A 72,089-nucleotide genomic window follows, 5' to 3' on the forward strand; every position below is an offset into this window, starting at 1 on the left:
TCATGTCTTATGCATGTGGGCGTGGACTACTACATGATCTGAAGAGTTGCGAGCGGGACTGAATATTTGCAATCATGAGCAAGCATCCCCACTTCTGACCTTATGATGGAGGAGAGATCATTGATATAATAGCTGAACGTGGTTGAGACTAAAACACTACCCTATGTAATCCTATAGCTACACCCTGGCCTGAGATGATTGGCGTTCAACAGCTACAACCATCTTTCTTGTGCTATACATTGGGGTGGGGGGTGGGTGGGGGGGTGGTGGTTGGCGGCGCTTGTCCATCAATTCCCTATAATTTAGATTATATTGTTTCTCTCAAGGTCAGTTCATGATTAACTGATTGCTGCCACTTTTACACTGGAACATTGCTATATTAAAGCCTCCTTCATCTACAAGTTAGATCTGCCGAAACCCCATTTAGCCCATTAACATAGCTACTGTGCAAAAAAACAGAAAGCCCAAGATTACTTTATTTATTACATCATCCTGAACAAGCTTAAACTTAAGGCCAGAAGATTTCAGAACAGTTTACCCTAAAAGTCACTGTTTGGAGTATTTTATAGCAACTTGTTGTTTTTTGATTTCTTTTCACTGAAACTTGCATTTCTTACCTTTTAATTTCTTTTGATTCTCCGCTAATAAGGGACTCTGCTGATTTCTTATAATTTATCTTGTTCTGTTAATAAGCACATGTGACACACCTTCAACCTCGAGCTGTTCTCATATGATTCCAATTCCAATTCTCTTCCCAAACCTAATGGCGTACTAAGGCAGACTTTCAATTCCATAGCTAGTAATTTCCTCTGGGGTCCTGCCCATCCTGATCCTCCAGCGACTTTATGCTGGGGTGGGCAAGGCCTTGGATGGCCACTTTAGCCCATTTGAAACCTTTATGTGGCCAATTAATGGTATTTAAGGGCCATTTCTCGCCCAGCCTCAATTTTTAGACTGAGAGGCAGATAACATCTCAGGGTATGGGAATGGGGGTTGAGTGTTCCCAGAAATGAGGAAAAGTCGATCTTGATCAGAAAGGTTGTTGTGGATAAGCCTCCTTCTGACTAGAGACACCCTGACTTTAAAGTTCAGTGACCTCTGGACCTCCATTCCCCTATTGCCTATCACATGAGTCCCCAGTTGCCCCCTCAGGAACCCTGAGTTCTTCTCAATCCTCCTACCATGGGATCCCTAACAGTTATCTGGGCTTCCACTTTCCAGAATATAGGGCCCAATTTTATCATTGCGTTTCACCCGTTTTTGGGCACCAGAACTTGGTAAAGTCAGGCGTGAACATAAGAACATAAGAAATAGGAGCAGGAGTAGGCCATCTAGCCCTTCGAGCCTGCCCCGCCATTCAATAAGATCATGGCTGATCTGTCGTGGCTCAGTTCCACATTCCCGCCCTCTCCCCATAACCCTTAATCCCCTCTCTTATCAAAAACCCATCAACCCGCGTCTTAAAAATATTTAGCGAGGCAGCCTCCACCACTTCAACGGGCAGAGAATTCCAGAGATTCACCACCCTTTGAGTGAAGAAGTTCCTCCTCAACTCCGTTCTAAACCGCCCCCCACTTTATCTTGAGGCTGTGCCCCCTAGTCCTACTGTCCTTTCTGAGCGGGAAGAGTCTCTCCACCTCTATCCTATCCATCCCATTCATCATCTTATACGTCTCAATGAGATCTCCCCTCATTCTTCTAAACTCTAACAAGTACAAGCCTAGCTTATTCAGCCTCTCCTCATAGCTCAACCCCCTCAACTCCGGCATCAGCCTAGTAAACCTCCTCTGCACTCCCTCCAAGGCCAAAATATCCTTGCGTAAGTACGGCAACCAAAACTGCACACAGTACTCCAGCTGCAGCCTCACCAATGCCCTATACAGCCGCAGCAAGACCTCCCTACTTTTATATTCAATCCCCTTCGCTATGAAGGCCAGCATCCCATTCGCCTTCCTGACCACCTGCTGCACCTGCAAGCTGGGTTTTTGCGACTCATGCACAAGGACCCTGAGGTCCCTCTGCACCGTCGCCTGCTGCAGTTTTTCGCCACATAAGTAATAGTCCTTCCTCCCATTATTCCTACCAAAGTGGACCACCTCGCACTTGTCAACATTAAATTCCATTTGCCAGTTCCTGGCCCATTCGCCCAGCCTATCTGGATCCTTCTGTAGACTCTCCACACCCTCCGCACAATTTGCCGTTCCACCAATCTTGGTGTCATCAGCAAATTTCGACACCATACACTTGGTTCCCTCCTCCAGATCATCTATATAAATGGTAAATAGCTGAGGCCCCAGCACCGACCCCTGGGGCACTCCACTAGTCACCAACCGCCAATCCGAATAGCACCCATTGACCCCCACTCTCTGCCTCCTATTTGACAACCAATCCACGCTAACACCCTACCCCCAACTCCATGTCCCCTGACCTTCTGCAATAACTTCTTGTGAGGTACCTTGTCAAACACCTTCTGAAAATCCAGAAAGACCACATCCACCGGCTCTCCTCTATCCACCGCCCTAGACACATCCTCATAGAACTCCAATAAATTTGTCAGACACGACTTCCCTTTAACGAAACCGTGCTGCGTCTGCTCTATCAAGCAATTCCCCTCAAGATGCCTCGTTATTTCCTCCTTGATGACGGATTCTAACAGAAGCAAAAGCCACGCCTGAGTCCATGCAGATTCCCACTTCACCAAGGCCCGAAAGTGACTACAATCGGCACCGTGCCTGAAACAGGCACAACGTCAATTTAAATGCATTTGCGTGCATTTAAATTGACGTTGTGAGCTGGACACCCAATTTTACCTGCATTTCCCCCTTTTCCATCACGTTCGCCTGTCCAGATGTGGTGCAAAACAGAAATGCTTGGAAAAAGTTTGTTTTGGGTACTCCAGTTTCTGAAGAGGTACGTTCAGAGCTTCCGGCAGCTCTCTAAGTCAGATCGGTGTGGTGGTGGTGGTGTTGGGTGGGGGGGGAGGGGTGGTGGAGGGGTGGTGGAGGGAGGTGGGACAGATCATTCTCTGTTGGGGGGAGAGGAGGAGGGAGGCCAGATCGTGCTCTGGTGGGGGGAAGAGAGAGGTCCACTCATTTTCTGGTGTGGGGTGGGAGGTCAAATGGTTCTCTGGTGAGGAATGAGGGATGAGGAGGTTTGAAGGACGAAGGTGGCCTGACTATTCTCTTGTTGGGGGGGAGGAGGAGGAGGACTGATTGTTCCCTGGCATGTTGGGGGCGGGGGGGAGGAGGGAGACTAGATCATTCTCTGCTGGAGGGTGAAAAGGGAGGCCAGATCATTCTCTGGTGGGGGAGGGGGGGTGGTGGTTAAGGGTGGACTGTTATGTTTGGGGAATGGACAATGTCTGTGTGGGCCATCTCTGCCGGGCCACTTTATTCACTTTTTTGCAGCCCAGGAGCGATGTGGCAGGGAGCAATTTTCAAATTTCTTTTTCACTGTGCATGCGCAGTTGGAGGCTCCAATCGGAGCAGCAGCATTTTAGGCACGATAAGCGCTGCCCACAGTGCAGTTCAGACTTGTAATTTTTTTTCAGGCTGAGTGCGTATGGGGACACCTGAGAACAGGTTTACAAGTCGGATCTGAATTACGCCCAGATTCAGCACTTCAAATCAAAATGGTAAAATTGCTCCCCTAGTTTCTGCAGCTCTGTGCAGTGCCTCTTCCGGCCACTGCAGCGCTGTTGTTGGATGGACTGGAGAGCTGCTGGTCAATCTGATTGGCCCATGCTTCTCCAAGGTGAGAATTCCTCCTGAGTTTTCCCAACATTTTCTGTTTTAATTTCAGATGTCCAGCCTCCATGATATTTTGCTTCTATTCAACAGTATCCTTGTATGCAGCATTTGGGTAGTGCTGACATTGGTTAGATGACCTGATACTTAAAACAAATTTCTTCACAGTTCTTCGAACATGTTGTGCAGCTTGTGTAAAGCCATTTCTGTTTTGTTTCACACACACTTCCACTTCCTGAACCGATAGTGACATTAAGCTTATTTTCTTTAATTAGCAACTAACACTACATCACCCAGAGCCAGAAAACCATTGAAGTCAAACAGGTTAAACAAAGACAGGAAAACCAATTTTAGTGCAGTCCGATTTGTTCATTCACAAACAATATGCCATCTCTCCATCAAAGGGTCTGTATTTTAGGTTGTTTCAAAATTTTGTTCCTCTCCACTTCCATGTGTTGAGCACTCTGCAAAGTAGAACTACCTGAAATCAATTATAGATTTTGGAGAAGGCCAGGCAGATGTTAGTTAGCTCATTTCCTGCTGGCAGTGCTCGAAGTGTCTCAACAGCAGAACAGATCTGGAAAACGTCGGCTATTATTGTACCTCACTAACAATGCTGAAGAAACACTTATTTAGATATCAACAGTGAAACCACTATATTATGGATAAAATTGTAGTACTTATATTAAGTTTTGTCCACTCAGTTTTTCTCTGAGAGAAAGAAGTTGCATTTACGTATAATACCTTTCAGTCTCAGAATGTCCCAAAGCTTTGTAGAGCGCCTTTAATTATTTTTTGAAGTACAGCCATTGTTGAGGTGCAGAGAAACACAATAACACATTTGCACAGAGCAAGGTCTCAGAAACAACAGTATAATCATTGAATTATATAGTACAATGGAAGGCCATTCAGTCTTTTAAAATTTGGGATTGCCCTTATTGGACAATTTGCCCTTATTGAGCAGAATTTGTTTCTATCAAGAGAGTTGTGCGACTTTGGAACTCTTGGCCTCAGAGGGTGGGGAAAGTGGGGGCACTGAATATTTTTAAGACAGGGGTGGATAAGTTCTTTTTGGGCAAGGGAATCAAAGGTTATCAGGGTGAGATGGGAATGTGGAACTCAACACAAACATATCAGCCATGATCTTATTGAATGGTGGAGCAAGCTGGAGGGGCCAAGTGGCCTACTTTTGCTCCTATTTTGTATGCTTATATTGTGTGTATGCTGGATAAATGATCAGATAATTCATTTTGTTGGTTCAGAGATGAATGTTGACCAGAAAAACAGGAACCTGTACTGCTTTCCTCAAAAGTACAGTAAGTAGTCTCACAACACCAGGTTAAAGTCGAATAGGTTTATTTGGCAGCACAAGCTTTTGGAGTCTCAGGCTCCTTCTTCAGGTGAGTCTATCGGTATGTGCGATCTTCTTGAAGATCTTCTCCACTTGAAGCCAGCAATTTGCGCATGGTCAATGGTAGCCATGATGTGAAGATGCCGGCTTTGGACTGGGTGAAGCACAGTAAGAAGTCTCACAACACCAGGTTAAAGTTAACAGATTTATTTAGCAGCACAAGCTGCCAAACTCACCTGAAGAAAGAGCCTGAGGCTCCAAAAACTTGTGCTGTCAAATAAACTTGTTGGACTTTAACCTGGTGTTGTGAGGCTTCTTACTGTGCCTATCCCAGTCAAACGCTGGCATCTCCACATCATTCCTCAAAAGTATCATGGCATCTTTTATATTTGCCCAAGAAGGTAGGATAGAGCTTTGATGTTACGTGTCAAATCTTCCAAGAAGTTACTATCATGGTCGAATTGCCACTTTGCTCCTGTTTAGTCACCTTGGACCAGAGCCCCAGATTTCCTACCCACACTTCCACGGCATATCTCCTCAAAAATACAGAGTATTGAGTTCACCTTCATAGTACAGGATCGTTGAGAGAAGCCAAGCCAAACTTCCCTTTTCAAAGCATTAGCAGGGAGGTGATGCCCGAGTGTTTCTATAGCAATAATAAGCAAATGAGACAGTAGGGTGTCAACTAAATGAGTGAGGGATAAGGTGACAAGTAAGTGATTGAGGGAGTTTAATTACAGTTGGTTGGGTGAGGAAGTAGGGTGTTAGTGGGGACCATGATACGGTAGGATGGCAGGTAATTGAGTGAAGGCAGTGGGTGGCACTTGAGGGGGTAAGAGGGGAAGGTGTCAGTGTGGGTGGTGAGGGGATTCGGTGCCAGGTGAGCAGGTGAGGGGTGCAGTGTCAGGTGGTGGTGATTGAGGCCATAGGGTGGCATATGGGTGGGTGAGCACATTGGGAGGTAGTGTTAAGGCATAGGATGATAATTGGATGTGTGAGGGGATAGGGTGGGTGAGGGTGTAGGGTAAGTCAGGGGGTTCAGCAGGATAATCTGAGTGTCAGAGTGGAAAGCTGATAGCCAAGGGATTGAGCAGCCAGTGAATTGGCAGCGTAGTCAGGGGGGTCGGGAGGGAGTTGGAGGTTTGGGAAGAAAACCAGGCGATTGGGAGGCTAGTCAGGTCGGGGTATGGGGTAGTCAAGAGGTCAGAGTGTTGGGTCAGAGGCTAGTTTATAGTTACTCAGGAGTTAGAACTGGTTTTAATCCTTCTAATGTTTTCCTGGGTAACTATTCCGCTGAGTGAGTCAGAGCCATCGAAATGTCTTTCAAAAGACCCCTCGGTGCATCTACTGCACAAGCATTTGGAGACTGGGAGATCTGGGCTAATGTTTGATGCATGGAGCAGCACCTCTGACAGTATGCACTCAGCACTGCACTGGCAGATTTAGCAAAAGATGATAAACCACTTGTGGAAAGTTCTGTTAATGTGAACGACAGATAAACTTCATGAATCCTTATTCTATATTAACATTGTGCTGAATATTTTTAAGACCTGTATCAAACTATTGGAAAGATATTAAAATTATGAAATTGATCATTGATAAATGCTATCTGCCTTTAAAAATATCTATAGAACGTTAACAAATTGATAGTGTATTGGATGGATGGCAACCTTATATCCAAAGACCTTCTATACAGTGATCTGGTGACTGAGTCACATCCTTCTGGGCATCCATACTTCTGCTACTAGGACACGTGTAAAAGGAACATGAAGATGACAGACAGTGACATTGACAGCTGATGGCTGTGACTTCTGAAGACTGACTGTCTGGAAGGGCGTTGGGAGAGACATGCCTAAACAAAAAGCTTGGCTGGCTGAGATGGGGGCCCAGAGAAATCAGACACCAAAGAATTGTACACCTTCTCAGCCTGTGGTCCTCTGCAGCAAATGTAGCAGATATTGCCATACTGGAGTGGGACTCCTGAGCTACACTAGGCCATGCCTAACACAAAGCTAACCAACATGATGCAAACTGTTGTCTTCTAAAACTTGTTAGCACATAAATATTAAAAGCATGTGAAATGTAAGTATTATTCTAACAGTTTGTATTTCTTTTCTTATTAGCCAGGCGTTTGACAAGTATCATCCTTAAACATAATAGTTTCTCAAATCATACTGCTGAAAAATCTCTACTGGCTATTTCTAGGTACAATAATTTAGCTAAGCCCTGAGGATTTATGAGCAGAGTGGCACACGCCTAGGTACAGGAGTCCCCAATTATGCAGTAAATTGTTACAGTGATTTAACCAGCTAAAATCAAGCTGCACACCAGCATATCATATTGGAAATCTTCGTGTGTCTATCCACCTGGGATCTTGTAATCTGGAAAAGGCTCTTGTTTTACAGGAATCTGTGACAACTGAACAGAACTGAATATTGTCAGCATTGATATGGGACCTAACATTTTGGCTCTGATTTTTTTGGTCTCTGGGTGTAGAAAGCAGAATCCAAGATGTGCAACTGGACCCCACAGAGGTCTGGACATATTGACATCTGTGGGAACTGCCCAGGGGGTTTGAACTTCTCATAGGCAATTTGCCTGGTCCCCAGGAGCCCCCATGAAAATCTCTAATTGTAACTCAGAATCAAAGACTTCAGATAGTTCTGTGGATTTATCTTAATAGTTACCCAAGAAACATTAAGATAAAAATATCCTAGTCTAATTCTAGGGTAAGTGCAGAACTGACTCTCCCAATCACTCACCAAGATTGCACCACCAATTCCCCCTCAACCCCCTGACTACCCTCCTAACCACCTAACCACCCCCTGACCACACTGACCCCCCCCACTTCCCAAATTGACCTGACTACCCTTGCCAACCATGAAAAGCCCAGACCACATATCTGCCTCCACAATCTAACCTGATTAGTCCCCCCCCCACCTTACCACCCCTCCAAATCTGATCCACCTACGCACTCACTCATCTTGCCTATCTGTCACCCTAACCATCTGCCATTATACCCTCATAGCACCTGTCAGCCTAACCATCTGCCACCTTACCCACTTATCACTGCCCACATACCACCCTATCCACCTACCCTCTCATCCATCTGATGCCTCACACACCCTACCTACCTCCTCATTTACCTCACCTATTCTACTTATTTAGCCACTCACCCCATTCACCGACCCATTCTACCAACATCCACAAAGAACATCGGAACTTACTTTGTGTCAGCTAGTCCTGTGAAAAAGGAGGCATGTCCTATCTTTCCCTGCTTTACAGCACTGCGCCTGAGTTCTTTGATGGACACTATGTAGTCGGCATATCTGGAGAAGCCATGCTGGAAAGACCCAGCAAGAAATGTCGAGGTGTTGAGTGTTGCAGCAATCTGATCATGATTGGCATTCTGCAGACAATCAAGGTCCATGTTTTCAGGGGGCATTGCTAAGAGGCAACATGTAGATGAGAAATAGGACATGCCCAAGCATAGACCCTTGTCAGATACCAGAACATAAGAGTGTGGGAGGAGGAAAAGAAACCATTACATGAGATTGAATAGATAGAAAGAGAAGTAGAGGAGGTCAGTCCACCTAGTTGGATAATGAAGGAGAAGCATTGGGGAGGATGATCTGGGGAGCCATGTTAAAGGCAGCAGACAGGTCAGGAGGGATGAGGAGAAGCAGTTTACCATGGTCATTGTCATATTGAATACTTGGTGAGGGTACTGAGAGAGGGGCAGTGTTGATTGGAATGGGTCATACATGGAATTGTGAGAAGATTCAGTGCCTGTTTTTGAAGCAGCAACATGTTCTGGGATTTAGGAGGGGAAAAGGAGTTTAGAAATTAGCGAGTTTAGAGATTACAATCCGGTGTCTTGTCATCACAGATCCAACCAGGTTCCAATTTCCCATCAATGTTGTGCCACTGCAACTCCAGTTTAACCACAAAGATGCTGTTTCCATTCACGGCAGGGGAGACCAGATGCAGCTTGATATAGGGGAAGTGATGGCCTGGTGGTATTATCGTTAGACTATAAATCCAGCTATTCGGCTAATGTTCTGGGGACCCAGATTCAAATCCCGCCATGGCAGATGGTGGAAAAATCTGGAATTAAGAATCTACTGATGAGCATGAAATAATTGTTGATTGTTGGGGAAATACCCATCTGGTTCATTAATATCCTTTAGGGAAAGAGATCTGCCTCCTTACCAGGTCAGGCCCACTTGTGACTCCAGAGCCATAGCAAATGTGATTGATTCTCAACTGCCCTTCAAGGGCAACTAGGGATCGACAATAAATGCTGGCCAGCCAGTGACACTCATGTCCCAGGAATGAATAAGAAGATGTGGCTCATGTGGATTTGGATAATAGAAATGAGCATTAATTGCAAGAGTTTTACAAGATTAGAGATCCCTGACGTATCTTTCAGTTTTGGGTGATGGGTAGGCGGTGAATAGTCGGCGTTTTGAGGATTACCCCAATTTGACTCCTTGGTGACTGGCTTTGGCACCCAGCCTGCAGAGAAAGTCCTAATTCGGGTCTCTCCGGATTTCGTCGATTACGTCTTGAAATTGCCTTGAAAACTGTATCTAGGATACACCGAACTCCCAGGGAAAGCCAACCAATGACAGCAGGGCGGCATCCCGACTGCACAAACTGGGTAGGTTGTGAGTGGGAGATTTCACCGACAGGCAGGGAACAGCCTCCCAGGAAAGGACAGATGGAAGGGAATGGCGACAGGGATGGATGACTAACTGTATTTGAGCAAGCTCCACAGATCTCTACCAGGTGAGGCTGGTTAACACACTTGTAGCCTGTATCTGACTGTATGATAGAACTGATTTAACTCATTTAAATCTATTAGAGTGTTTTCTCAAGCGTTGTGAAAAAAAAGCAAGGCAGCGTTGATGCAATGTCATATTTCATGTGCCCATGTAATGCGTTGTCTTTATTAGTGAATTTTGAGATGTGTTCAGTTTGCTGTTAGACCTGCGGGTGGCAGAGTCCAGGCCCATTTGAATAATCAATCTGTCCCTGTTTGCTACAAATAAGCGCGGTACATGACCGCATGTACAGTAACAGAGCAGGGCGATCCCCATGAATGACAAATCCAGGAAATGCTCAGTAACAGGCAGGGTGACAGGGGATCCGCTGCCAGTGCGTTGTGAACCATGCTCTGATAACATGGCTTAGCATGTTAGCATTCAGTGATGATTCACTGTGTAAGATCTGAGGCTGTACTGATGCCGCTCTTGGGCATTTGTTTAATTTTGACTCGCACACAATTTTAGACTACACTTCAAAACCATTCGGGAGCTGTTAAGACGTTCCGGACTGCGAAAGAAAAAGCACTGCTATTCTTTCTTTCCAAGGGGGAAGGAAAAAAAAACTCATTTAGATCCGGAGGATGGAAAAGTCAATCATAATGTGGAACCCTGCAGCCAGCGGGCCTTTCTGAGATGTGTTAGCAGCTTCAAGATGAGGAGGCTGGCTGGCTTTTTGTTTTATTAAGAAGAGGTTTTAGTCCTTGACATCGCTGGAGACCTGGGTTGCAGAGCTGGCCCGCTCGTTGCAGAGCCGCGGCCGGGATCAGAAGCGCCCCTGAGGAGTGGAAGCGGCGGGGGAACCGCTGGTCCCCATTGCAGCAGCGGCGGGGGCCGGAGACACAGCACTGCGCTGGCCGAGATGCCTCTGACAAGCTCACAAGCTGCTGCAAGGTAATCTCCCCGCCCCCTGCTCCCCCCTCAGCTCGCTGTGTGTTTATGTTGGCCGGGGTAGGTGTGTGTGTCTGTGTGTAGGGGGGGGGGGGGGGGGGCGCGCACAGAGGGTGAGGACACCGGCGAAGTGCTTCAAAACAAACCACTGAGGCTGTTTCACTTCCCTCCAATCACATCTTCATCCGGTAAGGATGCTGGATTGAGTTTACTTCCAGAGGCAACTGGATATTCTGCGAATGTAAATGAGTCTTGGTGTTGACATTAACATTCTGGTTGACATTAACGCACTGGCTGTGAGTGTGGCTGTGCTGTGTGTATTGTTCCCCACTCTTACAGCGCTTGTTAGCCGCACTGATGGACCGAACTGTTTTCAGTGAGACTTTGACATCGCTGGGGGCGAGCAGTGTAGAATTTTTCTCTGTCAGGTGTCCTGTGAAGTGTTTACAGGCGTGCATGCTACTACCAGATCTCATACTGCAGGTGGTAAATTCCCATTCAGAGGACACACAGTCCAGCAGAATTTGCTCCCCACAACGAAATGTTGAGGTGCTGTTGTTTCTGATTCGTTACACTTTTCTGGGATATTTGGGAGTGATTTCTGTGTTAGAATTTTCTTAATTGGAACTGCAGATGGCAAAGCTCAATTCTTTCAGTGAACCCAGCAGCACAGTGTAACATCAGGTCTTTCTTTGCTAGGTACTTAGATGGAGCAGCAACAGGAGAGGGGGGGCTCAGGAAGTTGCAAGGCATAAGGAACATGTCTTCAGGATTCAGTGCTACCCAGTGGAGCCTCACTGCTGCTAATCTACTAAATGAGACTTCACAGAATCCTTACAGTGCAGAAGGAGGCCATTTGGCCCATCGAGTCTGCACCAACCACAATCCCACCCAGGCCCTATTCCCTGAGCCCTGCATATTTATTCAGCAAATCCCCCTGACACTAGGGTTAATTTAATACAGCCAATCCATCTTATCCTCACACCTTTGGACTGTGGGAGGAAACCAGAGCATCTGGAGGAAACCCACACAGACACAGGGAGAAAGTACAAACTCCACACAGACAGTAACCCGAGGCTGGAGTTGAACACAAGTTCCCGGTGCTGTGCGGCAGCAGTGCTAACCATTGTGCCACCATGCCGCAAGCACCATTCAACAGGAATGTGGTCAGTGACCCATCCCAACTCCCAGAAATACATATATAGACTTAAAGGCCACACACAATCAGAATGACAAAGAATCATCCAGAAACATTAGCTCTATTCTCTCTCCACAGATGCTGTCAAACCTGCTGAGATTTTCCAGCATTTTCTATATTTGTTTCAGATTCCAGCATCCGCAGTAAAATCTAATGTTGCATTTCAGAGGTGCAAAAATGCTTTTGTTTGCACTCACAGCTGAGTACAAATAGTATTTGGCATGCTTTGCTATGTAAAAGGCACAACAAAAATATAGGACGTTGTTCTGTCTGAAATTGTAGCTGAATTGTGCTTTGTCATGTACAATTCCAATTAAGAAAATAACTAAGATCATTTACACAAGTTCCTTAACCCTGCAAATTCTGAATTGGCTTCTGCTCTATATTTGAACTTGCACTTTCAGTCCCCAAATATAGTAATTTAATTATAACATTTCTTAACCAACCTGTTGGAAGGGAGAATACTGATGTTCATATCCTTAAAATCATGTTGTAAATATTGTAGCTAATGAAAAAATACAGAATATTTTAAGCCTATTTGCACTGAATCTTTTCAAGCCACCAGGAATCAAGAACTTTGCAGAAAAAAATGGTGTGGTTTAAATTCTAAAACTTAAAACTCGGGGTGGGGGAGTGTCTACTTGAATTAATGCTGCTAATTCGGAAGATCAGCTGAATATTACCTACACTAAAGGAGAGACAATGGCATAGTGGCATTGTCACTGGACTAGTAAACCAGAGGCCCTGTCTAATGGGAACCAGGGTTCTAATCCCTGTGAATCAAATCAAAATTTGAATTCAATAAAAATTAGGAATTAAAAGTCTAATGATGACCTTCGTTGTAAAAGCCACGAATGTCCTGTAGGGAAGGAAATCTGCCATCCTTACTTGGTCTGGCCTACATGTGACTCAAAATCCACAGCAGTGTGGTTGGCTCTTAAATGCCTTCTGAAATGGCCTTGCAAGCCACTCAGTTCAAGGCAGCCAGGGAGATGCAATAAAGATGCCAGAGTTGCCCACCTCTCATGAATGAATAAAGAAAAGGGCAACTAGGCCCAAAATGAAACAATGCAGCAGGCCAACAATTTTGGGACAGATGCTTGATTGCCAGATGAGCTAGCTACTTGTTGATACCTAAAATTTAACATGACTTCCTTGCCCCTTCTCTGGCAGTAGCTGCTGTAAAGGAAATTTGATTTATTATTGTCACATGTATTAGTATGCAGTGAAAAATGTTGTTTCTTGCGCACGATACAAATTATACCATTTATAAAGAAAGAAATTAGAGAGTACAGAATGTTGTGTTACAGTCATAGCTAGGGTGTAGAGAAAGATCAACTTAATGCGAGGTAGGTCCATTCAAAAGCCTGACAGCAGGAGGAAGAAACTGTTCTTGAGTCAGTTGGTACGTGACCTCAGACTTGTGTATCTTTTTCCTGATGGAAGAAGATGAAAGAAAGAATGTCTGGAGTGCGTAGGGTCCTTAATTATGCTAGCTGCTTTGCCGAGGCAGCAGGAAATGTAAACAGAGCCAATGGATGCGAGGCTAGTTTGCATGATGGATTGGGCTACATTTACAGCCTTTTGTCGTTTCCTGCGGTCTTGGACAGCGCAGGAGCCATACCAATTCGTGATGCAAACTAAAAGAATGCTTTCTATGGTGCATCTGTAAAAGTTGGTGAGAGTCGTAGCTGACATGCCAAATTTCCTTAGTCTTCTGAGAAAGTGGAGGCATTGGTGGGCTTTCTTAACTATAGTGCCAGCATGGGGGGACCAGGACAGGTTGTTGGTGATCTGGACACCTGGAAGCTTGAAGCTTTCGACCATTTCTATTTCATCTCCGTTGATGTAGGCAGAGGCATGTTCTCCACTGTGGTTCCTGAAGTCGATGACAGTCTCTTTCATTTGTTGACATTGAGGGAGAGATTATTGTCATCGCACCAGTTCACCAGATTCTCAACTTCATGGAGGAGATACTGGAGGAATGGAGATACCAGAAGTTGCAACACTCAGGGAAAAGGCAAGGCTTTCCAAAGCTTGTGTTGTGTATGATTGAAACAATGTAAGAGGCCAAAGTAAGAAAAGCCTGAAAATGAAAATATACCATTAGCAACAATAATGGCATGCTAAATTGGACCAAATTTTTTTTTTGAAATTGTTATGGACAGGAAAGGGTTTAATTTAAACAGTTCCAATTTCTTCTCTACCATCTGTCTGGGAACAGAAAGATGTTTTTGACTTGCTTCCCTTCTTTTAAGCAATGACATATTTCCCAACCCTTCAGTTTTGGTCAAATCCAATTTTTAATTAATCACTCCACAGCAAACGTAAGATAGGACAAACTCAAAGGGTTAGTTTAACTTCAGACACTCAAAGCATGAGAGAAGGGTCACAATGTTGCTTCTTTTGTATCCATACAGTAAAAGAGGAATAGAGAGAAGAACAATTTACAGTACAAAGACCACAGAGAAAAGAAATATTGTTTCACGTGGGTTCCAGAGTCCAGAATCAAAGTTCAATGAGGCATTCCTTCATGGAGGTCAGTGAGTTGAAAACCAATGCTTATAATTCACTTTTCCAGTGATGTTGACTTCACATGATGAGATAGGCATGCAGAGAAGAATTAGTCTTACAGCTGATGGTACAGAATTTCCGGCAGAAATGCATAGATGGGCCAAATATTGAACCTGGGCCAGAGCTCCCTGTTTATGAGGCTGCTGCTGAGATGGTAAAACAGCAAACTGAGACTTTGCAGTTCAGCAAGGTAATGTAACTGGTTCCACGTTGCCAGGGGCCCATGTCACAGGACTCCTACCTCTCCGCACTGTGTTTGACAAAGGACATGTATTCCTCATCTGGGTCTCCAAGATTGTTAAATGTCTTAACTATTAGGAATTGAAAGGAAGGTTGTGGGGATCTTTGTCTTAGCAGACTCCTGTTGATCAGCCTAGGTTATGAAGCCATCCTTTGTATAGCTCTCTCTGAGTTTGGTCTGAGCAGCCTGTAGGATATTATTTGTGGCTGTTTGGGGATAACAATACATGAGTTTTTCCGATACTGCCAGGCAGCTCCTTTTGTTCAGCGTCATAAGTTCAGGCATTTTAGGTCTTTGTCCAGTTTGTAAATTTTAGAATTAGCAATAAGCATATCTTTATTTATTTTATTTTTATAATTTTAGAGGATGGTGTTCCATGGGTTTAAAGAAGGAAGCACAATTTCTTTAGTGCCGCTGTGAATACCCTCCCTTTCCATCCTTCCCACCCTCTCCTGCACCTGTGTCTAGGTTGCTCACAACAGCATACAGTAAGCTAATCTTTGATTCCTGGAGGGTTGGCAACCCTTGAGAGGTAGAGACTAGGAGAAAATGAACAAGGTCTTTATCAGATGTGGATTGTAAAGAATTGAATGAATACACAGAAGTTGACTGGCTTAAGATCGCAGCACTTTTTCGGTCAGCTAATCAAATTTATAAGACAATAGAAGCTTTGTTATTTGTGCCTGCAGCTGGCTTTTCGTGGGTTACTTTGGGCAAATAATGAAAACAGAGATGCAGTGCTCAAAAAACATATCTGTTTGAAAATTTAGCGCAAAATTTTGATCCTAATTGCTGATTACTGTAATTGGAACTTGCCTAGCGGTGCAAAACCAGATGTCAGCAAGATCAGCACTTAAGGGTAGACTAGATGAGACTTTTGCGGAATAGTAAATGTGGACATTGATGCTGATTTGAAGTGTTACTTAAAAGGATACTTCCCTTGAAGAGTCAGAGTGCTTTAGCTGGGACACTGTGGCACATTGCAGGATAGCTCAGAGACTGAGGGAGAGGGAGAATAGCTTCTTGGATGCAGCACTGAAGGCTCTGCTGGGAGAGAAACAGAGGAGGAGCAGGGATGTATCAGCAAGGGAGTGAGGATGCCACCTTGTTCTCCTTGTCTTTCCATCCCTCTCTCCTGCATTAGTTGTTGCTGCTCTGCCTGGCCTTATGTTCTTTTCCTATTCCTCATCCATACCAAGGAGGAGCCCGAGCAAGATGCCTGTGACCAAGAACTCCCTTTCCCTCAGTGATTTCTATAAGATGTCCAAGAATGTGGAGTAACATAGCACTGATTCTTTTTAGCTGAGCTAATGGAATTTGCAGAATAATTAGAAACATCGAAAATAGAAACAGGAGTAGGCCATTCGGCTCTTCAAGCCTGCTCCACCATTCATTTTGTTCATGGCTGAACGTCAAATTCAATATCCTGATCCCACCTTCCTTCCATAAAACCTTGCTCAAGAATTTATGAAATCTTGACAACTTGTCACAGGAAAGGTGCAAATGTGTTTCACAGCTCCAGCAGAAATTAACATGAAATGATGAATACCCTTTTAAGTAGAATTTCAAATCAGCGTCAGTGCTGCGAGTGACATGTTCAGCTGATCCCTCCTGGGAAAGGGCATTAATTGAAATATTAGCCATCAAAATGCCATGCAGTGTCTTTAATGATCGCTAGAAGGCATGTTAACTGGCAATCTGCTGTTTACCGAGCTTCCAAGTACCCATTGCCTAACTCCTTTACCAAACCTCGACGCAATGCGGGATGCATCAAAAGATGCAAAGGGTAGTAAAGGTGGAAATTGCGGACGTACCAGCCACAATCTTCCAGTCCTCCAATGGTGCAGGAGTGGTGCCATGAAGCTGGAGTATTGCATATGTTACATACACATTGGTTCAAGAAAAGATGTTAGGATAAGCCTAGGAACCATAGGTCAATCAGTTTAAATCTGGTGGAAAAACTTTTAGAAAATGATAATGCAGGACAAAATCAAGAATCACTTTAACAAATGTGGATTCATTCAGGAAACCCATCATGATTTTTTTAAAAGTAAATCGTGTTTAATTAACTGGATTAAGTTTTTTGATCAGGTAACAGAGAGGTCGATGAGGGTAATAAGATTAGTGTGGTGTATATTGACTTCTAAAAGGCATTTGATAAAGTGCCACATGGCTGGCTTATTAACAAAGCTGAAGCCCACAGAATAATAGGGACAATAACAGCATGGATATGAAGTTGGCAAAGTGACTGGAAGCAAGAGCAGTGGTGAGCAGCTGCTTTTTGACTGGAATATTGAAACATAGAAACTAGAAACAGGAATAGGCTGTTTGACCCTTCGAGCCTGCTCCACCATTCATTTTGATAATGGTTGATCATCAAATTCAATATCCTGATTTCCCCACATGTCCCTTGATCCCTTGAGCCCCAAGAGCTATATCTAATTTCTTTTTGAAATCAGACAACAATTTGTTCTCAACTACTTTCTGTGGTAGTGAATTCCACACATTCACCACGCTGGGTGAAGAAATTTTCCTCACCTCAATTCTAAAAGGTTTACCTCTTATCCTCAAACTATGACCCCTTGTTCTGGACTCCTCCACCATTGGGAACATTCTTTCTGAATCTACATTACCTAACCCTATTAGAATTTTATAAGTTTCTATGAGATCCCCTCTCACTCTTCTAAACTCCAGTGGATAACCAACTTAGTCTCTCCTCATATGACAGATCTGCTATCCCAGGAATCAGCCTGGTAAAACTTTGCTGGACTCCCTCTGTAGCAAAGCATCCTTCCTCAGATAAGGACACCAAAACTGCACACAATATTCCAGGTGTGGCCTCACCAACACCCTATACAATTGCAGCAAAACATCCCTATCCCTATGCTCAAATACTTTCGCTATGAAGGCCAACATACCATTTGTCTTCTTCATTGCCTGTTGTACCTGCACACTTATTTTTAGTGATTGAAGCACAAGGACACCAACGTCTCACTGAATATCCACCTCTCTCAATTTACAACCAATCAAGTAATAATCTGTCTTCCTATTATTGCTACCAACATGGATAACCTCACATTTATTCACATTATACTGCATCTGCCATGCATAATCCCACACACTCAGCCTGCTGAAATCACGCTGAAGCATCCCTGCATCCTCCTCACAGGTCACCCTCCCACCCAACTTTGTATCATATGCAAATATGGAGATAATACATTCAGTTCCCTCTTCTAAACCATTAATATATAATGTGAACAGTTGGGTTACTAGCACAGATCCCTGCAGAACTTCACTAGTCACTGACTGCAAGTCAGAAAAAGAATGAGGTATACAATGAGGTTCTTCAAGGATTGGTGCTTGGGAAATTTATTGATATGTTTTAATAACTTAGATTTAGATGTACAGGGTACAGTTACAAAATTGACAGCGCAGAATTTGGAAGTGTAGCTGACTGTGATGACAGTGATATGCTTTAAGAGTTGAGAACCAGAGGACAATTTAAACAAATTGGCAAAAGAGCCAAAGGCAACATTTGGAAGTACAGTGAAAGATTAGTATCTGGAAACTCGCTAGCTGAAATTGCGGCTTTCTAAAGGGAATTAGATAAGTACCTGAGGGAATGGAAATTGCAAGGCTGCAGTCAGACGGGCAGGGAATGGTCTCCTTCTTACCATTCTGTGATTCTATAAGATGGTGCTAGGTGCTAAATGTGGGCTAAACTGGTGGGCAACTTAAGATCTACCTTGGTCATTCGGTGACGTTTTGGCATTTAAAGTATTCAGTGAAAATTACCTGCTAAAAGATTTAGGCTGCAAACTATATCTTTAATGGCTGACTGTTATTGTCTAAATAACTAGTCTGAATGCTAGACCTGATAATCAGACAGATAGGGGAAAGAACTCACAGACTTTTTGTTATAATAGACTGAAACTTGTTTCAACGTCTTGTAACAGAGTGGGTAGTGTCCCTGCCTCTGAGCCAGGAGCTCCAGGTTAAATCCTACTCCAGGACCTAATGGCCAAAGAAGATGCATTCATGACGCAGACAAACAGGTTGACTATCAACCTGTAAATCCATTGAACAAACACCTATGGCAGATGGTAAGAGTGGGAGCGATTCTTGGTCAGCCATGTGATGGAGACAACATTGGAACTTCTACCACAATACCCAAAGCTCCAGACTGCAACATGCATGTAAAAATGCATGTTGCCAGAAGACAAGTTGGGAGGATGGTTGGCTTAGCTGGTTGGATGCCTGGTATGGACCAGATTGATGCCATAAATGTCGACCCCCAGGGGTAGATACTAGCCAGACCTACCTCCTTGCTTTATCTGTGAAGGAAGTTATAGTGCTGTGGGTTGGAGCTGCCTGAAGCAGAAAGCTAGTTTACCTGCCTACTGAGGGAGGACCTGGCACTCCTTCAAAAAAATAATTCAGAGAGAAAATGACTTGCGATCCAAGGAGTGAAAAACAATTTGGATTAGTAATCTATAAGTGACAGTCCCAGGTTCTTGACTTCATTTATCTATAATACATAGTTAAATCACTGTTGTGAGGCAGAATGCCATGATGCCCAAATGCCTGACATTTAATCCAGGGTCAGGAATATGACAGCAGGATAATTTCCAGCTCTCGAACGCATGTTGAAACTTCATCGCTGACACAACACAATCTTGAAATATATGTGGGGCCAGAGTCAAGGGCGGTGCCCACTTAGTAGCATCTAGCATTAACAGGAGGGTCGGAGCTGCCTGCAGTGTGTCAGCAGCAAAGGGTTGCACCAACCATAGTGGGGTCTGCAGCTGAGGAGCAGGCAGAATATCACAGGCACAGGCAAATGGACAAACAGCCAACTGAAGGATGCAGTGCCCTAAAAAACCCTAGTCATTAAAATTTGTTATAATCAGAAATAATAGTTACAAGCTCCCTGAATTGAACCCAGCTGACAATTCTGCATCATTGTATAGCAGACTGAGGGGGTTCAGCAATTTGAAAATTGCCTTTGGGCCCATTAGCAAACTCGTCAAGACATTTAACAGGCTCCGGTTGACAGCAAATGGGTTCCTGATGCCCACATCCCCCACACCCACTTCCTTGTTTTAAAAGATCAGCACATCCTAGGGGCAATGGGATACTTGCAGGCCACTTAAAGGGCACCTACTGCCCTTTCTTATCCAACAGGCAATTGAAAATCTCACCCTATGTATCACATCATTCAGTCCACAGAACAACAACGTAACTCCAAGAATTCTGAAGCACCATTGGACTCAGAAACTGGCTTTATGTGTTTGTGAGACATTCTGACTGATTTTGCAGCATATTATAAGCGCACTTATTAAATTAGATTAAAGTAAACAATCTGCTAGTGTGGGTGCTTTCCTCATAGAGTAGGCAGACTGTACTAGGAAAGTGAAATTCAACTTCAGCTGCAATTAAACATTATACATCCAATTCAATCTTCCTTGCCATTGACTTCATTTGATAGATTGGGCTTTGGTGAAGGGGGTGTTCAGTCCTCATGTGGGAGGGGGGATCACATCTCAAGCTCAAGGTGGAGGTGGGGAGAAGGGAGGCATTGTGGTTGAGAGAGGTTGTCGGCCTCCGGTGTTGAGGGACATCTGGCCTCAGGTTAGGTTGGGCTTTGAGCAGGTTAGGGTGGGGCCTCAGGGAAGGGGTTGGCCTTCTGGAGGGTGTAGAGATAGGCTGTGGGGAAAGGTGTTGTCAGGTTGAATCGGGCCTCTGGGAGGAGCGGGTGGGGGGTGCGGTTTAGGGTGGGGCTACATTGGAGAGTCAAGTTAAGCCCCAGTAGGAGAGCTGCATGTTGGGAACGGCCTCTGGAGGGTTTGGTCAGGTCAGATCTGGCCTGGAGGGCATTCAAGTGGGCACAGGCCTCAGAATGGGTCAGTTGTATTGTGCTGCGTGGAGTGGGTAAGAGTGAGATTGTGCCTGGCAGCGGAAAGCAAGGAGATGGGAGTCAGATTTGGGAGAAGGGTTTCAGAGTTAGGGCTGTTGGGGTGGGGAGAAGGGGGGGAGCATGGGAAGGAACCTCTGGGGGTGGGAGGAATCCCATGTATTGGGGAATTCTTCTTGGGGTGTGTAGTCCTTTGGAATATGGAGGGAGACCCTGGGAGTGGTGGGGGAATCCCATGCACAGAATTCCTTTTCAGAAAGTTACAGTGGAATTAGTGTGCTGTGGCCAGCAGCCTTTTCGGCTTTTCGCAATACTTCAACTTTCCTGTAAGCTTTCTGCCACCTTCGTAATATTCTGCTACGGTGATGAACCGATTTTGAGCATATATATGGAAAGGATTCGGATTCTGTGGCAGCAATGATGGTAAAACTGTCAGCGTTTGCTTTCAGTACTCCGCTGAAACTGACAGCACTTTTTAGAGTCCACTAATGCACAGCTAAAAGCAGAAATTGAGAAGTTGCTGTCATTGATTTCCAGAATTCTCCTTAAGGTGGAAGATATCCAAGCAATCAGATACGGACTGACGAGAACTTTTCCTTTTACACTATTAGTCACACTGTCATTCCCTTGAAAATTTTGGAATGAGGTGTAAATAGGATCAGAGTGCATGTTCTAACTGAGACATAACTAATCCATCTGCATTTATTGGTGTGAGAGCTAAGGCAAGCTGATATCTCAGAGAGCGTTATGCCATTGTCAACTTGAACCACTTCTTGATTTCTCTCGACAGGCTTCAGGCTGACTAACAATAGGCAATCATAGCACCATAGAATCATAGAATCCCTACAGTGCAGAAGGAGGCCATTTGGCCCATTGTGTATCCATCAACAACAATCCCATCCAGATTCTGACCCCATGCGTTTACCCTGCTAATCCCTCTGACACTCAAGGGCAATATACCATGGCCAATCCATCTAACCTGCACATCTTTGGACTGTGGGAGGAAAATGGAGCACCTGAAGGAAACCCATGCAGACATGGGGAGAATGTGCAAACTCAACACAGTCACTTGAGGCCGGAATTGAACCCAAGGCCCTGGCGCTGTGAGAGAGCAGTGCTAACCACTGTGCCACCATGCCACCCTTTATAAACAATTCCTGCGCCTGATGTAATTTGCTTTTATCCCCTGAGCTGTACCTGGGTCTCTAGATTACTAGTCCAGTGAAAATATCACCACTCCACCATTTCCTGTTAAAGTCATCAATTTTTTTTTGTACAATGATCGCAGTCTGTAGTATTATGCCCCATCCTGCAAATGTCCAGCCAATGAAAATGTTCACTGGTTTATACCCTAACAACCATCAAATAAAAGTTGTGTGACACTTTAAAGAAATTCTTATCCTCCGTTTCTTTTTGTCAGTCAGGTACACAGAGAAGGCCACCGTGTATTTAAATTTCTCCAAATCAACTTAAGTATCAGACAAGGATTGTGTTTGGGAAGTGCCTGCGCTATAGCATTGTCTTATCCTACATATCCTTCTGAGTGTCCCATCAATCCCTGACATTTATTTCCTTTGTGCAATTTCAGGAGGTCTGAAAAATGGAACCAGTGGAGAAATGGCACAAAGACTTGCTCGTTCTCAAGCTTCTGGACAAAAAGTTGAACTCAAAGGAAAATGGGACCGCAGGTAGGAATGATGGACATGGGTCTGCAAATGCAACAAGCTTTGAATGTGTAGAAGTGCATCTGTAAGAAAAAAATATTTAAGTATGTAATAATTCTATACATGTAAATAATATACACTGCTTGAACGCGGTGTATAATGATTACATGTTTAATTATTTTTCACTCCTCCAAATTTTTACTGTTTTTAATAGAGATTCTGGCTTGTGCATAGATGGTGGGATGGGTGATGGGAAGGTGTCCAAAGATTTTTCCCTTAGCTTGGAAGAAACCAGATAAATTACAATGCCTCTTAGACTTAGATAAAATCAGTAGAGGAAGGAATGAATGGGAAAACCTCTTGGTTGCAATGGTTAAAATCCATGTCATTTACTCATAGAGTATGATGTAGCCAGGGAAAGGGGGAAATCAATTAGACTGAACACTGACTATGTAAAGAGCTGGCATTGCTCCAGAGCTTGCTGTGTTGTTAATGGTAGTAAGATTAGTGGTTAGTGATTACACAATTCTATCAGGATGGTACTGTTGCAGGTCATAGCATTGAACCAGAGCGAATCTGCATGAGGTACAAGATGCATAATCCAACTCTGGACTTTTAATAACATCTTTATACTAAAACCAACATTTCTATAATTTTTTCATTTTCAGTCTAATCTCTGCCATGGACTATACCCACAAAGCTATTCTTATAGATATTCTTAAAGCACAACTCTAGCTATTTGTTGATGAACAGTGCTAAAGAAGCATGGGAATACTTGCACTAAAAAACCATGGTTTCCACTAAGATCTAGTGACTAGATTTGCTATCAGCATGAGGTCAAAGACAGAGGGTGCAATTTTACGAGAAAAATTCTAAGTGTTCAGTTAGCACGAAAATGGGAGAGTTGCAGATCTGTTTTTTTGGCCAAGTCTTTATTCCAAATAATATGCACTGAGTGCATGAAAAAATGAGCTAGATGTTTCTCGTTACTAAAGGCAGTGGGTGGGCCTTAACTCACCAGCCAGCTAGCGTTAGCAGCAGAGGGAGCTATTGCATATATGCAGAACTCTGTGGCTGCACATGCACAAGTGCAACAGCTGAGGCCTAACTTCCTCTGCTGTTACATCCGGACTTGACCCACTCCCATCGCTATTGCAGGAACCACAGCTGATTGTGAGACCTACACCAGCCAAAAATATCATCCCCGCCACCCCCCCCGGCCACCCAGACCGATCATGCACCCCCCCCCAGTCGATCACAACTGCAGAGCGGCAGTGGGGCCCCCTTCCATCCCCAATCGGACCACCCCGACTTGGCCCCACCACATAGGCCCCATCCCTCCAGGCCCCACTCCTCCAGGCTCCACCCCTCCAGACCTCCCTGACACCTTCAGGACCCACTCTGGCACTGCTCAGTGGGCATTGCCAAGTTGCCAGGCTAGTAGTGCCAAGGTTCCAGGCTGGCACTGCCAAGCTTTCACTGCCCAATGGCCTCCATTGCCCAAGACCTCCCTCAGGGGCTTTAATGGCGTCCAATTTTACCAATGGGGGGGCAACATGATTGTTCTCGGTTTGTGGGGAGCAGGTGCTTTCCTCACCAGAGAGACCCTCTCCCAGCAAGGCCACAAAGGCAAGGAGCCCGGACAATTCACTAATGCCATGCAAATGAGCATTTCAATAAATATTAATAAATCCATTGATGGGTGGGGCGAGCTGGTAAAATCATGGCCAGCAGGGGAATTGTAGCAGGTGGGAAAGCATCATGCAAAGTCTGTTAGTCTTGGTGGGTATTTCCTGGTCTTGGGGTGAGCGTGGCTGGAAAATCCCGCCCAGGAAGCCTTAGGGCACCCAGTCAAATCTCCAGCCGGCATGAATGGCTGGCGTGAACAATCCAACCCTAGATGATATTCCTTGACCAAAATTCTCCCGCCTCACCTGCCGTGGGAAATGTTGTGGGTGAGACAGAAAATTTGGCGGATCATTCAAAGATCTGTTGAGCTTTGATAGGAACCTCTGGTCTTGGGGCATGCACCGCCAGAGAAGTCTGTGCATAATTATCTCTGTTTCAGCTGCTATTATTGGCCTCAGTGTCTGAACCCAGGTATGAACAAAAATATAATTCCCAGGGTTTCTACTCCTGGCCATTGCTGGAAAGTGTGGGTGAAAACACGTTTCACAATAGAATTGCTCTTGCTGATAGGGTTGTGCCTTACTCTGAGCCAAGCTACTCAGAGAAAGCAAGGATAAAAATGAGAAGACAAAATGACCCTTCAGGTTGTTCTTTGTCTTTGTTCAGCAACTCTCAAGACTAGATTGAATTAGAAATCTACGGAAAAGCAACTTAAAGGCCAAAGCTTTGCCATTTAATAACATAATCAATTCCAAACACTCACCAAGAGTTGCACTAGATTACTGATTGATGTAGATGTCCAGATACCTTATTAAAATAACACTGTTTGAGCATTCTCTGGTGATGGGGTAAGAACATTAATAACCAAAGTTGTGGAGTGCTGTGCTAGCTACATGCTGAAATATATTTTAAAGAACAGGCTTTATGTGATATTTATACAGTAATACTTTGACAAATCAAGTGTACCTCACAAAGTTAGGATCTGAATTTAACAGTAGCTCTTCACATGGCAAGATTTGTTACAGTCAAAAACAGTAATGGCCTGGATTTTGAGGTCAGCAGTAAATGAAGGGCACTTCCTGCTGACCTCAAAAAGCTGCCCACTGTATTTTAGTGGGAGCTAGCACATTAACTTTCTGTATTCCAATGTCACTTTGAATTTGTCACTTTCTGCAGGGGATCTGCAGTGCAAGCAAAAGATACTCTCATCAACCAATCGGTTTGACAAATTCACACAGACTGCAAGCAGGAGGTTCAAATCAGGGAATATAAATCTCATTTAAATCATTGGGCAGAAAATGAAATGAAGGTTATGGGCGAAAGATAAATATCAAAACACCGGATTTAATTTAAAAAATGCATTTTGAAGTGTTCTGAATGAGATCCATAGGTTCCAGTTGTTAAGTTGACTTTTCAGGGCCAGCAAAGTTGTTCATAAGTAATTATGACTTAGAACATTGTTAAAACCTCAGTTACTCCTAACTGAGCAAGGCCTAACCTTTCCATTGCTCCTTGCATCTGAAATAATGTATAAATAGTTGAAGTTTCTAATAAATCAGTGAGTTCTTGAATCCATCTGTGAAGTCTGCATCCTGTGGCACTGTGGAGGAGTGTCGCTGACAGCCACTTCTCTATTTCTGTGATTAACTGCACAACACTACAATTTGCTGTCAGTTTCACACCATAATAACTTGAATATTGCTGAGAAAAGAAACATTCTGTCGAAGCTTTCAGCCTCGCACTTTTCAGTTCAGCCATAAGAATGCCAGATTCCAAAGGGAACAACTGCTCCCTTTGAAATTTGATATTCTTGCATCTGTCCTGCAAGGTTCAGGATGAAAAGTTTCAACAGTATGTCTCATTTTTCAATAATGCCCAAGTTCTGTAGTACCAAGTGAATCAGAATAATAACTGAGCGGCAGTCGCCTCACTGTTTAGACTGCAACAAATCCTGAGCCATTAATTAATTATAATATACGACACTGAGAACTCCAGTTATCTTTGAATAGTGGGTGACAGTTTCATGGTAATTGCTGCTTGTAGTAGAATGGTTAACAGCATTTTATTAATTGTTTGTTTATAATAACTACTTTTGAGCAGACTATAATGGCTGAATTATTTCTCTGCAATCAGATATTAACAACATATCTTTGCAATATGTCATTGTTAATAGTGAAGTAAAATCCATTTCAACTCTGTCTCACAGTGCCACTGACCTGGGTTTGATTCCAGCCTTGGTAACTGTGCAGAGTTTGCCCATTCTCCCTGTGTCTGCGTGGGTTTCCTCCAGTGCTGTGGTTTCCTCCCACAGTCCAAAGATGTGAAGGTTATGTGCGTTGGCTGTGTTATTTACCCCTTAGTGTCCCAAAATGTGTAGATTAGGGAGAATTAGTGGGATAAATATATAGGGTTACAGTGATGGGCCTGGGTAAGATGTCCTGTTGAAGAATTGGTTCAGACTCAATGGGCCAAATGGCCTCCTTCTGTACTGTAGGTATTCTATGAACATTCACTTTATTGAAATGGGAAATATCCACAGTTTAAAATTCAAGAGCTATCTACCCATGTACTGCTATGCTTTAAATAAGCACAGTTCAGCAGAACACAATCCTCTAGGCTTGCTTTTGTTGGGCAAGTTTTCATCTTCCTAAAACTTTTATTCTTTTTTTGCCTGCCTGATCTGTATCAGCAGTGGTTTACTTGGCTCAAGCTTTCTACAATGCCTTTGTTGACAATCATCAGGAGATGTAAGTGAATAACACTTTCCTTTGCCCCTTGGACAGACTGCTGTCTCCCCATGGTAACTCCCTGCCCAACACATCACCAACTAGAGAGAAGCAGAACAGAAAGCTGCTTTTATCCACCTATTGCACCACTGGATATTGACCCAGTGGCACTGAGTGGCATAACATAATTGTAATATATTATTCACCACCAACGTGCACAGTAGTTTATTCTCATACACCATAGCCTCATTATCAGTAGCCTGTACTTCACTATCGCTGCTTATCCATTGTATCCATGGGCGGCCCGGTTGCACAGTGGTTAGCACTGCTGCCTCACAGTGCTAGGAACCCGAGTTCAATTCCCAGCTTGGGTCACTGTCTGTGTGGGGTTTGCACATTCTCACTGTGTCTGTGTGGGTCTCCTCCAGGTGCTCCAGTTTCCTCCCAGATTCTGAAAGATGTACTGGTTAGGTGCATTGACCCAAACAGGTGTCAGTCTGTGGTTACTAGGGGAATTTCACAGTAACTTCATTGCAGTGTTAATGTAAGCCTTACCTGTGACTAATAAAGCTAAAGTTTATTCATTAGTTTAGTTTAAGTTACACAGAATGCAGGGGGAAGAATAGCAGCAACAATTCGCCTCTTACCCTCATCTTCTAGTAGTGAAACTGAAACCGGATTACATTTACAATACACGTGAAATGTTGGGTTCATTCTATTGTAATCTAAATAGAACTGGATTTAAATTAAGAAATATAAATGATGAGCACAAACTCCACTATTTATTGCAATGCATCTTTCTTTTATGTAATGATAGCATCTCCAATAAACATTTAAGATTCACAACTGTTTGTGGTCTTTCGCTCAGAATGTAGCATGGGTTTAGCTTCTATCCCACGTACCATACTTTTTGCAATAGGTACAGCTTGATAGCTTTTACTGTTTTTGAAAGTAGACAGTTTCATCAATATCCCTTCTTAAACCGAAGGCTGACAAAATAAATACAATGAAGAAAGCCTTTCCGTTCACGTGAAATGTAGTCCATTTCTACACAGTACTATTTCCCAAGCTTTGTACCCAGTTTCCAACTGAAAAATCTAATCTAAGATTTCATCAATCTTCATGTGAAAAATATCTTGAACTTGTCTTCAGTAGTTTGAACCTTTGTCCTTTGTATTTTAACAACCTTTGACTTGATTTTAAACTACCTTTCTATATCCTTTCTTTGATGTTGTCAAGGTTTCACAAAGTTTCTCCAGTGTTTTTCTTCTTAGTCAATCACTTGAACCTAAACAACAACTTTGTAGTTCTTTTTGACACTGTCTTTGAAATGTTCCTTTGCATCTTGATAACAAAAGCACTATTATGGTCAGGCTACATCTAAAGCATTGTAACTAGTTTCAGTAGAACGTCGTACAACATTTAAAAGCAAATGTAAAAATACTGACGGCAAGTTAATTTTTGTGAAAAAAAAATGACCTGCCCCAGAAGGATTGGTATCAAAGTGAGATAGTAATAGAATGTTTTCATAGAATCACTACAGTGCAGAAGGAGGCCTTTCAGCCCATTGAATCTGCACAAACAACAATAGGAGAGGCGATGACCTAGTAGTAATATCACTAGACCATTAATCCAGAAACTCAGCTAATGTTCTGGGGATTCGGGTTCAAATCCCACCACAGCTGCTGATGGAATTTGAATTCAATTTTTAAAAAAACCTGGAATTAAGAATCTGCTGATGACCATGAAACCACTGCTCATTGTCCTTTCGGGAAGGAAATCTGCCATCCTTACCTGGTCTGGCCTACTTGTGACTTCAGAGCCACAGCAATGTGGTTGACTCTCAACTGCCCTCCAAGGGCAACTAGGAATGGGCAATAAATGCTGGCCAGCCAGCAACACCCATATTCCACAAATGAATGAAAAAAACTACCCAGGCCATAACTCCATTTATTTACTTCGCTAATTCTCCTGACACTAAGGGGCAAGTGAACATTGCCAATCCACCTAGATTTTTCCCTACTAAATCTAACAGCAAACTCCCCAACTAATCATATAATCATAGAATCCTTTCAGTGACATTCGGCCCATCGAGCCTGCTCCCACACAGGACCTATCTCCATAATCCTGCTAATCCTCCTGACACTAAGGGGCAATTTAACATGACCGAACCACTTAACTTGCACATTTTTAGACTGTGGTAGGAAACAGGAGCACCTGGAGGAAACCCACAAAGACTCAAGGAGAATATGCAAACTCCACAAATCCAAGGCTGGAATTGAACCTGGGTCCTTTGCGTCATGAGGCAGCAGTGCTAATCACTGTGCCGCCGTACTACCAGAGTGCCATATTATGTCGTGAGACCTTCAAAGAGGAAATTGTTTGGATATAGAGTAGACAGATTCCCACTAGGATGAAAGGAAAAGAATCCTAAGGTAGAGGTCCCTGGTTGACTAGAGGTTTAAATAAAACTGAATAAGGAGCCTTGTGACTTGGACCAGAAGTAGGCAAATTCAGCCCTTTGACCCTGCTCCATAAGCAATGTAAGCTTTGTAACTTAATGGTGAACCAAACTCGATATATGAAGTTTAGGGGCAATCTGAGACAGGGAATAAGAGGGGAAAAGGTGAGTATGAGAATATGTTATCAACTGACATAAAAAGAAACCCAAGGATCAATAATAAACCCACAGGTCATGATTCTGTGGTCAGTATGGAGGCAACAATGCTTGCAGTTGATATTGAAGAAAATTGTCCATATAGATCTATCTATCTCTGTGGCTTGAATTTCCTCTTTCTCCATGTTGTCTATATCTGACATCAAGTCAAGTGATCTCCAAGCATCTAACAACAGTGATACCACCAAGCAGTTAGGCAGTCAACCACATTACAGTATTCTTACAGATGGCAAATATTATTGTTCTTAATTTTTACATTTTCCAGAGATCCAAATAACTGATTGAGACACAGATCAGAGAGACTAAGATACCATTGATAAACATAAATTAAAAATTGTCCTTTTGAAATGTGTGGATTTTTTTTATCATAGAGGAAAAATGTGACGTTCCACAAATACAAAATTAGTTTTGCAATGCCGATAAAACAGTTCATATTAATTATGAACTTTGTACATACTTAAAAACCCAGTTGTATCTTATTTAATGCTGTGTAACTTTCTAAGGATATTTAGTGACACTAACAGCATAAGAGTGCAATTTATGACCAGTTCAGAGATTTCTAATTGATTGCATTCTGGAGTACTCCTATTTTCACACCGTGGAGAAAATCGGTGACAGTAAGTTCTGGATTTCAGTAGTTAACCATGTATGTAGCTGCCTGTAGTCTCTGTCAGTTTCAGAGGATCAATGAGTTGAATGCTCACAGTTCCAACATTACTACCACCACAAAATCGTGGCCATCAATAGCAAAAGGATAGCTAATGGAAAGATGGGGCTGATTAAGGACCATAAGTGAGATCTTCTTGTGTAAGTAGCTGAAGCAGAGCAGACCCTTATCTAGCTCGGGTATAAGCAGGCTGAGGAATGGCTACCTGCCCCGAAGCAGCGGGTAGCCAATTATACCCACTACTGGGGCATTGTGCAGGCACCAATTGAAATGCTCCAGTGGGCAGTCAGTCCTCCACACCGAGGCTGAATCCCAGTTAGTAAATGAAAGTGGGGGTCCCAGCAGCAGACACGTAGGCTAGCACTCTGGCCCCAGTATAAAAATTTATTGGAAGGCGCTTTCAACTTGAGGCACCCGCTCTTTCACCAACCTAGATAGACACCTTCCACTTCTGACAATGGGGGTGCTGATATGTTGTTCTCCTATTGGCCTTGGGGAGCCTACCAAGAGTGCTTAATTGGACAGTGAAGCATGCAGACTGGCCACCAATTGGCCTGATGCTCGTCAAAAAAATGGTGTCGGGCAATGGCCAAGGCCTTGAGTGGGATAGACATTGGGTCTCCACCCCAGAACAAAACTCAGCCCAATGTTTCAGGTCAGTGAGTCTGTGGTTCTTGCTTCAGATTTTTTATTCCTTTTCAAATATGCTTGCACTGTTCATTTGTATTACGTCCAATAGAACCACAAAATGATGACTGTTATCTTGACTACTTGATTATACCTTTCAGAAGAATGTGTTCGTGCAGATATTCAATTTTTTTCTGACAACACGTGTACCCCAAACTAGAACTCTTCCCTACCCAGTGCCTACTTCTTTCCTGCCAATTGTAAAATCTGCAAAGACTCCAGCCACATTCCTCCTCATGCTATGTCCACACAATCTCTTTCACAGTGCTGCTAATAGATCATTCAGAAATCTCAAATCTCACTCCCACCCAGAGCAACAGAAACAATACAAAAGCTCTACAAGTATAATCGATACAAAACTGTATTAAGATGCATGCTGTACAAAAAATTACATTTGCACATAGAATTTTGACTATTTTACATTGATACATTTTTGATTTTCTTTATTTCTAAAGCTCAAATTATTTAAATCGTGTTTCAACACATTTCGTTACTCCAAGTAAAACTCAGCATTTATATAAAGCATGCATGTGCACAATTTAAACTATTTGTCCTATGTTTAATTCTGAGCAACCTTTTGTTTATTTTCAACAAGTAAATCACCCAATTACATCGCACATTATATAGTGTAATGTCTCTTATTTACCATGGGATATTCACCGGTATGCACAAATTTCCCTCATAAATGTGCCATAAAATATATCTCATCTTATTGATAATTATTTCTCATTGACCACCTAATCTCTTTGATGTTGAATTTTGCAGCTTGCTGCAGGATTAGTGAGAAGTGAGGTTAATCATGGTAAGAAGGCCAACTAAAAGGTCAACCAGCAGCACAAAGGAAACGATGACAGTAGTAAGGCAGTGACATTATGACTACTGTCAAGAAACATATTGATCTCTGTTGCAAATCATAATGCTTCAGTGAACCCATCTAATAACACCTTTTCCCTCAAGATAAAATTTTCCTTTTGGTAAAATAACATTCCTTCTGAAAATAAATTCACTCTAATTCTCAAAACAAACCATCACCTTTCTGGCCTTTCTTAGCCGCTCGCTCCATTCCCAAACCACAGCAGATTTAACCCTGCTGTTTTTTTGGTAGGAGCTGAGGCATCCATCTGACTCAGGCAGAACCCCTTTGCGTATGCTAATTGGAGTCCAATATCATACATAAGGTCCAGAGGCATCTTGACAGCGTATAGAACAGGTCGCTCACTTTGTGCTCAATGAAACCTGTTGGGAAGGGGTGAGAGACCCGAAAGGTAAGCCTGAAAATATGGCCATCAACCTTGATGGTGGTAGCACTCTCACCTCTTTGTCAGAAGGTCATAGTTCCAAGCTCTACCCCGTGGACTTGAGCATAATAATCCAGGTTGACAGTTCATTGCAATATTTATAATACTCAGTAATTTTTTTCCCCTTCCTGCTTAGTGCCTGTAACTCTGCTCATTTCTGGAGCAGTATAGGAAGTGCCATCACTGCGCTGAGGTTTTACTTTGAGCTTTTGTCTTCCCCCTCAATTGGTCATAATCATCTAATGGCACTAATTGTAGAAGGGCAGGGGAGCAATCCTTGTCAATTTCTATTCTTTTCAATAAATATTACTACAAGAGATTATTTGTTCTTGTATCTCCTGTCTGGGAGCAAATTGGCACATAGATTCCTTGATTGCAAACTAACTACACTCCAAAACTATTTAATTGACTTTGGGATGTTGTGAGGTCATGATTGGTGCTATATAAATGTAAGTCCTCTCCCTTTTGTTCACAGTTGTCTTGAAGCGTGTCACCTCCTTCCCGTAGCTGTGATTTATTCTGGTGCTGGCGGACCCGTGTGGGCTCCCAAAATACAGAGCCACAATTCCCACTGGCTTTCTGCCCAGTAGTTAAAATTCTTCCTAAAATATTTGCTACTCCCTGAATTCAATAGAAAGGAGGATCTGGCAGATTGTAAAATGGTTGCAGAAATGCCAATGCTCATTCTTCATCTCCGTGCATGACAAGTATATACAGAATTGTTGTCTGCCTGGTGAAGTAAATCTGTTTTGATTATGATCTCAATAATGTTTTTGCCATTCCATTTAGGATTGGCAACTTTGCTAATTTCTAGATTACATTTTGGCCCTCTAAGCACCTTTAAGCATATTTCTAAAGGCTCTGCATTGTGCCAAATGTCATCGCCTTTCTCCTTATAAGGATTTGCAACATTCATTTTCCTTTATTCTTGCTGATGTATTTTGGGTCATGTATATGTAATCTCCACTTGCAAATCAGACTTTCTGTTGCATTATTTCTTCTAAGACGGTGATGGAGATGGACATTTCATTGCCTAGCCCTTGGTGTTTGGAAAAGGTGGTGATGGTCCATTCTTCCAACTTTTTCCCTTCCTCCTTCATTTTGTGCAGTTCCCCTCTTGTGCCCTACTTCTCCTCTATCTCAGTGTGCTTTTTTCCTTCTCTGACTTAATCTGTCTCTCTCCTTTCCTCTGTCCATCAGCATGCATATCGTAGTTGAGGGGTGTTGATGGAGCAGGGGCTTGGTTAGTGAGGGTTACGGAAAAATGGATTTCCCTCAGGTCCCACTAAATATTAAAGACTTGGGGGGCGCGATTCTCTTATCCCATGTGCTAATTTTATAGCGTGGCAGGCCAGGAGACTCACGTGTGGGCCAATTCATGGGGTTGACACATGTGCTCCCGCTGCGTGCACAGTTTAGAGCGCTGGATATCCAGTGCAGTTGGAACGATGCTAGAAACTGGTAGGAACAGTAAGAGATTTAAAACTATTTTAATCTGATTCGCTGGCTTGGGACTGAAGTGTCCACATGCCAGTACAATTTCATTCTGGCAGGGTTTAGAGTAGCTCCCCACTTTTGGGGAAGAAGTGGGAGACCTCACTGGAATGAAGTGGGAACAAACGGGACCCTCCAGGAGGTCAACGGCAGATGGTGGTGCCCCCCTGGTCATGGACACTCCGGCAGTGCGAACCTATGCCCCCGGCACTGCCCAAGGGGCAAATTGCCAATTCCCATTGGGCAACTTGGCATTACCTATCAGGCATCGGGTGGGGCCTAGGGATGGGGTCTGCTGGGGGTGGGGCCTGGGGCAATCTGTGGGTGGGGGGGGGGTCCTGCTGTCACTCTGATAGGGATTGATTGAGGCTGGAGGGTGGCCAGTGATGGGGCGGGCTGACAGGGGAGGGGGGGTCTGCTTCCCTTGGAGGGGCAGGGTCTTCCAGTGGGTGGGGGTCTGCCTGCCATTGAGGCGGAGGTGGGAAGGGGGGGGTGAGGGGGCTAGGGATCGGATCGCTCCAGGACAGTGGATGGGGATTTGGGGGAGAGAGGGTGGGCCAAGGCTGGCTTGGGAATGGTCGGGGAGGGCCGCGATCAGGCCATGGGGCAGGGTGTGGGGGGCAATATTGCAAGGGTCCTGAGTTGGCCAGCAATTGAGCTGGGGCCACTGTGCATGCGCAGAGGCCTGGAACTGTCAGATTCTGGCGTGAATGGGGACTCCCCCCACCAAGCTTTTAATGATATTCGCGATTGTGACCTCTGCAATGCACAGAATGTAGGAGATGCAAGTGTGAACTCCCACTGAAAGAAACAATTTTGATTTACACCACTTTTCCCATAAATTTAGCATTTAAAACTTTTTTTGGAAGAATCGCTGCCTTGATTAGCTTTTTATCACTTCATGCTTCTTTGAATTAAATTTAATCTGCCTAGTGTCCGCCCATTCCACTGTCCTCTTGAAATTCATATTGACCTCAACAATTTCTCCATAAGCAGTTGACCTGCTGATACTGCAGGATTATATCCAACAGGAAAAGATGACAAATTGGATCCGCTTTCATTTCAGAAGGAAAATCTGAATTGTGATTGAATTGGTGATGGGCCGAATGGCCTAATTCTACTCCTATATCTTATGGTCTTATGACATAAGGGAGGTTTGAAAATTTTGTAAGGTTTTGAGAAACATGGAGAGAATGTTTCAGAATGTTGGAAGAGCAAGGCACGCAGCCATCAATAGAAGGATAGGGAATTTTGAAGAAACTTCTGAAGCAGTGAGTAGAGTTCTTGTCAAAAATACTTTCCTTGAATATAAACCTGTTCATTTTCTCTCCTATTTCATAGGGTCATGCCCAGACTTGGTTTTGAGTAGAAGTGATCGACTAGACTACAAGCATATAGCCATGACATCTACTCCGAAGCTTCCTGTGCGGTCACACAGGCCACTCTGTTTGTCTGTTTCATCCGATGGCAATGGGAGATATGCTGCTTTGGAAACACAGGATTTTAAAAGTAGCTTGAAATCTCAGGTATGAATAATAATGTCATCCAGAAGGGGGCAACCTTTACATTCAGTGAGAATGGCAAAAATCGAAAAGGAATATCAAGTGGGGTGTATAATGGAGTCCAGATTCTCGAGAATTGGTCATTATGATGTGGTATCGGGTGGAGTCGAGGTACATTGAGATAGCAACAGCAACATTTTTGGAATGGTAACTCATCAGAAATCAATGCCAAAGAGGGGAGGAGGAGACTAGGTAAAGAAACTAAAGAATAGGGATATTCTTAATTTTATCTTCATTACTTGTTAATTGTTGAATGCTATTGGAATCAATTAGATGAAATTGAGACGCTCCTAGTCCAATCAGACAGAGAGTATTACATGAACATCAATTAAACTGTATATGAATTAATCACTTTGTTCACATCGTCAATCAATTCTCTTGTCAATGTTATTTATCACTGTTTTAAACAATTACTGTTCAAAGAAAATTTGAACCAACTGTTCTTTTTAATTGCTTGTCTCCAGTTTATAATCATTTTCAGTCCCTCCTTTTCTGAGGGATGTTACTCAGACTGGAATCAAGTCCAAAGACTCCAGCAGCCCCTCGGAATGTTGCCCCATTACCATCTTTGGTACCATGTCAGGACCTAAATTTCAGGGATGAGCAAGTGGTATCCAAATCTATTCTCACCCGATATCCTACAATTAACAGTGAACCGTAGGGTAACAGATTAGGGGTAAGGTAGCTGATTGGAATATCCCTGCTGCTCCTAACTCATTTTGACAAATTAGTTTGTGGGAAAGTCACCATTTTTTGTTGCCTGATCATTTTTATAGCAAGTGTCACATAAACCAGCAATGTTCCCACTGAGCTTTACCTTCATAAAAGCATATTTGTAATCCTCGTTTTTTTTTATAAAGACATTGCATTGTGAGACACTTCTGCTGTCACTAAAATGGGAGGTGATGGCCTAATGACATTATCACTACGTTATTAATCCAGAAACTCAGCTATTATTCTGGGGACCTGGATTTGAATCCTGCCATGGCAGATGGTGGAATTTAAATTCAGTAAAAAATATCTGGGATTATAAGTCTAATGGTGACCACAAAACGATTGTCGATTGCTGGAAAAAAACATTTTGGTCCACTAATGCCCTTCAGGGAAGAAAATCTGCCATCCTTAGCTAGTCTGGCCTACATGTGATGCCAGATCTACAGCAATGTAGTTGACGCTCAATTTTCCTCAGGTAACTACAGATGAGCAATAAATGATGGCCAGCCAGCAAAGCCCATGTCCCACGAATGAATTAAAACAAAAGGGACACTGTTCTTCATCCCAAACAGAAAATAGTTAAACATTTTTACAGACAGCTTTTGTTTTAACTAGAATGTTGAATCTATACATAAAACATTAACATTGTGGTAGACAGAGGGTATACCGGTGGATGTGGTGTTTTTAGATTTCCAAAAGGCGTTTAATAAGGTGCCTCATAAAAGGTTGCTACAGAAGGTTAGGGTGCATGGAGTTGGGGGTAAGGTGTTAGTGTAGATAGAGGATTGCCTATCTAATAGGAAGCAGAGAGTTGGTAACAATGGGTGCTATTCTGGTTGGCGGTTGGTGACTAGTGGAGTGCCACAGGGATCGGTGCTGGGGCCTCAACTTTTTACCATTTATATAGATGATCTGGAGGAGGGGGCTGAGTGTAGGGTGACGAAATTTGCTGATGACACGAAGATGAGTGGAAAAGCAAATTGCATGGAGGGTGTGGAAAGTCTGCAGAGAGATCTGGATAGGCTGAGCGAGTGGGCAAGGACTTGGCAGATGGAGTATTATGTTAGCAAGTGTGAGGTTATCCACTTTGGCAGAAATAGTAGTAGGAGGGATTATTATTTATAAGGCGAAAAGCTGCAGCATGCTATGGTGCAGAGGGACCTGGGGGTCCTTGTGCACAAGTCGCAAAAACCCAGTCTGCAGGTGCAGCAGGTGATCAAGAAGGCGAATGGAATGTTGGCCTTTATAGCGAGAGGGATAGAATATAAAAGCAGGAGGTCTTGCTGCAACTGTACAAGGTACTGGTGAGGCCACAGCTGGAGTACTGTGTGCAGTTTTGGTCGCCGCACTTGCGCAAGGATATATTGGCCTTGGAAGGAGTGCAGAGGAGGTTCACTAGGCTGATACCGGAGATGAGGGGATTGGCCTATGAAGAGAGGCTAAATAGACTGGGTCTGTACTCGTTGGAGATTAGAAGGATGAGGGAGGATCTTATAGAGACGTATAAGATAATGAAGGGGATGGATAGGGTAGAGGTAGAGAGATTCTTCCGGCTTAGAAAGGATAGCAGGACTAGGGGACACAGCCTCAAGATAAGGGGGGGAGGGCAGTTTAGATCGGAGTTGAGGAGGAACTTCTTCACTCAAAGGGTGGTGAATCTCTGGAATTCTCTGCCCATTGAAATGGTGGAGGCTACCTCGCTAAATATATTTAAGTCACAGGTAGATAGGTTTCTGATAGACAGGGGAATTAAGGGTTATGGGCAGAAAGCAGGAAAGTGGAACTGATCCACTTCAGATCAGCCATGATTTTATTGAATGGCGGGGCAGGCTCGAAGGGCTAGATGGCCTACTCCTGCTCCTATTTCTTACGTTCCTATGTTCTTATGTAACGACACCCACATTTTTTTTTATTCATTTACGGGATGTGGATGTTGCTGGTTGGGCCAGCATTTATTGCCCATCCATAACTGCCCTCCATTTCAGACAGTAGATGAGAATCAACCAAATTGCTGTGGATCTGGAGTCACATGTAAGCCAGACCAAGTAAGGACCAGCGATCTCGTCTGTGAAAGACATTAATGAACCAGATGGGTCTTTCTGACAATGGTTTCAAGGTTATCAGTGGACTTTTAATTCCAGATTATTATTGAATTCAAATCTTACCATCTGACATGGTGGAATTTGAACACAGACCCCCAGACCATTACATAATTCTGCATCTCTAGATTACTAGCCCAGTGACAGTGCCTTTATGCCACTGCCTTGTAATCATTGTAGACCTGCCTTGTGATCATGGTCGATCTAAAACCATGGTGATTAACCTTGTAATCCTAATCTCCATGCTTTTGCACCTACTGGCTGTCTTGTTGAAATCTAACTATTTATGGATCTATTATTCATCAAAAAGCATGAATAATTAAACCTTAGAATGAGAATGTGACTTAAAATTCAAAATGCTAAAAAAGCTCAATGTCAAACAGAATTCAAATTCTTCCAATGCACCATTTTAAAACAACATTGACATTTCTGTTGACTTCAAGGATATTTTCCTTTGTTGATCTTTTTCCTAATGATTTTATCATAATTCTTTCAGATGGTCAAGGCTGATGCCACTCGAGCTTCAAGCAGCACTGGCTCTCTGGAGAGAGCCTCCCTCTTTTGTGCTTCTGGGTCAAACACGTCCACGTCCAATCTATCGAGTTCCAATGAAACGTTAACTAAAACTAAATCCTCCAATAGGTTCTCCTTGTTTTCACCTCCTTGGAACAGCAGCTCAGAATCTGATTCCAACCCTCCTTCAAGGTCTGGATCCAAAAAATTCAAGAACCACCGTCGTAAGTCCTTAAACAAAACGGACAGTCCAAAGGACTGCAAACGGAGCATTCCTGAGCAGCTGCAGTACTCTGAACCAGTCATCGCCAAGGTAACTGAGCACATCTTTGTGGGAAATCTCAACGCCGCCTACAGTGGACGTATCCTGTGCAAGAACAATATAGACAGCATTATCGATATGAGCAACCTCCCTGGAGAGTTCAACATGTGTCTAATTCCGTGTACCTGCTCCAGGAATGTCAAGCACAGCTGGTCTCGGCTTAAGGTTGACATCAATGACTTTTCAAACGATGACGTTTTCCCTTTGAAACATCGATGCTTTGAAGACATTAATGAGTGCATTAACGCATCAACTGAGAAACAGCAACGTGTCCTGATTCACTGCCGGGATGGGTATTCCCTGGCACCGACCTGTATCATACAGTACCTCATGCAGAAGCAGAACATGCAGCTCATGACTGCATACGAATTTGTGAAAGCCAAGTACCCACTCAACATCAAGGAATGCCACCAGAATCTCTTAGTAACACTTGAGAAGTCACTGAGGCCTGGGAACACAAACCCTGAGTGTTTCAAGCAGGCACTTTCCCGAAAGATGGCTTGGACTTAAAAGCTGCTTTCACAGCCTATCCAAATAAATGCCTTAAGATCTCCCTCACCATCTCCACCAGTTAAAAAATGTAAAAATTGCCAGAAAGTTTGCTTGACTTGAATATGTTGTTTGAGATACAAATTCAGGACAAAGCATTTTTTCCTGAACCATTTATGTACATTTTTATAACCCTTCAAGAAGTTGAATGTTTTGCTTTCTGTACTAAATTGTTTTATCAATGTTTTGCTGGTTTTCCAAATGGAAAACTGTATAAGTAAGAGGTATCTTTGTATTAAATATAAGGCAACATTAAAGCTTGAGATAAAACCAAGTAGCTGAAACATTGAAGTATAACACTATATAACAGATAACTGGATTTATAACCAGTTCTCTGTGCTATTGTTGGTCTCCTGTGATGCATAGTTCACAGGCCAAATTCACAAGCTGTGCATCACATTCTGCTCAGGAATATAGGAGTTCCGAATGTGAGCTCAAACACTCATTTACATAAAAATAGACCTGGTCGGAATATACATAAATCATGAGCTGGTGTGCAGGTCTTTGATCACACAAGTTTGTAATATCTGTGAATTTTACACTGCAACATCTCTGAATTTTACACTGCCCTAAAGTTATTGTGCCACTATAACAAAGGTCTAGCAATGTAAGTTGACTAAGGGGGCAATTTTCTGGTTTTCCCCCCTCCCCTCATGGCATGTTTTCCGATGGGCAGAGACGGCTCACCGTTGGCTGTCGACAAGATCTTCCAGTTCCTTCGATGCCCATGGCATTTTGCGTGGCTCAGCTGTCCTGCCGCTGAGGAACCTGCTGGAGTGGGGGTTGCCTTCAGTGAAACCGGAAGTTCCCATTTTGGGGAAGAGCTGGAAAATCCTACCCTAAGGGTTGCTCATAACTTTCGTGCTACTTGAGTCTAACCATTGGCCCTGACGCAGTTGTAATGCCACCCTTGCGTTGTTGCGCATCTGAAATCTTCAGTACAAAAGTGACTGGCATCACAATAAAACTGATTAGTATAAGGCAAATTTGTTAAGCAACTGGTCCATGACTATAAGTAATTAGCTGGACAAATTCACTCAATGTTGCATTATCTCCCAGTTCACCTTGTGACTGGGTGATAAGGCAGCCTCTAGTGGTCGTTGTTATTTAATGCATCCCTACTTTGCTCCTGATCTGGAGCAGGAAGGATGTTAGCTCCTTTGCTGGCCCTAGGGGGAGCACTCTTCTTGCCACAAAGAGAGCTACAAATGTATTTACCTTGTGGCGCTAGAATTAAGCTCCCATTAGGGTGACCAACTATCCTTCGTTTTAAGGGGTTATCGCTTATTTTAGTTGTCTGATGTCTCTTAAGGGATGCCTTTTGTCCTTTACTTCTAGGTCAGGCTATGAGAGACTGCTCCTGGCAGTCTCCAGGCTGATTTGAGCCTGGAGACTGGACTCCATGACAGTGACATTGTCGATCTTTGCGAAATAAGTTACAAGTTTCACTTGATGTTAAACCCCCCTCTTGCTATTATTTCAAGATGCACTTCAATCCGCCAGCTCCCTACCACCCAGCTTTTCCACGCCCTATTAACCTGGTCACCAGCAACCAATCCCCCCATCACAGTCACCCACACTTCACTCAACCCTCGCCCACATCTGCACCATTGATTCCTCAGTAGAAGGATCCCTTATTTTCTGGCATAATCATTGGTCACCCACCTGATAGACGCTAATATATTCATAGTGGCCAGCCTTGGTGTTCCAATGCAGGCCACCATTTTTAAAGAACATAAGAACATAAGAAATAGGAGCAGGAGTAGGCCCTTCGAGCCTGCCCCGCCATTCAATAAGATCATGGCTAATCTGTCGTGGCTCAGTTCCATATTCCCGCCCTCTCCCCATAACCCTTAATCCCCTCTCTTGACTGGATCTCCATGCCTGGAGACAAGACCTCTACCACACAAAAAAAATGCTGGCTCCCACACTGACCAGAGGAGCACTGCTGACCCTTCATCAAAGAGAGTAACCTTCCTCCCACCCACAAATAATGGGTAACACCCCTCCCTACACTATATAGGCATGCAGGTGATCCAACTCCCCCTGTCCCAATCAGCCCCACTCCCTGCTCAGACCTCCCCGCTTCGTTCAGACCTTCTTCCCAACCGGAGCCCCTCCACTCTAAGGGGAAGGCAGACTGAGTGGCAGAGAGGAAGGGGCCTGGGTGGGTCAGGTTGGATAAATCTCGTGCCTGGGTGGTGAGGTGAGTGGGGGGGGAGAAGATGCCTCTCATTGCTGAGAGGCTGGAGGTACTTCCTTGGCTCTTGGGGTCCAACATGCCATATCCTTGCTTGTGAGGACCTGTATTAAAGCCCATGCACTCTAGATCTCACAGGGGAGATAGGTGAATAGTGGGAGCTACCTGCCTCGGGCTGCAAGCCCGCGAATTGTATTTAAATTTGTGGTTTTGAATATGCATCATATTCCCACCCGCTATGGATGGGAATCTGATTGGGGTGGGCAGTACGACCCGGGAAGATCACAGCAGGCTTGGTGCTTGGCCCGAACCCCACTTTTCCATCCACTCCTGATTTGCCGGGCCATCGAGATTTGCTATCATAGCTAACAGCCCGGACAATCCCCCCACCCTGGCCCCACTCCGTTACAGTTAGGGAGTAATCGGTCTGTATTTAGCCTGGATGTGAGTTCTGGATTGGGGATGGGGAATGGGGACGGAGGGGCAGTGGTGGTTGCTGTTGTGAGGCCGGGAAGACAAGAAAAATGAGCTTGATCCCACGGTAGAAGGATCCCTTATTTTCTGGCATAATCATTGGTCACCCACTGACAGATGCTAGTATATACATAGCTGTAGGGCTGCTTTATAATTCTTTTCCCATGGTTGAAGACCAGAGGCCTTGTGGTGGAAAGCCTGCTTCCCAAGGCCAATGCCTATGAGAACAAAGAACAGTACAGCACAGGAAACAGGCCCTTTGGCCCTCCAAGCCTGTGCCACTCACTGGTCCAACTAGACCATTTGTTTGTATCCCTCCATTCCCAGTCTGCTCATGTGACTATCCAGCTAAGTCTCAAACGATCCCACTGTGTCTGCCTCCACCACCCTACATGGCAGTGCATTCCAGGCCCCCACCACCCTCTGTGTAAAAAACGTCCCTCTGATATCTAAGCTATACCTCGCCCCTCTTACCTTGAGCCTGTGACCCGTCATGATCATCACCTCCAACCTGGGAAAAAGCTTCCCACTGTTCACCCTATCTATACCGTTCATAATTTTGTACACCTCTATTAGGTCTATCCTCATTCTTCGTCTTTCCAGGAAGAACAACCCCAGTTTACCCAATCTCTCCTCATAGCTAAGACCCACCATACCAGGCAACATCCTGGTAAACCTCACCTCCCTGAGAAAGCAGGTAGGTGAGTCGGGGGAGTGAAAGGGATCGCAGATAGGATGAGGGGGTCACAGGTCATCGGGGGAGGTTGTATTTGGCGGGATTTCCGAATCACCATGGCTAGCTAGTCCTGATTGTGGAATGGATGTTCTGGGGGTGAGGCAGGAGTTCATTTAAGGTGAGGTGTCCCTTGGTGGTCCAGGTAGTGGGATATTCTGTTAGTGACCCTGTGGGGTGGTGGGAGAGCAGTGGGCAGGCAGATTGTTGGGGTTTATAGTGTAGCTTGTTGAACCTGAAGGAAACTTTCCTGCTCCTTCTGGCACTTTAAGCAGTGATATAAGGCACTCTACTTCATGGATTCATACCTCCTTATAGTTGCTGAATTTCTTGAGGCCTGGTAAATCCAGCTGCCTGTGGTTAAAAATAGAATGACTGGGTTGTATTTTCCACTCACTCCCGCTAATCCCCACACTGTGTTTTTAGGCGGTGAGGGCAGCTCACCATTGGCAGCTGGTGGGATCCCCTGGTCCCATTGATGTCAATGGCACCTTGCATGGTTCACTCCCTCCAGGGAACGTGCCGCAGGGGGATGCCACCAATGAGACCTGAAGATCCCGCCTGGGATTAGGGCTGAAAAACCCTGTCCGCTGTTAAAATGAAAGCACACAGCCTCATTTTAATATTTAAATTACTAACCTAGCTTCCTGCTGGGTTGGCCACCGATCCCTCATCACACCTACTTTAAAACCAGAAGTGTGAAAGTCTGGTTCCTGTTCCAGATTTTTTTACATTTTAGCCTCTAATATGACCCCAACCCATCCATGTTTCAGAGTTAAGATTCAGCCCATGGTTGCTACTGCAGGAACATTGAAAGTACCTCGGGTGTGTCTGGTTGGCAGAATTGCACCCTCTCTGAAGTAAATTATCTTTGTTTCAACATCTTCAGAGTCATTTCTTTTTTTTGCTTATATTACTTCAATTTTAAGAAGCACAGATTTAATAAATATAATCCTGCCACCTCTATCACCTAGAACAATGAGGGCAGCAGATACATGGGAACACCACCATCTGCAGGCTCCCCTCCAAGATACACACCATCCTGACTTGGAACTATATGTCAGTGAGTCAAAATCCTGGAAAGCACTTCTTAGCAACACAACGGGTGTTCTAATAACATGTGGACTGTAGAGATTCAAGAAGGCAGCTCACTGCCATCTTTTTAAGGGCAATCAGGGGTGAACAATAACCAGACCAGTGACACCCACATCTCATGAATGAAAAAAACAAGGAGTTTTGTAGAATATCAAAATGAGAAAGGAAAAGAACCTTCTAATCATAAATGTTCCCAACTACTTTAACACTATCGAACATTCTAATAGATTCCTTCCTTAATTCTCGTTGCCACATATCCTGATCCATGGAGATATTGCATATTCTCCAGTTGTGGAGCAGGAGAGAGGCATTTTGTAGCACCACATCCCTCACCTGGCACAATGGTTAGCACTGCTGCCTCACAGCTCCCGGGACCTGGGTTTGATTCCCAGCGTATGTCACGGTCAGTGTGGACTTTGCACGTTCTCCCCTTGTCTGTGTGGGTTTCTTCTGGGTGCTCTGGTTTCCTCCCACTGTCCAAAGATTTGCAGGTTAGGGCATGTGAAATTGCCTCTTAGTATTCCGGGATGTGTAGGTTAGAGGGATTAATGGGGTAAATATGTGGGGTTACAGGGATGGGACCTAGGTGAGATTGTTGTTGGTGCAGACTCGATGAGCCAAAAGGCCTCCTTATGCACTGCAGGGCTTCTATGATTCCATGATGCTATGACTGTTAGAGAAAGGTGATTTTCTTTAAATGAATAAGGTAGGATAGCTCAAAGTCCTTTTAAAAAAGGAATGACTCAAATGATTCACACGATGCTGATGGGTTTTACCCTTAGCTATGGTAATGAAAGTGTGCTGCATTGCCAGGATCAAAAAGAAGATCATGTAACCGTTAATGTGGCCTATTCCCCTGTATTGCATTCAAGAGGGCAGTGAACCTAAGCAGCAAAAAACAATGTATAAACCTCTGTCAGAGATGGCTGCTGTAGGAAATGGAAAAAATGCACCACTATATGGTGTTTTGAAGTAGAGAGCTGAGTATTGGAAGCTTCTACTGAATCATGAAGTGTTTGATACTCTGTTCTGCTCCAATATTAACATTCCTCATCTGGTGCAGCACAAAATTCATAAATTATTAATAATTGATGTAAACTGTTAATTTTAAAGAAATGAAAATAAGTCTGCTGAAATGCGAATGGAAGTAGGTTTTGCAGAGTTCCTTTTGACTTGAAGGAACTAGACCTATATGTAGTCTCTGTATGAGACTGACATAGTCCATCATCAATTTCCCTTATACTGTAGCAGGGTTGCAGGTGGATAGACTAATGTACCCTGTCCTCAAACTCTATTAAACAAGAAAAATACTGTATCAAAAACAATACTGTATCAACTGCAACTCACTAACTCTTAACCAACATTACTGTAAGGATTCTGAAATGTGCAACTTAAAATATAGATCACCAATTGTCTCAAAATGGATTATGCATCATGAATTTTACATCATGATTCATAATATGACTAAACTACATTCACTTTATGTTCGGAACACCCCAAGAGTAAACCTATTTTTCCTTCCTGATTTCAGCCTTTATCATCTATAGATTACGATTTAGTCAGTTCAACTCAAGCAATCCCTAAACCTTGTCATTTGTCAATCTCTGCCTCCTTTCTCAGAACATTGGAGGCGATTCTCTCAAAAGCGCTGAATTGGTGGGAAAGCTGATCAAGATCATGGCAGTTTTCTCAGTTCAACTTCACACTCAAACCTCTGCACTCTGTGTATTGCAGAGGATCCAATCGTGAATCTCATTAAAAACCTGGGGGTGGATGGGGCCTATTCACATCAGAGTCTGACAGCTCTGGACTCTGCACATGCACAGTGGCCCCAAATTGTCAGTCTCCCCGTTTGATGCCCAGTTCGATCACTGGCCGACCCAGGACCCCCACAGTGCTGCCCCTCCAGCCCACCCATGGCCTGATCGCGGTCCCCACAACAAATCCTAGGTCAGCCCTGACCACCCTCCCCCCCCACCCCCTTCTGTCCTGAAGTTCCCTGATGTCCAGCCCCCCGCACCCAACATTGGCAGTCCACCCACCCCCTCACCCTGGCAGACCACCCCCCCCCTCGCCCTGCCCCCGCTGATGCCCCCCAGGGTCAGATCCTCCCAGGAGGCAGGCTCCGCCCGGCAGACCACCCCCTCCCCGTCTGCTCTGATCGCTGACCTCCCTCCAACCCAGACCGATCACCATGCAAAGTGGCAGTGGGACTCCCTACCTCTACCAATTGCCCCTAGGCCCAGCCCTTGGGCATGGGCACTTTGCCCCTTTGGCAATGTGAGGGGGCACAGGTTAGCACTGCCAAGGTGCCCATGACCAGGGGACACCACTCCCCACTGCCCAACCCCCTGGGGGAACCCCGATTGCCCCCCTTCATTCCAGCAGGGTCTCCTACTAGTTCCCCAAAAGTGGGAATCTACTTTAAACCCCGTTGGAATTAAGTACTCCTACTGGGGTGGGAGAATCAATCAGGCCCGGCAAGTTCCCGATAATTGCATTTTAGACAAATTTAAACTACATTAAACAAAGATTCAACTGACTTACCTGTCTTCCTGATGGTTTCCAGTGCGGCCTCAACTCCTACTGTTTTTTGGCTCTAGAAGATGCGCATGCATTCCCGGTGAACGTGCATATCCCGAAAAAAGGTCAGTGACATGTACCTCCCAGCCTGACCCGCCAGAAAAGTCGCAGGTCACTATGGAAGAATTGTGCCCATTATTTCTATCTCTACAAGGAGAAGTTTTGCACTCAATATCAGACAATAGAAACACCACTCATGCGGACTTTGATTGGAGATTTGTATACTTGTGTTATGATTCCAGCTGATCGTAATACTGGATAAGTCAGATCAAAGAGTGAAAACTGGCTTGGTAGGTGCTAACTCTGTTTTTTATTTTAAAAAAAAACCCATGGTGTTCAGTTACTCAACATAGTCACAAGACGTACTTCTACCACAAATAATAAAAATTGTATTAAACAAGAAAAATGGACCATATTACACTGGACAAAAGGTTGAAATGAATTCAATGCAACTATCAAAATGATTCAAACTGATATTGTTCCTCTTATTCCTGCAATATCTCTACATGCACAAAACCCCCAGTGAATATTTACCACTACCTCAACACCAAGGCTTCGCTGGCTCAGTTTCCATTTCTAGAGGACTTTTGAATATTCATTAGATGCTCTTCCTTAAGTGTCATCTCTCACCAAGACATCCATACATCTCACTCTAGACTCATTATTACTCTATCGCAAACATATGAGTTCCCTAAACTCAGGTCTCCAACAGCCTGCTGAATTTCTTCTTAGAGAGTCTTAGACTTTCTGTCTGCGCTCTCTGGGATCTACACAATAAATGATTGCCTGCTCTTCTGTATTTTCTTGTGTCCTCGTGTATCTGGACCATGTTGCTAGGCACAGTCCCTTTTTTTTCTCAACTTTGTGTCTTTTTAGCTTCACTGAACTACTAACCCTTGGTAACCCATCTCTTTACTTCAAGAGTTACTAAAGCTCATTAGAAAGGCATGTTACAATTAGCCCCAGTTTTCACCTTATGTAACATACAAATACAAAATATAAATTAAAAGTAAAGCTACACATTGTTCCTAACATGCATTTTCTTCTATGCTTGCCAAACGTATACAAACCAACATTTTAAAAGCAGCAGGTGATTTTTTTTCTTATCCACTATTTTATGAGAAAAATTTCATCATTCGTATAAAATTGTTTTTTCTCTTATTTAATAATACTTTTGGTAACATTAATGTGCCAGCAGAGTTATATTCACAAAATCCAAAACAGTTTAGTTATCTCAATTTGCTTTCTAGGTAGCATTGGAGCAAGATTGGAGTTCATGATTTTTTAAAATGGAAATTATGGGTTAACTTGTTGAAAGCTTCTTTATAAAATAATCTAGAAAACATATTCTCGCTGTTAAACCTTTCATAAACTGGAGGAATGTCAATTATATATTCATGAATTCGGATGAAATAGTGAATTCAATCAAAGTTGCAGCAGAAAGGATAGGAGACACATAGGGTAGGTTTACCAGGGGTGGGTTCCAGACAGTGTCAGTGAGTTCATGTGACAATCAGGTATATGTCTGGAGAAAGATATGATTCCAAAACTTACAAAGACCTTGTTAAGTAGAGCAGATGCTGCTTAATTGGACAGATTCAGAATTTACTTAATTACAAGAAGCACTAAAGTGTCAGCTTGTCACATTATAGTGGATTGCAAATCAAATAATGTACCCAATAGAGTTGACTGACACAGCAAGAGCCCAAGCTGAAGCATATCCTACACGGATGCTATGTTAGCTGCCTATGTAGTCACAAAGTCCTGTATATTGATGCAGTGTGAGCTCTCCCTCTAGCGTACTAAGAATAGTACATTAATGCAGCGAGCTACTTATGTAGTGTACTGAATACAATACATTAATGTAATGGGAATATCCCCTGTTGTTTACTCAGTACAATGACACAGTGTGAGCACTCCCTGTATTGTACCGAATACAGTACATTCAGGCAGTCTGAGCATTCCCTGTAATATATTTAGTACAACACAATGATGCAATCTGAATGTACCCGGTGATGCAATGTAGTGTACTCAGTACAATATCTTGAAGCATTTTGTGCTCCCACTATGGTGTAACTGATACATATGAATATCAAGGCCAGGAGGCAGATCCTGAATCTACATCAGCCCAATCCCTACCAGGATTGAATTCTGCTCTGTTGTTACTAATCTGATCCACAACTAAGTGGTCACTTCACTTATTCGATAACATTACTGGCAGTCCTCGACTTTACAACATTCAAGTTACAATGAACGTTTATAATTGACACCCCATTTTGACTTTACAACATTGGTTTTGACTCTACAATGCTGTGCCAGAACATTCATGCATGCACATTGAATTTCTGCACCATCCGTCCATATGTCTAGAAAGCACAAAATGTCTTCATTTTGTTGGAAATGTGTTATGTTAGTTTTTTTCATTTTTTTGAACCATTTTAATGCCTTTGTGCGCTCATGTTGCACTTAACACGCACTCAGACTCACAGAGGTTCAACATTAAATAGGCAACTGACATTGATCAATGGTTTCTTTATATCTCCCACACTAACTGAGAAACTTGTGCTAAGGCGTGCAGGAGTCACAGCCACCTAGTGATTTGAAAGGGCAACATTTGAGAGCATTTGACACCTCTGGATGCCCTATGAGTGATTTACAGCCTTGAATCAGGAACAGGGTCGCATTTATATCATTAGTCCTATGGGAAAATCGGTTCTGACAGATGACATTTTGACTTATGATGTGGTTTTCATGAACCAATCATTGAGGACCGATGGCTGTATTTCATCCATTTTAATTATCTGACATTGATTCATTTAATAACATTTCAAACGATATTCATTTCATCCAGTGCAATATAAATAAATAACAAATTAACTACAACATTTCACATTGAAATCTTTCAAAATCGTTCTGATCACTATCTGGATCTTGGAACAATTCATCCCAATTACCTACTTGCATAAGATCATCTTGTGGATCTTTTTCATCTTCATCATTATCTTCATCATCAGTTGTGTCTTCGGCATCATCATTCCACAAATAATCATCCTCACTACCATCAAGCCTATTTGGTATTCCACATTTTAGAAATTATTTTTGATGAACATACGAACTTATGAATTTGGAGCAGGAACATGGCTGATCTGATTGTGTCTTCAACTCTACTTCCTGTTTACCCCCTTTGATTCCCTTGTCAATCGAATTCTATCTAACTCAACTTTAAAAATATACAATGATCCCACTTCCACTGCTCTTTGGGGAAGTTTCTTTTGATAGTTTTGGGACCAAGTTCATTCCACACACCAATGATTCATTGACACTTTTTTGCCAGTGAGGGGGCTTGCATATCTCCACATCTACTGCATGTTTTCTCACATTGAACATCCAATTGTTCAATATCTTTCGCATATTTTCCTTGAGATATTCATTCATACACACATCTAAAGACTGGACAACACTCGTAAGACCATGTTATCCAGCTGCCATTTTGGAGTTGGTGGATTTCACACCTGCATTGTTTATGAGTTGGGATTTGAACATGTCTGAGAGGAACAGCCATTTTTCATTGTGTTGCCATCCTGTTCTCAAATTCCATACTTCTTTGATCCATTTCTTGCAACTGTATCTATCCATCCAGCCTCTCTCAGGAACATGGATGACAATGCCTTGGAGGAATTTCTCTTTGGGGAGAGTTTTTTGACTTGAAGATCATCATTAGCTTTAGTTTTGTGCCATTTGCCACACACAATAGAACAACTGTGAACTGTGTCTTTTAGTGGCCAGTCATCTTTACATGGATAGATTTTTTTTACCAATCTTGGTAATAGTTTCATTTGTTGAAACGTTGAAGTTCACCAGCATTTCATCCATATTTCCATTGAAAGACAATTGAATCTCATGCTTCTTGCATTGTAGCTTGATAGATCAGTGGAATTTGGTGAATTTATTATCAAGTTCATGTGTCAGATGCTGTGAATCTTTTGTTCATTGAGGAAGTACATGCCTGTTCATGAACCTTGTGCACCATCCAGCACTGGCCTTGAATTTTGGAATGTCATCTCGCTTTGCTTCCCTGAGGGCATGGAGGCTAATGGCTCCATGGGTGTTAGCATCACCATTTTACTGATTCATGTTAGCAGTGGTTAGCACTGCTGCCTCACAGTGCCAGAGACCTGGATTCAATTCCGGCCTTGGTTGATTGCGTGGAGATTGCACGTTTTCCCTTTTGTTATGGCTCAAGTCAGAAACTCCAAAGATTTTATGGATCATAAGTTTTGCCTCTTGAATTTGGCTAGGCTAAGCATGATATGTTTCACTTCAAGTATGATTCAAATGACCCACTAGGTTGCTTTTATTTAAGACTATGGTTAACATGAATAGTAAGAAAATTAGCAAGAACTTCTTTCAATTACAACAAAAAACAGAACAACTACTATAATGTATAATCTTTACCAAATATATCTAATGTGTTCCAATCAAACCAATCCCATAGACAAAAGAACCATTTCACAAGTTTAATCCCAGCAAAGACGAATGCTCACGTGATGCTGCACTTGGGTCCTTCGGATGATGACTGCAGTTCTCTGGATAGACTCAGAACAGTTTGAAGTCAGACCAGGGAGACTTTCTGGTCAAGCCACCAACAGCACATTTTCTACTTCACAAAGGCTTTCAGCCAAACTGCGGAATTTCCCAAAATCAGGGAGAAAGAAAGAGGGAGAGACACTGCTTTCAGTCTGATATCCCTTTTAAACTAAAGCATTGCTGCCAGCCAAAAACAGACAATGAAACTTTGAATTCCCTAGGAAGAAAAACTGACCAGAATCCATGATCTTCGTCCTAACATGCAAGGCTATAAAACTAATCCCAGGATAAACATAAATAACTCCCATTTAAGCTATTGAAGTAGCAATAAAAGGCCATCACCAGTCAAGCTGGTAAAAAAATGACACAGCTGAGGCCGTGAGAGCTGCAGAGATCATGATTTTTAAAAAACTTTCTTAAAGGTACACTAATAACATGACACCGTGTCTGCGTGGGTTTCCTCTGAATGCTCCGATTTCCTCCCACATTCCAAAGATAAGCAGATTAGGTTGATTGGCCATGATAAACTGTCCCTTAGTTTCAGGGGGATTAGCAGGGTTATAGGGATTGTGCCTGGGTGGGATAGTTATTGGTGCAGGCTCAGTGGGCCAAATGACCTCCTCCTGCACAGGAGGGATTCTATGATTTTACAGTTAGTCTGGAAGTTTCCTGCTAGATATAGTAGATAAAAATCTAAAGATTCTTGCCACTGTCTTCAAATCCTTACTTGATAAAGGATATACTGGTGCAGAGGAAATTCAGTAGATTAAATCTGGAGTTGAGAGGGTTGACTTATGAGGACAGACTGAGTAGACTGGGGCTATACTCATTGGAATTCAGAGGAATGAGGGGAGATCTTATAGAAACATACAAGATTATTAAGGAAATAGATAAGATAAAAGCAAGGAAGTTGTTCCCACTGATGGGTAAAACTAGAACTAGGGGACATGGGCCATAGCCTCAAAATAAGGGGGAGCAGATTTAGGATTGAGTTGAGGAGGAACTTCTTCACACAAAGGGTTGTGAATCTGTGAAATTCCTTGCCCAGTGAAGCAGCTGAGGCTACCTCATTGAATGTTTTTAAGGCAAGAATGGATACATTTTTGAACAGTAAAGAATTAAGGGTTGTGGTGAGTGGAGAGGTAAGTGGAGCTGAGTCCTTAAAAAGATCAACCATGATCTTATTGAATGGCAGAGCAGGCTCGAGAGGCCAGGTTGCCTACACCTGCTCCTAGATCTTACGTTCTTATGTTAAATCAGTGATTGGCAGTAATTGCCTATAAGTAATTAATAAACACAACATGGTCTGATCTCTGCAAAACTAGGTTCGATTTTTACATGAAGTTTATGACAATTTAGGGATTTTTAGGTCAAAGATCTGGGGGTCAATTTTACATGAGATCAATTTTTACACGGGTATAAATGATAAATTTTCCAAGTTGTCTGTTACACTGTGTGGCCTTCTAATTACTCCTGGATGCAAAAATTCTGCAGGGATCTGTCCTTTGATGGGTCTTTAAATATACATCTGTGTAGTTATAGTAAAATGCAAGTTAATAAACCGTAAACATTGGTGCTTGGTTACAGCTCTCTCTTGTGGTGGCATTTATATTGTTTAGAATTCATTTCATCACCTGCTTTATCCCATCATCATCATTGGCTGACTGTTGTCAGAGCTCCTGTGGTTGTCTTCCATGCCCCTGTACTCATTGTGCACAATAGGAATGTCCACAAGTATTTCCATATACTATGCAATTGAGATTGCACGTAATTCTGGACTGCCTTCCCTTTTTGTTTCCATGGTTGGAATTCAGTGTGGACCTGGGTCACTTCCACCTGTTAGAGAACCAGTGAGAGTTGCCCCTTGCTTTTTTTCTGGGGAAATCCAGTTCTGTTCTGAGGTAATCAGGCAGTTCCCTGGGTAGTATTCCATCAGATAAAGCACCCCCCCCCAACAGGGTGGATATTTATGAAAAACACTGACCTTTGGAAGTATTGTGAACCATGAAGTGGACAGTGATGGACTTCAAGAGGATGTAGACAGGCTACTGGAATGGGCAGACAGCAAGAGATGAGGTTTAATTCAGAAAATTACAAAATGATACAGGAAACATAACGAAATGCAATGTAAAATAAAGGGTGAAATTATTAAGGTGGTGCAGGATCTGAGTGACCTGGAACTAAAAGTGCACAAATTGTTGAAGGTGCCAAACAGATTGAGAACTTGGTGAATAAGTCATATAGTATACTGGGCTTTAACGATAAGGGCATAGAGGACAAAAGAAAGGATTTTATGATGAATCTTTAGAAACAATTGCTTTGGCCTCTAATAGAGTATTGTGTCCAATCTGAGCACCACATATTAGGGTTGAAGGCATTAGAGAGCATGCAGAAAAGATTTATGAGAATGATTCTAGGGATGACATACATCAGTTGCATGGACATATTGGTTTATTCTCTTTAGAGATGAGAAGGTTGAGACGAGATTTGATAAAAGTGTTCAAATTCATGAGGGGTCTGGACAATATACAGAAGGAAAAATGATTCCCATTGACAAAAAGACTCAAAACCAGAGGACACCAATTTAAGATGATCACAAAAAATTCAAATGAAACATGAGAAAAATCTTTTTACGGAGCTTGTGGTTAGGGTTTGGATTGCACTCCCTGAATGTTGTGATGGAGGCAGATTCAATTATGGCTGTCAAAATGAAATTGGATAACTATCTGAAGAGAAAACATCTGCAGGACTGGAGAGAAATGATGGGGGAGTGAGGATTAGCTAAGCTGCTATTGCTGGATCTGGCTGGAGCATCATCTTCTTTCTGTGCTGTAATCATTCTATGATACAATGATTCTTATCTTACATAATCATAATTTGTAATGGCTTTGTAACACCATCCGCAGAAGAGGCAATTTCTGTACAAGACTACCTCAAGTCTCCAAAAATTTGTTCATTGAATAATCCTGGTTGGGGGCTTCCCTCTTGAATGGACATCACCAAGCGGAACCCATCAGTGGAATTTACATCTGCTACTGTTTGTGGCTTACCCAAAGATCAGATCAATGAACTTCAATAATGTGGGGGGAATTTTCCTTTCTCGTCTGCCACGGGAACTGTAGTGGCCGGGGGAGCAGACTATGCAAAGATCCATTGACCTCGAGCAGGATGTTCCAGTTTTGGGGCGAACGTGACTGGAAAATCCTGCCCTACATGTCTCCAAATGTGAAACTTATCAAAAGAAGCCAGGTTAATTATAAATAGATGTGAATGTCTATCATCTCAATGATTTCAGACTTCCAAACCATTCTGGGTGGACAATTGCAATTAATAATGTGACCAAAACTGACTATAGATTATAAATTCTTGTATACCAAGATCCAGAAAGAAACTGGTCAGTCTACACAGAATGCCAACTCCAGGATATCAGTAACAGAAAAAGATAGTGGACCCATGTCTTTTTAAATCTGGGACCTGATACATCTTAAAGTCTCCTAGCCTGTTACATTTTCAATGTCCACCCATACAAAAACATGATCCGTGGTAAGAAAATTACAATTGACTCACCTTGCAACCTACATCCATCTCTTCAAGGGGATCTTGTAATAATCCAGATATACAATTCTGCTATACTCTAACAGTGATATTGAAATCACCAACCCTTCAGGGGAGAAATTGCCTCCTTCAACAGGCCCAAAATGAATGTTTTTCTTTCAATGCACATGAAGTATGAACTATTCACTTCTTTATAGCTTATAGAAGTGTTCTACTTTGTGGAACTATATCTTTAGGTGTGTGTGTGTGTGTGTGTGTGTGTGTGTGTGTGTGTGTGTGTGTAAGTAAGTTATGTAGAATTTAGAAATTTGGGGTGAACTTGAAATAAATAATCCGCTCTATCTAAACTCATGGAAGCTTGTTGCTGATTATTTTAAAATTGACCATACCCTCAGGGGCTGAGGAACACACATACATTCCTTTCCAAAAACACACTGATTATGGACAGTAAGAAACAAAGGGTTTCAGTTGTCTGCAATCCTGTCCATAACAATAAAATTATATAGAGCTGTTTGCACAGAATCAAGTCATTTAGCATAAATGCTCCATGCCAGTACATATACATGAGCCTCATCCTATCCCTCTTTATCTAACCATTTATGCATTGCTTTCTATTTATTCCCCCCCAATCATGTGTTTGTCCAGATCCCTCTTAAACGTATCTAAAATATTCACTCAGCTACTCATTTCATTGCAAATTTGGCATTCTAACCATTTTCTGGAGAATCATAGATCTTCCTTTGTCGATGCCATTCTAGTTCCATCTCAAAAACCTCTTGGGAGTGGATGAAATCCTTCAATAGTCAACTGTTGTCAGTTTTTGTAGAAGATAATCTTGAAAATACGAGAACTTTGAAAATTCTGCAAGAATCATTTCCAGGAACTTACCTTTTCTCCTGAAATTATTTTTAAAGGATAATGACTCGAGTTGGAAAATGTTGTCTCGCAGGCAGAATGGCCGTCTTTTATTTGTTGAAGGAGGAAGGTTGACCAAGACATGGGTTTTTGATAAGAGAGGGGATTAAGGGTTATGGGGAGAGGGCGGGAATGTGGAACTGAGCCACGACAGATCAGCCATGATCTTATTGAATGGTGGGGCAGGCTCGAAGGGCTAGTTGGCCTACTCCTGCTCCTATTTCTTATGTTCTTATGTAACACTTGGTGCTTCATTTGATACCATAGGATCATAAACATCCATGTGACCAGCAACACAGATACTCAGCTCCTATGTGAAGGGTAACATCTCGGATAATGTGACACCCCTGCCACTCCGCCGCCACCACCCGCCCCCCCACCCCAAAAAGAACGGTAGCATAGATTATGGTAAGAAGCTTTACAACACCAGATTAAAGTCCAACAGGTTTATTTGGAATCACGAGCTTTACAAGCGCTGTTCTATCATCAGCTCCACCTCCTGGCTACCATCAACACTACAAACTGCTGGCTGAAAGTGGAGAGGATCTCCAAGGCTCACCCAATGAAGGAGCAGCACCCCAAAAGCTTGTGATTCCAAATAAATCTGGTGGACTTTAACCTGGTATTGTAAGACTGCTTACTGTGTCCCCCAGTCCAACACCAGCATTTCTACCTCATAGCATAGATCATGTCAGAGGCAAGAAACCAACTGAACTAAGCTTATAACAGTGATTTTCTGAATCCCGTTGTGATAAGGCTGTAGCATTACAGTGCAGCTATAGTGGCTTATCACTATAAGGACAGAAGAAAAACATGACTAAATCTAGTCAAGGCATTTCTGTATTGTATTTAGGGTTTCCAGAAAGTGACTGAAAGGAAGACTCATCTCCAATTACTACAGATCCCTTTTTCATATGCTGCCAGTTCCCATTGGAGCACCAATGGGAAAAGGAGCTGTTGCCATGTGTCAGACCTCTGTCTGGGAAAACACAAATTTTCAGCTCCTTACAGCTGTACCCGTCAGCCAATACAATGGGTCATAGTTTGAGGGATCATGTCTGAGTTGGGAGGCAGGGGTTCATGTCAGGCCTATCGAGTGGGGTGGTTTGTTTGTGTCAGGGGAGCAGTGGGATTAGGTCAAGTTTGTGGCAGGGGAGAAGGGGGGAGGGGATGTTGGGTCAAAAGTGGAAGGTCAGGCAGGGTCAGGTCAAGCTGGGAAATAAGAGTTGGGCCTGAAAGTGTGGTGAAGAGACCTATGTGTGTCGGGAGTGGGGGTCAGGGGGAATAATCACAATGGGGTAGTCAGTGAATAGGGAATACTGGGGGGGGGTGCGGGTGCGGGTGGTGAGGTGATTGGTTGGTTGGGGATGCATGACTGGGTGAGTCCCTTGGGGGAGGGGATTGGATGTGTTCAGGAGTCCCATAGGTGCAGGGGGAGGGCCAAAGTAGGTCTTTACAATGCTTATCCAGAAGTTAGAAAAAGTTTTAATTCTTCTAACTTTTGCTGAATGACTATTGGCTAAACCCTGTTGGACCCATCTGAAGTTTGCAATTTAACTCACTTTTTCAGATAGTTCACAGCACAGAAGGCCTTACATAGTTAATGAGAACTTTTAAAATCTGCTTCATACGCTTTGGATTTATATCCCATGTGGGGTCATGCCTAAACAATGTAAGATGGCACCTCTAAAGTCTCTCAGATCAAGGCCTCATTCCAAAGTGACCCTACTATTTTTCGCTTTGCGACAACCCAAAAGGGACAAAAACCACTGCAACATAATGTCCTCAGAAAATCACCAGTTTTGTTTCTCCCTTGAACATTTTAATTTTCTGATAAGTCTTAAGAGAACTAAATAAGAATTAAAATTCTCCAGATGCTTGTTGATCAGTTAAGTGCATTCATGCAGGACTAAAACCACTTTTCCGATAGCAAAATATCATTTCATCCTTTGCAGTATGTTCAAGCAAGTGAAGGTTTTCACAGATTTTTTAAAAAGTCTGTGCCACTCCACAGTTCCTTGAAGCTGTCTTGCAGCTGATTTATTTATATTCTAAAAGCGCTGCTTGGGTATTTCTGGAAGCTGGAGTCTATTGGTCTAAGGAGAACTCATTGCCATAAAGAGAAAGCTAGGTTTTGCTGACCCATCACAGAAAGCAATTTATACCGCTTGCTTTTGAAAACTGTCTGTGGCTTACCAGTCTTCACCTCGGCTCTCCAGGCTTACTGCCCTCTGTACGTCTTCTTTGTCCCAGGTGAGCATTAAGTTTGATTTTTCAAACCTGTTTATATGCATTTTAGTAATCTTTTCTACTCCATGTTAACAGTTTCAATTATACTGCCCTCACATTTTACGATTGAAAACTCAGATCTATTATTCAACTGTTTATCATAAGTATTTGAAGTTTAATTGTGACTATTTGTGTAAGAAATAAAGCCTAATTGGTCCATGGCTGTGATTTTAATATTTTCAATAGACATATGCTAAATATTTGACTGGTGTGTTATATATTTTTTCAAATATTTTAAAGCAATCAGTCATATGATTCTTCCAAATCAGACATATTATTATTGCTTTAAAATATTTACTTACAATAAGGAGTCTTAAAGAATGTTGACTATCCAAATATTCTCACAATAAGTACTTTCAACAGTTAATGGCGGCATTTCTCCTCACTGGTCAATTGTTTTTATTGGCAGAGACAGGGGCATAAAAGTGTGGAGAAATTCCCTGGTTGTTGCAAAGCGAAAGCTTGGTTTTCTTGGTATTTGCCTTGCAGCCACTTGACTCTGGCTTTCGACTCTGTGAGACTGTAAAATGACTGACATTAAGAAGCCCTTCTGCAGACACCTGCTCCCCTTAGAGCTCTGACCAAATTTAGAAACACTTTCTCAAATTAATTTCCAAATGCCACCCATTCTTCAGGATATAGTTTCTGCACAGATCATCTTTCCCTCTTGGGTCTGATTTGGAAAACTGTCATAAGTCATCAATACTTTGACGTTGAGGCTTTTTTCCCCATCTGCATGTTGATTGATTGAGTAAGGTGGGCAGTGTTTGTAATAGCATCTCCATACAAAATTATTATAGCTGAGGAAATTTGCTTTGAACATTATCCATTAAATAGTTACTTTCAGTTATATGATGAAGTTGGTAATTCAGATGTTCTTTATTAACAGGGCATAAAACACAACCATCAAAATGGGAGAGTGAGTATTACCTGTCATTTTAAAATGTTTTATGGTTGGTTTGTACTGTTTCTGGTATAATGGGAATATAATTGATAAATTAATTCTAATATAGATAAGCGTGATGTAATGCATTTTGACATGAAAAATAAAGAGGCCATATGTTGCTTTGATAAGGGTGAGATTATTACTCATTTAAAACTCACCAACTCACATTGAGTTAAAATCCAGTGCATATAAGAATCTGAATAGGGTAGAGGAGCAAAGGGATCTAGGGAGTACAAATATGCACATTTATAAATGTAATAGCACTTATGAAGAAAGCCATTAAAAAAACCATGCATTCTGATTCATTTTTAGAGGGGTAGAATTGAAAAGCAGAGAATTTATTTTAAATTAATATTGAACTTTGATTAGACTAATTCGGAGAATTGTGTAAAGTTCTGCTTTCTGTATTATAGAAAGGATATAGACATCGAAGAGGGTACATAAAGATTCACAGGGATGAGACCAGAACTAAGAAGATACACTTACCAGGAAAGATTGAATTGGTTCAGGCTTTTTTCTCTGAAAAAGAAAAAACTGAGGGGATGACTTTATAGAGGCCTTTAAGATAATGAAAAAGTTTGATAGGAAACACTTGTGGGATTAACCAAAAACAGGAGTCATAAATATAAAATAGTAAGAAATTCAAGAGTAAGTTTACCAAAGGAGTGATAAAAATATGGACCACACTACTATATGTGGCAGCTGAGGTGAGGAAGGGGATGCTAGATAAACGCACAAAGGAAAAAGCAGTATTATAGAATCTGAGAATCTCTGCAGGAGGCCATTTGGCTCACTGGGTCTGCACCAACTCTCTGACAGAGTTTCTTATTCAGCCCTCTCCGTCACCCTGTCCCCGTAACCCCATACATTTACCAGGGCTACCCCATTTAACCTACATATTTTGGGACACTAAAGAGCATTTTTGTTTGGCCAACCCACTGAAACTGCATCTTTGGACTGTGGGAGGAAACCACACAGACATAGGGGGAATGCACAAACTCCATGCAGACAGTCACCCAAAACCAGAATTGAACCCAGGCCCTGGTACTGTGAGGCAGCAGTGCTAACCATTGTGCCATAGAAGGATAGGCTTATAGAGTTAGATAAAGGAATAGAAGGATGGGCTAATTGGGTTAGATAAAAGAATAGAAGAATAGACTGATAGGGTTGACAAATTGGGGTGGGAGGAAATTAGTATGCAACATAAACAAATTGGACCAAATATTCTGTTTCTGTCCTGTGGGGTCTATATAACTCTATATAATCTTTAGCTATAGTTGCATATTCTTGGTTACTTTTTCTGGTTGCTGTTCACTTTGCATTAATAAGTAATGACTTGTGGAGAATTTGAACTATGCTTGTATTCTAATGAGTTATTCTTTTCCTTTACAGTGAAGAGGTATGGTGTTGGGTGCTAATCCCAGGGTAAAATGCTTGTGACTGCATGTGCTAGAATGAATGTAATATTATTCATAATTTAAAGATAACACTCACTGTGCAGCCCAAACCATTTCACAACAGATTTCTGTGTTCTAATATAGCACCAATTGTGCTATCATTAAAATACCTGAAAAATCTAATGTTAACTGTGTGAAGTATTCTGCATGCTCCCATGTAAAGTAACTTTTCCCTTATTGCGGTGAAGTAAAATAATAAGCATGTGAAAAAGATGAATCTTTTGCACTTGACCAATGATAATTATGGGCAATATCCTTCCAGACTTGGGCTATATCTGGAGCTACACAGTGCATAGATGAAGTTATGGTAGTTTACCACTGGCATTGATAATGATAGGGGCAACTGTTGGTGATGAAATACAAGTAAAACATATCAGGATGTACAATAGCAAAACATTCACAGAATGTTTACATAACGATCACAGAAAATTCTGGGTTTCTCATTCCATTCTTTCCCCGATCTCTTTATAATGATTACTGAATTTCAGTCCTGGACCACTGGTAGCTTTTATTACTTGATAAACCAAGATAATGGCTGAATTCTCCAGTCTCATATGTCCTACCACCGCTGCCAGCGAGACAGAGCATTTGGTGCTCAGCCTAACCTTCATTCACAGCAGTGGGACTGGAGAATTCCAGCCACAAACAAGGTCAGAGAATCCCAGCCAATACGTTTTGGTTGGCTGTGAAATTATTATCCATAAAGACATGACAAATGCTGTACTGATACCACAACTACACATTCCAGTATTGGTCAGCACACAGCAAACTGGAATGGTAACACTGACTGATATTTCATCTCCCCATCAGTTCATTGCAGTAGGCACACTGTCAACTCAGCCTTAGCTTCTGCTTTTTCTTACTTTGTTATACTCTAATTTTTTAAGGTAACTTATTTGGAATTTCGGAGACAGTAATTATTTGAACCATACTGTTGTTGATAGAAATAAAATTTGTCCTATGCTGTAGGAGAACAGGCAATGGTGACAAGGGTCAAAGGAATAGTTATCCTGGAAACCTTGATTGAAGAAGGTTGATGGATGCTATGTTCTTAAATAGGATATGTGCAGTTATCAATCAAGAGGTTCAAATAATTGGTTTGATTAAGTGCATAAAATCCTCTGCCAGTATTAATGCTGAGGATGGGTGCAATGATTTTCTTTGTCATGCTTGAGCCTAAAATTTAAAGTAAAATGATACAATTTTAAAAGGATGCAGGAACAGAGACATAGGGGTTCATATACACAAATCTCTGAAGGGGGCCAAGTTGATTAGACTGTTAAGAAAGCATGTATAAGGTACAAACACAAGGAAGATATGGTAATCTGTTATAAATCATTCTTGTGCAGTTTGTTCATTTCTGTTCCCTCAGTGATTCATTGCCCCCTTAACTGAATCATATGGACAGATAATGTAACTTTTAAATTATTAGACTATGCAAATTCTCTCCAGGCATCGGTAAAGATTGGTAGCAAAGGTTTTCATTCACAATATTTTGAACAAACTCATAAATTCAATACGTGAATGTTTTTTCCTCTCCTTCACCAGTACACCAGTGTTCTTCTGGATAGGTGTGGAAGATCCCACAACACTGGGAATATTAAATAAAGCCGATGAATTCTGTTAATATAACATCAGGATTTCCACTGGCTGCTAAAACAGACCATCCATTGTTTAAGGTGCACCCATTTTGTTTGCTAGTCATATGAAACTCTGTGAAAGGGCTATTCATTTTTACTCAGTGAAGCAACCAACTGTCCATTATTATATTATTATATTGAGCTCTGATAAAGGGTCATCTAGACTCAAAATATTGGCTCTATCCTCTCCCCACAAACACTGTCAGACCTGCTGAGATTTTCTAGCATTTTCTGTTTTTGTTCCAGTTTGCAGCATCTGCAGTATTTTGCTTTTACATTATTGTCTCATTACGGGTAGATTGATCATACTTTATTTAAGTTCATACAGCTGATTACAAATAGCCAGGTGATAACTTCAGGGATCAACCTTTAGCTAGTTTGATAATGTCATAAAGTGATGTTAAGATAGAGCCACCCATAATTTGGGTGAGGCAATTGTGGAGCACCTCAAGATAAGTAACAGGATAAATTGTTTACCAAACAGATTTCTTAATGGCTCAATATGTAGTGGCACGGCTCAATGTGGAACAGACTAATTCAATGCAGAATGGTCTAAGGTTTGACCATCTTTCTGTGCTGATTTTATTGTATGCAGTTGGATTTAAAATGCTTTGAAGGCCCTGCTTTTTCAGCCCCATCAGTTTATCAAGATATTTCACACAGATTCTTCGATAACAGATACTCCTTCAACATCTATGTATTTTATATCATGCTTTTTTTGCCTCAAATTTTCTTTGCTCCTTACCTAGGGATAGCATCCCATAGTAAGGCATAGTTCCACAGGTGTCAGTCTGTCTCTGAATGTAAAGTGACCTTAACCCCACCATCAGAAAGACATTTCTTACTTCTACAAAATAAATAATCTGAAAGTGGGATAACATTTTTTCTAGTCACTTGGCAGTACAGAGCTTGGATATTGCTAAAAGGAATAGATGATAAGTTGACTCTGATTGGTTGAAGCATTGCCATGGAGAATGCACCAGGGTACTATTGTTCCTCCATGCTTTTGTTTAATTCAAAAAAAGCCCAATGCCTGGGCATGCTATCTCAGTATAAATTGTTGTTCCCTTTGAAATTTTACGTTCTTGCATCTATCCTGATGACTACAAGATGAAAAGCTTTGACGGCAATACTCAAATCTACCTCTGTTAAAACATTGATTTATATATGGAACCCCTTGTTGAAGCTATGTGATCTACTCTAATTTGTTACAAGAGAAATTGGGGCTAGAAGACTCTAAATGCATTGAGACCTCCTCAAAATCAGTTTGCTATGTGTTACAAGAATGTCTAGATGTCAGGAAACTTAGGGAATGCTCGGGGTATGCATGAAGAGATCATAAAGGCAATAGGTCCATCAAGGAAGAAAACAGCTCAATAAAATCACCATCCCTGAGAGAGATTTAGACATCACAGAGGGCTCCTGTGCCATGGCAGATCTATATAGCAAACCCACAGCAGAGGAATTTCGCAAAGCTATTGACTCATTTGTCATTAGAAAGGTTCCAGGTGCTGATGCCATACAGCCTGACCTCATTGAACTCGGGAAACTGGCAATCCTCTAGCATCTCACAAACTCCTCTATCTCTAATGGAGGGAGGGGGCAGTGCACAGGAAATGTAGATGCAAAGATTGTGACCCTGTATGAAAACAATTATGACTGCAAGCATTCCGGTAACATCTGAAGCATCTCTTTACTCAGCATCAGGGGAAAAGTATTATTTTTGTTGCCCTTGTCAGACTCCAGATCTCAGCTGAACGCATTTATTCTGAATCCCATCAACAAAGACTCATTACTCAGCCAATAACATCTGCACTAATTCAATGATATTCATCGGATGGATTATTGGTAAATACCCAAAGATCTTCTGAATCATTGGGCTGTCCACTGGGTCACAATGTCCATACATCCACTACAAGGATACCTATGAGCAAGATATAAAGATGGTGGATACTGACACTGCCAACCTGGGAAGCATTGATGGCCGTGAACTCTGGAGACAGATTGTCTGGAGAGACATTGGAAGAGTGGGGCTCCTAAGTCACACCAGGCAATTCTTAATACAGAGAAGTTCACCAAGGCGTACACTGTGGTCTCATGAGCTGCAAAACTGCCAAGATATATCTATTAAATCTAAATTAGCCATAAGTGACAGATTAAGCCAATGTAAGAAATTATTTCCCTGCAATTATTTTTGAATATCTATTATTTTCTGAATTGTTTAAATGACTCGTCAGAAGATCTTCCCTCCATTTTGAGGATATAATTTCTGAAATTCTTCCATATTATTAAATGTATTATGTGTAGCAGAGAACAACAGTCAAACAAGCCAATATGTTTTTTAACTTTAACCTGAGGGTGTGGGTGTCACTGGCAAGGCCAACATCTGTTGCCTATTCCTAGCTTCCTTTAGGGCATTAGCCTTTATGAGAATACAACAGTTTTCTGGATACTTTTACTGATATCAGCTCTATGTTCCATTGTTTTTAACTGAATTTACATTATGATGGAGAAATTTGAAATCAAATCAACTTAATCATATTAAGAACAAAATTGCATTGACTAAAAATGCTTCGGCTGCTTTATTGGTGGCAGAACACAAGGAGAGATAATCAAAATTCCACTGCCTATAAAACGATCACTTAAATCACAAGAATATGGGTCAGTCCAATTTTTTTTAAATGGAAAACATGTAGCAAAATAATAAGATTCATAGTGCTGGTCATCAACTAAGAGTAGGATTTCCCCCATAGGCTTCAGGACTAGACCATGAGAAGCCCACTCTGTGTGGGGAACAGTCACCCAATTTCCCCCAACTGGCCAATTATTAACCAGGGGAGAGGTTCACTATGCATTAAGGATGGCAGGCAGGCTGTCAAAGCTGGAGGACCAATTGGAGGCCATTTAGCACACCAAAAGTGCCGCAGGTTGCCTTCTCAGGAAAAAGAGAGAGGTTGCCTCTTTCCAATAATTTTATAATTATAATAAATAACAGCCTTAGCAGCCTGGACAATTGTGTGAAGGGATCACACAGAGAGGCCTACATCTGCAGCTGAATGATGTGGAGATGCCGGTGTTGGACTGGGGTAAACACAGTAAGAAAAAGTCCAACAGGTTTATTTGGTAGCACAAGCCACTAGCTTTAGGAGCGCTGCCCCTTCATCAGGTGAGTGAGAGTTCTGTTCACAAACAGGGCATATAAAGACACAAACTCAATTTACAAAATAATGGTTGAAATGTGAGTCTTTATAGGTAATCAATCTTAAAGGTACAGAAAATGAGAGCGGAGAGAGGGTTAAGCACAAGTTAAAGTGATGTGTATTGTCTCCAGCCAGGACTTCACAACTTGCCTGGGCTTGCAAAATCTCACTAAATGTCCCGGCTGGAGATAATAAACATCTCTTTAATCTGTGCTTAACCCTCTCTCCACTCTCATTGTCTGTAACTTTAAGACTTGATTACCTGTAAAGACTCGCATTCCAACCATTATTTTGTAAATTGAGTTTGTGCCTTTATATGCCCTGTTTGTGAACAGAACTCCCACTCACCTGATGAAGGAGCAGTGCTCCAAAAGCTAGTGGCTTGTGCTACCAAGTAAACCCGTTGGAGTCTAACCTGGTGTTGTGAGACTTCTTACTCTGCAGCTGAAGCCAGGTTGGGGGTGGGGCAGAAAGCCTCTTGTAGTGCTGCCCCCCACCCCCTGCACCCCCCCCCCCCCCCCCACCCAACCCAGCCCTTTCCTCTTACACTCTTCAGGGTTGTGCGACCAACTGGAATTATCCAGTCAGCCTTTGATAATTGATCTGAATAAATGTTTAAGAAACCGGGTTGGCTCACTGCTGTAGCTGGTGGGTAGCTTTACTACCCATGTGCCCACACCATTGCCCCTGCCACCCATCCTCCATCTTGTCACTGGGAAACTGGCACTCTGGCCATGAGTATGAATTAATGCACTCACCCATCTCCGATCCCACTCCCATCAGGGCCTGAATATTCAGTCTTAAGTTGGGGAGAAAAAAAAACAGAAGATGAAAGAAGTCAAGTAGTCGGGTGACACCAAGACAGGGCTTTAAAATAGCATGGATGGTGGAGAATAGTTTGTTGGAATTTACTTTTTGAGATTAATTAATGATATGGAAGTTATTGCACACTAACAGCATGTTCTTTTGCTCTATTTGAATGAATCTGCTTTTAACTCACACTCTAAATCCTTCTTCTCTTTCTCTGATCCTGGATCACTACAGAAAAGATCCAAGATGACCTCTTCTCGCAGAACGCATCTGAAGGTAATTTTGCAGCCTCTCATGCCATTTCTTTATATGGACTTTCATGTTCAATATCTTAATGGTTTTCCACTGAATTCATGGCTTCTTCACACATACATTTCAGAGTTTACTGCTCTCTCTTGCCAAAGTTGCACTTGAGAAGGAAGAAGCAGATCGGGTCGCGGAGAAGGAGAGGTACATGGAAGAACACTGCGAACTACTGCAGACTGCTGGACTTTCAATGGCAGAATTACAGGTTATTGCAATATCATTTTCTCCCTATTCTGAAAGACTCGCAGCTTATGGAACTGAACAGTCTTAGACTGGAAAACAAGGATCAAGATACATTGGCCAGGGCAATGCAGAAGGGAGTTTTCAGTTCATTGGCTTGGGCAGTAATCCACGCTTTTACAGAAAAGAGGGTGTCACTTGAATACAAACCCAAAACGATGATTTGCTAAAGAAGTGTATTTTAAGAAGGTGGCTTTCCCTTAAAAATCTTGTTCCCTTCCACAACCAAATAAATTGGCTTGAAAAATTTAATGCAATAGTTTGCAGATCACAACCTTTGGTGATTTGGGTTTTTCCTATTTTCCCCTTTATAACTTTCTCTCATTGCAACTACTAGCCCCATGCCTCAGGGATGGGAAAGTAGATCTCCAAAGGATTTCACTGTCTGTTCCAATCTACAGGTGGACCCAGAGGAAACTGCTGCTTTATGGTTGGAAATGGACATTTTATCCATTTCCTTTAGTGGGACAATGCGTCTTCAGAACTCAATTAAGCCAAAACATTTACTTCAAATGAAAATTTGAAGAAAACTTTGGAACTTCACTGAGAATTTGGTGGAAGCATGGTTTCTGGCCCACTTGTAGAGAAGATACAGTGACACCGCAACAATATCTCTGATGAAATTAAGGCCCAATAAATAAATTTACACAGTGATTCATCTCCATGATTTTGCTATCTTGTAGACTCCAGTTCTACTTGGCAGCAGAAGGATTCAAACAGGATGTAACTGTCAGTCAATTATTTATTCCTACATGGGCTTTACTGTTCCATCCAATGCTGCTCACAATCTTCGATGCCATTAAGAAAGCCGATGTGCCTTCAACTGCACCACAGCTGCAGAATGAAATTGTCTTTGCAATATTGAAATCTCTCACTATCTGTCTCGACAGGACTTATGCAAAAAAATTCATTCAAAGATAGATGTCGTTGATGAGGAGAGATACGACATGGAATCCAAAGTTACTAAGAGCACCAAAGAGGTAATGGTCATTTTCATTGTATCCCGCATGATCAACCTCACTATATTGTGTTCTTTGTTGAAGAAAAAATTTAGACTGATAGCAGGCACTAATGCAAAAAGTCCTTGTAAACACTTTAACTACAGAAAAGATTCTTCACTTTTAAATCTGCTCTGTGCCCATCTCATTGAAATTGCTGTAAAGCAATAATACTGAAACCAAGTGCAGAATTAAGAGGTAAGGAAATCAACCAATGGATGACAATCTTGCCATACTCACTCTTTGGATTTGAAATTAGCCAATGCCAATAATACAGAGTGGATAAATAATGAATCAGAAGCTCATTATACTCAATTTTGTTTTCCATTGAAGTCACCACTGTCCTATGTTGCACCCCTGTCATTGCTCATTGGAACTAAATATATTTAACTATTCGTAACATGTGAAGAAGTTCAATAAAAAATAGCCAACTGACCCTTTATCCTCACTTCCTTCATGAGAAACTGGATGGTCTACTCAATCAGGGACTTAATCCCAGCAATTTATTCTGTTGCTCCCCCAAATATAATACAATAAAACCTAAAGGGTCTCCATTTAAAATGCAGATGAGAAGGAGTTTCTTCTCCAAGAAGGTTGTTGAAATAACTCCTCAGAGGCCAGAGTCCCTTCACCAGATACCCTTTATTTACAATTCTATCCCACTTCTAGAATGCTTCCAGGATAAAGTCAAAATCAGGAGCACCAGTGAACCTGACACTCCCATATTTATATCCCTGATTGAGTAGGCAATTATGACCTCAATCAGGGAGCCCAACCTCTTTGAAGTCATTATAGTTGTTAGTTTTTGGAGTTTTCTTCCCCAGAGAGTAGTGGAAAGCTGGGTCATTGAATATATTCTAGGTTGAATTACACAGATTTTTCATGGAAAGGGAGTTATGGGGAAGATGGGGGAAGACAGGAGAAAAGTAAACTTAAGGCCACAATCAGATCAGCATTGATTATTGAAAAGTGGAGGAGGCTTGATCGGCCAAATGGTCTACTCATGCCCCTAATTCTTCTGATCTTACAATTTCAAACACAGCAACCAAGAATGTAACTGCAAATATTTTTAGAGCTTGCAGCTTCACTCATTTGCTGCTCCTCAATTCCAGTGCAGCCTCAACACCTGGGCAGCCTTACACCTAGACACAAGTATATCATGTAAACATACAGGGACAGAATCCTTTCCTCACAGCCACAGTGCACTTTTTACATACTACACCAGTTAGATGTGCAGCAGAAGCTGGGAAAAATCTCTGCTGTTTCAAGTAACAAGTCACCATCTTTATCTCAACATCTCTCTGTAATATATAACATTGTTCCCAATGGGATATTTTCTTACTTTCTGAATGAATGAATGTCAATTGCTTTTGGGTGTTGCAGTTTTGCCTCCATTTAGTATGTTAATAATTCGTAAGTCTTTTATTTAAAAAATCAATTGCAATTTTCAAACATAAATATGCAAAATAGGCTTCATTCATGTAGGCTTAAGGCTAAGTAGTTGTAAGATACCTAAACTGGCATCTTAAATATATCAAATAAGTGTTGGTAAACATCCCAGAAAGATAATGTCCTCACTGAGCATGTACATCACTCAATTGTCTCTCAGACACACTGGCATTGTAAAGGATGACATTAAGGCATACCACTGTTTCTTTATTGAGGTCAGATATAGAGAAAAATTATGTAACTCAGCCTCATTTTTTAAAAAGCCTTCTGTTCTTTTCAAAATATTTGTGTCTTCTTATGTCCTCAATAATATCCCTGCTAGGGAGTCAAGCATGTATACTCCACTTCAGATCCCTGCCAATGTTATTAAATAATACCCAGGCTGACAACTCATCTGATTTCTATGGGAAATCTATAGCTTTGGCTCTGCATCTTTTCCCAACTATATAACTGTGCTCTATATATTGCTAGTGTGACGTGTCAATACAGAACTGTTTACCATCATGCAGGTGAAGAGGGAATGTGCAACTTTGTTGGTAGAGATCAAATCGAACACACATCTGTGCTGGAATTTTACCGCCTCACCTGTCTGCAGCTCATAGAATCCCACCCGAGACCAATGGAAAGTGCCGTCCTGTGAGCCTCATCCACCCCAATTCCAGGGTGGACGAGGTGGCAAAATTCTGGCCTTAGTGTCCCATGTGAGAGTCAGGAGAATATTTCATTTCTGAAAAATCAAACTCAAATCTGCACAGTGAAGGCCATGGGTAAAGATTTTTACTCACTCAAAGTACATTCACTGACACAGAGTTAAAATTGGACCCATCCATAGCTTCAAGGACACCTCCTCTCCAAGGCTTTAACTAAAAGGTTGAATATGGTGTAGTACTTTCTATAGATTTACAATAGTTTAAGATTTGATTAGTAGTATTGTTGAGAATATTGTTGTCACTGTACTAACCAAATCTTACTCTAGGTGGGTTGGCCATTCTAAATTGTCCCAAAGATGTACAGGTTAGGTGGATTGGCCATTGTAAATTCAAGGGGTTATGGAATAGGGCAGGGAGGAGGACTTGGGTGGGATGCTCTTTCAGAGAGTTGATGCAGACTCAATGGGTTGCGTGGCCTCTTCCTGCATTGCAGGGACTCTGTGATCCTTTGCATTTCTGAATGTATTAGAGAATAAAATGATGTGAAAAGCAGTCTGGACATGAACTAAGAGGCCTGAGTTGTACCTCCAGAGATAGCTTGCCCCACAAGAAAAATTGGGTAACTGACAAACGCAGGCCTATCACAAGGATTGTGGAGTTGGGGGTTGCACTCTACTGGTCCTTGCATCATGAAAAAACTATTCGAATCGAAACTTAAAATTGACTTTTAGCTGGCAGCCATCTAGGCAACTGGAGAATCCTAGGCTCAATGACTGCGAGTGGGCAACACTCACAGGAGGGGTCGTTGAACATGTTTTATGTCCACCATTAAAATGGCCTCAATTACTATTTTAGGTAGCTGGTGGGCATGCCTAAAAATAGGTATGACAAAATCAGCAGAATGGTTCTAGGTTGTCCCACTGCTAAATTGATATGTTCTGCATTTGTTTGCATCTAATAAACACAGCACATTCAAATTTCAATCCCACAGAATACAGAATACTCATTTAAGCTATGAATTTAGGACAAATAGTGTCAAACTTGTCCCAGTGAAGTCAAGCATTGGAATACAGAGACAGAAGCACTTCTGGTATTTGCACTTTCCTCACTTGTTAATGTAGCTGATCATCATTTTCACAAAGAAACAAGGCCAACTAATATATTACAACGATGTAACTAAATGCCCACAATTGCTATTGCCCACTGCTAACTTTTCAGTAATCTTGTCAAACATATCATTCTAATGGTTTTTCTGCAATGTATAACAGCTTTTCATTCATTATCTCTAATTTAATATTCTCTTGATGGCTATCAGAGAAGCTCTGCAGTGAATAAATAGAAAGCTAAGTTATCAATGAGAAAGTATCTAATTAAAAGTTTACATTGGACAGGATCTTGAGCCTAGTCTCACCATCTGCGGGAATGGTGGCAGGCGAATCAAGATCTGGCAAAACCCAGAAACTGTGAATCTCACTGGTGGGGTCACGATTTCCAATTTTCACTGTTCCTCGCTGGCAACTAAATCAGGTTCATTCCTATTTTAATATATTTTAATATATTTGTATTTAATTAAACAACTCCCCCCTCCATATGTCAGCAAGGTTTACAACAGGTTCACCTAGAACCTGTAATGGGGATCCCCCCGGGGTGTAAAGGTGAGTTTAGCCCCTGGGGGAGAGGGGCATGGCCAAGCAGTGGCTTGACAATTGCCCCTGGTACTGCTCCTGATACAATTTGGTACTGCCAAGTTGGCACCTGGTGCTATATCTGTCTGCAACCCCCTCATGTCCTCTTCATAACATATTTGCCTACCAATCTTAGTGTCATCTGAAAATATATCTACCATGCCATTGCTCTCCGCATCTAAGTCATTGATATAAATTGTAAAAAATTGAGACCCCAACCCAGATTTCTGCAAGACTCCATTCATTACATCCTGCCAACCAGAATAAAACCCATTTGTACACACTCTCTGTTTTCTACTAGACAGCCAATCTACTACTCATGCAAATGTGTTACCCCTACATCGTAAGCTTTTATTGATCAAGCTCCTTTAACATAATGAAATGCCCCAAGACAGGAACATTATAAATCAAAGTATTACAGTGAATCATGTGAAGAAATATTAGACCAGATGATCAAATGTTCGTTAAAGAGCTAGAGTTTAAGAAATGTTTTAAAGAAAGAGAGAAAGCAAGGTTGAGGGGCAAAGATGTTCAGAGAAGGAATTCCGTAGTTTGGAGTCTATGTAAATATTGATGCTTAACTCTGTCAATGTTGTAGATTGATGACTTGAACTTGAAAGTCTTTGACCTGAAAGGCAAGTTCAAGAGGCCACCACTCAAGAGAGTCCGTATGTCTGCTGATGCTATGCTGCGTGCTCTGCTGGGCTCCAAACACAAAGTGTCCATGGACTTGAGAGCCAACCTGAAGCAGGTGAAGAAAGAGGACACTGAGAAGGAGAAGGTAAGGCAACATCCCTGAAAACCGTGGCTGTAGTTTTAGTTCTCCATTTAATCAATTGTAACTCTACATTGACCACTTGACAAGTTTTTGAAACAAAGTTTCCTCAGCCTGACTGAGGTATGACAACTATTAGTTTGAAGCACTTGACCTCACT

The 72,089-nt window shown here is 42.3% G+C and overlaps 2 protein-coding genes and 1 long non-coding RNA gene across 5 annotated transcripts in view; all 3 read left to right on the forward strand.

The window, feature by feature from the left end:
* The first annotated feature begins 9,799 nt into the window (after nt 1-9,799).
* LOC145344448 (uncharacterized) lies at nt 9,800-39,612 on the forward strand. 3 transcript variants are annotated; one of them, XM_080191585.1, is made up of 5 exons: nt 10,232-10,817; nt 14,433-14,551; nt 22,330-22,429; nt 34,925-35,109; nt 38,455-39,612. In XM_080191585.1, the coding sequence occupies exons 3-5, from the start codon at nt 22,342-22,344 to the stop codon at nt 39,301-39,303; spliced, it is 1,122 nt and encodes a 373-aa protein (XP_080047711.1). In that variant the 5' UTR covers nt 10,232-10,817; nt 14,433-14,551; nt 22,330-22,341; the 3' UTR covers nt 39,304-39,612. The 3 variants fall into 3 exon arrangements, with proteins under 3 accessions (XP_080047712.1, XP_080047711.1, XP_080047713.1); XM_080191586.1 differs by lacking the exons at nt 10,232-10,817; nt 14,433-14,551 and adding an exon at nt 9,800-9,888; XM_080191587.1 differs by lacking the exon at nt 14,433-14,551.
* A 17,978-nt stretch (nt 39,613-57,590) lies between these two features.
* On the forward strand, nt 57,591-58,692 carry LOC145344449 (uncharacterized). The gene is made up of 2 exons (XR_013886869.1): nt 57,591-57,737; nt 58,663-58,692. It is a non-coding gene; the product is annotated as an uncharacterized LOC145344449 (long non-coding RNA).
* A 7,323-nt stretch (nt 58,693-66,015) lies between these two features.
* The window catches only part of LOC145343852 (troponin I, fast skeletal muscle-like), an 11,078-nt gene continuing 5,004 nt past the window's right edge, over nt 66,016-72,089 (forward strand). Inside the window, exons 1-4 of the mRNA XM_080190289.1 lie at nt 66,016-66,102; nt 66,206-66,337; nt 67,263-67,352; nt 71,753-71,935. Of these exons, the coding sequence (XP_080046415.1) occupies nt 66,073-66,102; nt 66,206-66,337; nt 67,263-67,352; nt 71,753-71,935 (435 nt within the window). The 5' untranslated portion in view covers nt 66,016-66,072. The remainder of the gene's footprint in view (nt 66,103-66,205; nt 66,338-67,262; nt 67,353-71,752; nt 71,936-72,089) is intronic.

Source organism: Carcharhinus amblyrhynchos, chromosome 6 (assembly GCF_965287045.1).
Source record: "Carcharhinus amblyrhynchos chromosome 6, sCarAmb.v2.hapA, whole genome shotgun sequence".
Taxonomy (NCBI): Eukaryota; Metazoa; Chordata; class Chondrichthyes; order Carcharhiniformes; family Carcharhinidae; genus Carcharhinus; species Carcharhinus amblyrhynchos.

Bases quoted from the DNA above. Each gene is read 5' to 3' on its own strand.
- LOC145344448 (XM_080191586.1), top strand. From the start codon at position 22,342: ATGGAACCAGTGGAGAAATGGCACAAAGACTTGCTCGTTCTCAAGCTT. The intron at 22,430-34,924 runs GTAGGAATGATG...CCTATTTCATAG, and splicing joins AAAGGAAAATGGGACCGCAG to GGTCATGCCCAGACTTGGTT. The intron at 35,110-38,454 runs GTATGAATAATA...TAATTCTTTCAG, and splicing joins AAAGTAGCTTGAAATCTCAG to ATGGTCAAGGCTGATGCCAC.